General features: G+C 42.8%; 1 protein-coding gene and 1 long non-coding RNA gene across 2 annotated transcripts; both read right to left on the bottom strand.

Annotated features, from left to right (window-relative positions):
* Positions 1–8,157: 8,157 nt before the first annotated feature.
* LOC149445230 (pancreatic lipase-related protein 2-like) lies at positions 8,158–24,888 on the bottom strand. The gene is made up of 10 exons (XM_089654067.1): positions 24,765–24,888; positions 21,848–21,988; positions 21,512–21,620; positions 20,892–21,002; positions 18,294–18,401; positions 15,325–15,443; positions 14,776–14,905; positions 13,406–13,517; positions 9,795–9,968; positions 8,158–8,543 (listed from the first exon to the last, which is right to left on the bottom strand). The coding sequence occupies exons 1-10, from the start codon at positions 24,867–24,869 to the stop codon at positions 8,468–8,470; spliced, it is 1,185 nt and encodes a 394-aa protein (XP_089510193.1). The 5' UTR covers positions 24,870–24,888; the 3' UTR covers positions 8,158–8,467.
* An 8,407-nt stretch (positions 24,889–33,295) lies between these two features.
* On the bottom strand, positions 33,296–46,102 carry LOC149445229 (uncharacterized). Its single transcript, XR_016306431.1, has 3 exons — positions 45,057–46,102; positions 38,370–38,473; positions 33,296–33,448 (listed from the first exon to the last, which is right to left on the bottom strand). It is a non-coding gene; the product is annotated as an uncharacterized LOC149445229 (long non-coding RNA).
* Positions 46,103–60,948: the final 14,846 nt, after the last annotated feature.

The following is a 60,948-nucleotide window of genomic DNA, read 5'->3' as shown; positions in this document are numbered from 1 at the left end:
ATGTCCTACTCACCCTGCACATGAGGTTACCTTTTGCATGTGTGTGCACTTGTCAATGCCCGGGACAAGGCTCAGCCCCGTTCATGTGGAATCAACATTACGGCGATACCCTGATTTAGAGATGAGCCGTACACCGTGCGCAGTAGTCCTTCTGTGAAGCGTTCTGTTCTGTGTTACCACACACCTTGTCTGTGAGTGTGTAGCGCTACCCTCTTGAGAGCCGTTGGTTTTGAGTCCCCCTGTTTCCTGCACAGCCAGGCAACACTCATTTTCCACTGTTGCATCCAAAGTCAGTGATCAGTCCATGAACTTGGTTTTTGTTTGTTTTATTAAGGGTTAAACAGCTTGGATGGGGCCTAGGGGTATATGTCCTTACTTCCTCTTCAGACACCAAATGAAAATCTTCTCTTCCACCTGGCCATCATGAAAAGTATCCCAGGGCAAGGGATTCCAAGACACATATGTATAATGTCCCAGGGAGAACTAGTTGGGTATGGCACCTGACTGCCCTCTCCCTTGTAGGCCCAGGGGGTGTAAAGGTACTCACACTGTCCTGTCCTGTAGCTTTAAGGGTGAAACTGCTTTTAGGCCTCATGCTAGGAGGGTTACTTCCCCTGCTGACAGGCTGTCCTTCCCTGGTGGACTATAGAACAATGGAGTCCCTTTTTCAAGCTCCCAGTCCATAGATAAACCCCACTTCTCTGGGGCCCCTCCAAGGCTCCATGCCAACAGCACTTCCTCAATCCATATTCCACCCAACTCCAGACTTTGACCCTGCTAGCATGGCTCTCTCATATTTATGGGCTGGTCTTCCACACTGCTAGGACCTCTTAGCCTGGAATTGGTCAGACGCCCATGAATATGCAGTTTGAAGTCTCTACCCACTGGCTTCTGGAAGCTTCCATTGGCCTCCAGGACCAGGTGAAGGCAATAGAGTCCCAACCTGCTGAGTCACCTAGCCTGACCTCACATTGAACCCACAGGAAATTCGGGCTCACTCACTGCCATGAGCCAAAAATAAATTTACCTCACAATAGCCCCACCTAGTGGATGCTGCAAGTGGTTGCATTTGGAAGGGATGCCACTGAGCCTATGCCCTCTCCACCCATCCAGCATATCTCTGTCACCTTGCTCACAGTTACAGAATGGAGTCCTGCAGTGCACTAGCGTGAACCTCAGGCGTGCACCCAGTTAACTCCTGCTGCTCTCCTATACCATGCAGCTAGGCTGTGAGGTCTTCATACCACGAGTTCAGTACTGGATACATTTGGGGGAACTGACCACTAGAGAGGCAGCCAAGATACTGACCCCCTTGCTACCTACCAGAGGACCCGTTGCCTATGCCAGGTACCATGATTATTGACAGGCTGCTGTTCTGGGGTTCAATAAAGAAGTTTGTTAACTGGAAGTAAATAAGGGTCCTGTGAAGGAAATGCATAAAATCTAAGCTGGCCTTATAATGCACATCTAGATCTACAGAGACTTTCATAAAAATGCAAGGAAAAAAAGTATAGGGAAAGCGCAGGGGAGATTTCTTATGGTGTATTATTGTGGATGGATGGAGAGCACATTCCATTATATTTGTATAATTACATCTGTAGCACCCACTAGGCAGGGCTAGCGTAAGGTAAATTTATTTTTGGCTCATGATAGTGAATGAGCCTGAATTACTGTGGGTTTAGTGTCAGGCTGGATGACTCAGCAGGTTGGGATTCTATCACCTCCATCTGGTTCTGGAGGTCCATAGAAGCTTCCAGAAGCCAGTAGGCAGAAGGCTGGAGACCTCAATCTGCATATTCATGGAATTCTGACCAATCCCAGGCTAAGAGGCTCTGGCAGTTTTGTAGATTAGTCCATAAATATGAGAGAGCCATGCTAGCAAGGAAGTTGAGTGGAAGATGGACTAAGAGAAGGCTGGAGTGTGGAGCCTGGGAGGGGGCCCTAGGGAGGGAAGCCTACCTACAGGCTGGTTGCTGGACAGGAGAATCTCCACTGCCTAAAGTCTCTTATGGAGGACTTCCTGAACAGCAAGGAAGGAGCCAGCCCAGTGAAAGGCCTGAAAGCAGCTACCAACCCACCACGCTGACAGGACAGGACAGTGTAAGTACTCCTACACCCCCTGGGCTGAAAATGTTTGTTGCCTGGCCGTGCAAAGCCTAGGCAGACCCAAACCAAATCCATCGGCCCTTACGAGGGTAGTTCTATACATCTGCAAGGTGGCTGAGAATTCTAGCTGGAGAATATTTGTGTCTCCACCCAGATCTCTTAAGAGAAAGTCACAGGATGCACATATCGGGCTTCGCAATCCTGAGCAGTGTTCTGGTGGGGTATATAAACAGTATAAAAACATTCTTGGCTGTAGCAATCAGGGAAGATGCATGGACACATATATAAAATTATGTTTCATCCACTTCTATGTCTACCTTAAAGTCACAAAATTTAGGGCTCGTTCACACTTGACTAATTTTTAACTCTTGCCAAACGCCCCTATAGCATTTGACAGGTATTAGACAGGCATTTAGGAAGCATTTTTAACGCTCCTCAAACGCTCACCAAACACTCCCCAAACACCCTATGTGCATTTTTGAGGCGTTTACCAAGTGTTAAAACTGCACCACAAACGCCTATAATGATGTTTAATGGTATTAACGCTCCGCAACCGCCTCACAAACGCCCAACAAATGCCTGCCAGGCGTTTGAGGAGCATCACTATAGACTTGAATGGGAGGCTTCAAATCCTCCTGACTTGACGTGAGGCGCCAATTTTGCTGGGTTATGACGCTAACACTTCAGTGTGAACAGCACTGTGTGCTGCCATGTGTAGAATTTTCATAGGCGTTTGAGGAGTGTTAAAAATGCTTCCCAAATGCCTAACACCTGCTAACAAACCTAGTGTCAACTTAGCTTTACTGATTCAGCCAATATTAATAACCTGAAGTGTCTCTTTAAATTTACTGACACACCACCTGTATGCTAAGATCAGGCTCCCAGTGGGAGTGACTGCTTTATAATTCGATGGATGAAAAGAGGTGGTATTTTTGTGGGTTCAAGGAGCTCAGGGCAGCCAAAGCCTATCTGACCTCCAATGGTTCCCCTGTGCAATGGCTAAGATTGGCTCCTAATTTATAACAATCTGCTAACCATGGAATTTCAAGTGATCTGGCCCAACAACAACGCTAAAGCCCCACCCCAGCCACACATGGATGTTTCCTGCCTCAAAGAGTCACAACCGAAACTGGGCTGATACTCGATCACAGTAAGACATGTTTGTAGCTTTAGAACAGGAGGTGGCTGGTTGATGTGGTTGGAAAGAAAAGTGCTTCTGAGATCTGTTTTCTTGACACATGTCCAGTACAGATTTGTTTTCATTGTCACCATACAAACCCTGATGAAGGGTGATTTGTGACACGCATTGGATTTTTAATTTACATTGTATCTAATAAAATCCCCTACTGGACTGAACCAAGTAATATGGTGCTGTCATTCCTCCAGGACCCTACAAACCGTTTTCAAGGACCCTTGCTGACAAAGTTGGCCGATCAGGAGTCGGATGCTTCTCATCCAGTCAAGGGGTTCAGTACTCCTACAATATACTTACATTTTTTTAAGAACAGTCACATTGAAAGAGACTGCCAATCATTGCTCATCCCGGAGCCTTGCAGGAACATTAAACATAGAGATAAATCTAGTAAAAAAACTCTTGATTCAGCACTCCCTGATCAAGTGGTCATTGACCCAGGAAAAGTATCAAGTGTTCAAGGAGGAAGGATGAAGCTGAGCCTTGAAACTTGAACCTTGCCCACATGGCCATATTGGGTCAATAATGTCATGATAATTTCCGCTACTTTGTGTGGATGTAGTTGCGGGGTGGGGCATGTCTCAGTCGCTGCTGAATGGCCCAGTTCAGTCAAACCCAATTTCGGACTAAATTCAAATTCATCACTACTCCTGAAGTGCTTTTGACCTCATCCTTAGTTTCTTCTGGCTTTTTCTGAGCTGCTTCTGACCTCATTCTAAATTGCCTCTGACAGCTATCTGAGATGCTTCTGACCTCCTTCAGAGTTGCTTTTAACTAACTCTTGAACTGCCTTTGACCTCCCTTCTGAGATGCTTCGGACCTTCTGATCTTATCCCAAGCTGCTTCGGACCTCTCTCTGAAAAGCTTCTGATCTCATCCCAAGCTGCTTCTGACAGCTACCTGACATGCTTCTGACCTCTTCCTGAGCTGTTCCTGACCTCATCTTGAGCTGCTTATCTCTATCTGAGATGCTTCTGACCTCCTTGTCAGTTGCTTATGACCTTATCTTGAGCTGCTTCTGATCTATATCTGAGATGCTTCTGACCTCCTCCTCAGCTGCTTCTGATCTCTCTGTGAGAAGCTTCTGATTTCATCCCAAGCTGCTTCTTACCACTACCTGAGATGCTTCTGACCTCCTCCTGAGCTGCTTCTGATCTCTAAGATGCTTCTAACCTCCTCCTAAGCTGCTTCTGACTTCATCCTGAGCTGCTTTTGACCTCATTCTCAGATTCTTCTGACCTCCTCCTGAGCTGCTTCTGATCTCATCCCAAGCTGATTCTGACTGCTACCTAAGATGCTTCTGATTTCTTCCTGAGCTGTTCCTGACCTCATACTGAGTTGCTTCTGATCTCTATCTGAGATGCTTCTGATCTCCTCCTCAGCTGCTTGTGACCTCATCCTGAGCGGCTTCTGATCTCTATCTCAGATGATTCTGACCTCTTCCTCAGCTGCTTCTGACCACTATCTGAGCTGCTTCTGATCTCATCCTGAGCTGCTTCTTACCTCTATCTGAGATACTTCTGACCTCATTCCGTGCTGCTTCTGACCTCATTCTGAGCTGTTTCTGACCCTATCCTGAGCTGCTTTTGACCTCTACCTGTGCTGCACCTAACCCTCTCTTCAGCCACTTGTTGACTTGGACGGATGGAAAACACTTCGAACACTAACAATGGTCTATGTATGCAAGCTCTAACTTAATATCTGTGTAATGCAATGCTCCAGTTAAATTGGATCTTGCACCTCAGTGACAAGGTCCCCTTGTTCAAGGTGCCATCTTCCCTCAAATGCTAGGAAAAATTACAAAAACAAAAATGGAGGATGGAAGTTAGGTAATATATTTACCTTTTCCATGCTTCCTCAAATTGAGCCTGAGCATGGGTGAGCTCATCCTCCTTCCAGCCAGATGTTGGAGAAGTTGGACAATAACCCATGGGAAGACAACCCTGAACTTAGCTGTAGCCTCTTCTTGTGAGATTTGGGCTACTGAGGGACTTTGTCAACAGAAGAGTGATGTCACTCTCTACAATAGAGAAGCTGGGGAAAGGTGGGTATATTATATAACTATTTTTCCTCCCACAGACTCATTATTGCACTATTATGCCGCATTTAGGCATGCTGGAGGGGGCCACATTGAATACACAGGCCTTGCCTGAAGAGCAAGGTCCACTTTAAAATTGCATGTGGTAAGTAATTGTTGTAGGAGATGAAAAGGAAATATTTGACCTCTTTCAGCACAGTGGCCGAACACACAGCCTATTATATATTGTATGTACACAAATATTGGAAACATGTGCTCTTTTTCCTTTGTTAACCGGCAAAATGCTTTAAACGATTACAGAGGCAATCAACAATTTGCTCCACTGATCTCATCCATTCTCCTCCTCTAATGGAATCTTTTCTAATCTGCGCAGACAACTCACTCACAATACTGCCTCTTGTTTTGAGAAAAAAGAGTGCTCTCCCTTTCGCACGTGGCCGCGTTTTCTTTCATAAACACGTCAACTAGATGTAAACAGTTTAAAGCCATTGGTGAGGAGTGAAACAAGCGGATATTATTTATCATCTGAGCGCTAAATGCTTATTGTTTGCGGGGAAAAGCTGCGGCCTTGTCTCTAGAAGCTGTGCAGAAAAGGCTGACAGATTGCCGGAGACACAATGGAGGAGCAGCTGTTTGTCCCGGGAATAATACAGCCTGTTAAGTGAATTCTTCGGCACGATGGGAGGATTCGTGCTGCCTGTTCGGCTCTTAATGGGGTCACGGAGATGCAAGGTAGGTAATTCAAGGTAAGCACGGGGGGCTGGCCGCAGGGTGCTGCCACTGTGTGCCATTGTGCGTGCTGTTTTCATTAAGCAGAGATACCTGGAGAGGAGGTGTAGAGGGGTCACGGTCTCCCTGCATTCTGTGCGCCGATGATAAAAGCTTGCAGGAGTGCATTATTATGCTCACAATTGATTGTGTTCACCTGCTGAGCCTTGCCACCATTAGTAAGAGGGGAATTCATTTTTCCAAATGTTTATTTTCCTTTTCGCCATATACTTTAGTAGAAAGCTCTTCCCTCTGTCTTGTCCCCTCTTCTCCTCCTCACTTAACCCTCTCCAACATCACAGTTGTTGACTTGTTGGCTGTGGAGCTCAGTCTGGAGTGTCTCCTCTATTTTCTAGACTGGCATATGCCATCTTTATTTTCTTTGCCTGAGAATGGAGCAGTGAGGGTCTTCAACCAGCCAACAGGATATTGTTTTCTGGAGAAACACCTCAGCTACAATCATTTGTGATACTGGAGGTGTATTCTGCAAGTTGCCCATACAAGGGCCCAGCAATCCAATAAAGATTATCTTAAACAGGCAAGAAAGGAAACCACAGAGCGAATTTCTAATGTGTCAGCATCAGGGGTGGACTGACAAATCATGGGGCCCCCGGGCAATAGGGGATCATAGGGCCCCTGTGTCCTTGCCCAAACTCAAAAAAGCCTATGAAAAAGGTACCAGGGGCATCTCATGGGGCCCCCTACTGACCCCGGGCCCTCGGGCAGTGCCCAAGTTTCCAAATGGTCAGTCCGCCCCTGGTCAGCATGTTATTGTTCTGGGACGTCCATGTATCAGTGTGTCACTGTTTTTGGGACCCTCTGAGTCAGAGCTTCATTGTTATGGGACCCCCTAAGTGTCAAATGCCATTATTCTGTCAACCGTAGTGTGCCATTTTTCTGGGACTCCTAGTATCAGTGTGTTGTTGTTCTGAGACCCTCACGTGCCAGTTTCTTGTTCTCGGACTCTCATGTATCATTGTGTCCTTCTTCTGGGAACCCCAAGTCCCAAGTGGTATTATTCTGGCATCCCCATGTGAGAGTCTGCCTGCATTCTGGGGTCTCTAAGTGCCAGTGTATCTATTTTCTGGGAACCCTACATCTGAAGTGTTATTGTTCTGGGATCCTCAAGTATCAATGTGTTATTGTTCTGGGATCCACTGGTGTCAGCATATTTTCATTCTGAGTCCACCAAGTATTAGTGTGTCCTTGTTCTTGGACCATCAAGTATCATATATAACTGTTTGACCCCCCAAGCGTCAGTATATGATTGTCCTGGGATCCCAAAGTGGCAATGTGTCTGTGTTCTGGGACCCCCAAATGTTAGTGTATCCATTTTCTGGGAACTTCACATTCAAAATGTTATTGTTCTGGGATCCTCAAGTATCAATGTGTTATTGTTCTGGGATCCACCGGTGTCAGCATATTTTCATTCTGAGTCCGCCAAGTATTAGTGTGTCCTTGTTCTTGGAACATCAAGTATCAATATATCACTGTTTTGACCCCCCCAAGCGTCAGTATATGATTGTCCTGGGATCCCAAAGTGGCAATGTGTCTGTGTTCTGGGACCCCCAAATGTTAGTGTATCCATTTTCTGGGAACCTCACATTCAAAATGTTATTGTTCTGGGATCCTCAAGTATCAATGTGTTATTGTTCTGGGATCCACAAATGTCATCATGCCTTTGTTCTGAGACCCCCAAGTATTAGTGTGTCCTTGTTCTTAGACCATCAAGTATCAATATGTCACTGTTCTGACCCCTCAAGTGTCAGTGTGTCATAGACCTGCCATACCCAAATGTCAGTGTGTTATTGTTCTGGGACCCCCTGGTGTTAGTGTGACATTGTTCTGGGACCCCCAAGTGTCAGTGTGTCATTGTTCCTGGACTCCTAAGTGTCACAGTGTTATTGTTCTGGAACCCCCATGTTTTAGAGTGTTATTGTCCTCGACTTACCTCTTCCCGAAATTGTCTCTAGGCAGTCTATGTTTTTAATTACAAACAATATTAGCACCCCAGGTCCTGCTAGCCACATAAAATGTATCCACCATATACACATTCTGTTAGCACTGAGCACTTTTATTAGATTATAGCATGGACATACGTGGGAAGGAACAATGTGTATCCAGGTGGCTGTAAAAGCAACTTTGTCTATTAATGGTAATGGCCATGTTTATGATTTTGGGGTTCAGATCTTGTAACTGTCATGGTGTATACATGAATAGACTTGGGTTGTCATTGCATAGCCAAGATTACTGGGACCCCCAAATGTGGAGGAAATTGGAAAGAGTCTAGATATCTGGGTGACCACTGAATAAACCGATCACAGCGAATCCTCCCGGTAACTGGATTTGGGATCATAGTAACTCTAGGTGTGGACTGTGCACGGCCCAAGTGTGAGCACCATATTGTCTCTGACTGTCCCCGAGGAGCAAAATGATGATCTGTGAAAAAGAAAGGAATCCATTAGAAACTACATCTACACACCTTTCTACAAAGAACGTTGCACAATCGGCTCCCGCTGCTGTCCATCACAGCCATTGATCAAATGAGGAGAGAGGGGGCAGGGCTGGGCTACATCTCTATGTGTAAATGGAAACACGAATCAGTATCTCAGGAGAGAGCCTGCTTGGGTGCCCCCAGAGCAAGCTGGTTGCTTTGGGGGCACTTGGCAGGAGGGAGGGGCCTGGAGCACCAGCAGGGAACCCAAAAAGAGGAAGTTCGGGGCTTCTCTGTGCAAAACCAATGCACAAAGAGGGAAGTACGACATGTTTGTTATTTTTTTTTAAATTGCCTTTATATCACTTTAATTTCTTCATAATGCTTGTAGCTACAAAGGTGATTGAAGGTTTGTTTTAAAGTACTTTTAGTGCTCACTCAGAATATGTAAATACTTTTGCATGCATAGTCTGGGTGCAGGTTCATTGTTAAGGTTATCTACAGAAAAACAAAGTTATTAATAGGGAATGAGGTTAGTGCTGTGACAGTGTACTCTATAGCACATATCTGAGAGTTAGAGCATCTAAATTGATAGGATGTCTATAAATAAATCCTGTATTTCAGCATCACGAGTTACACACCAGCCTGAAGAAAGAATTGGAGGGCTGCAAGTCATTTATCTCTTCTGCTTTGTCTTTATTGTTTGTTGTTTGGTCACTGTGACAGTGTTTTTCAAACCCTTTTTCAGCCAAGGGACCCTTTAAAATTCTGCACAACTTGAGGCACCAAATTCTAAAATGTAAAAAACTAAACTAATTGTTTTACATAGTGCAGCAACATCCACACACATATGACACCCAACCATAGAGGTTATTTATTCCTACAAAGCAAATACACTTTTGCACACTGGTACTGACCAGTATTCCAGTGTTTCTCTTCTCCTTCACTCAAGTAATATGACCCCAGTGCTGATTGAGAGGGACATGGGAGGGCCAAATAAGTATACTGTGCAGAAACCCAGCGTCCTACTTATCAACCAATGATGTCATTGGTTGCTAGGATGCTTTTGGCTAGAGGGTTGATTGGTAAAGGTTGAACAATGAAAACATGTGAATTTGTATAACTAAAAGGCAGGCTTGATCCACCTGCTGGCTTGTATGCAATTTGTAGGCATTTTACTAAGGCATCCCTGAAGTAACTGGGCACCCTGGTTGAAAAAGGCTGATCTAGAGAACAGAACATAAAGAGCCCCTTACACTCCTCCATCTTCTCCAGACTGAACATCCACCTGGTCTGCACCCAACTGGATTCGAAAGATGTTTGATTGTAGCAGGGGAGGAGTCCAGCGGAAGTCCATACAATTAACTTCATCCAACTTTACGTCAGCATCGATAAACCTTGAGTACCTGTTCCCGGGCAGAAGTGTTCCTCTACAAACGCATAAATACAATTACAAAGGAAGACCATATTCAGCACTATTCATCAAATGTTGAAGTGTGTATTTTGTGGCTGAATCATTAGTTTAGATATATTTATTGACACAGTTCAGTCTGCACTGCTGAAAGCCAGGATATTTAGCTTTTGAGTAAGTCAGATGGAGCAATTATGGGCATTCAGGAAGAGTTTAGACAGGGCTTTTGGTAGATCATCCTTGCTTTCCAAATTGATTAAAGGAGAACTATGGTCAATATTGGAAATGTACTCTACTATCAAACTTAATCTGAGGCTAAGCATGGCAGTATTCACTTTATTTACATTGGACAGCATTGTATAAAAAAACAGCTGTTCTCAACCTGAGTTTCATGGAACCCTAAGGTTCCTCCAGAGCTTGATAGGGGTCCCTTTAGCTTTGGTTGATTGACCTACCATCTGATGGTGCCAATGTCACTTGGTGATGCCAGCTGCCTGACCCCAATCATCATTTTAGCTGTCTGGAAGGGTGGCATCAATATAAGGTGCATTCTTCCCGCTGACCACCAATGTAAGGAGCATTCTTCTCACTTAGTTCCAGTGCAACAGGGCTCTCCTCCTTTGACCACCAATGTAAGGGGCATTCTTCCCACTGATTTCCAGTGCAGTTGGGCTCATATCATTTGACCACCAATGTAGAGGGCTTTCTTTCCACTGACCAACAATGTAAACAGCATTCTTTCCACTGACCACCAATAAATTATTTTTAGCAAGGGTTCCCCTAAATCTGAAATTATTTCAAGGAATCCTATGGGGTAAAACATTAAATATGACTGGTCTAAAATGCACCCTAAATCCTGGGAGAAGGTGGGTTAATGCTTTACTTCCTTCAAAAGGATACAATGGTTCTTCCCTTGTAGTTAAATATGGTGTTGGAGCAGGAACTACAGTGTGGCATGTTTACAATACAATGGGCATTGCTAGAAGTCATGATTACCAAGCTTTTGGCTTCAATCAATTCAAGGACATGCCAATGCACTGCCCAAAGGCTAATTCAACAAATGTACCTGTATGAATGCATTTGCTGAACGGAATCATGGGAGATGTCATAAAAGCAGCAGCTATCCATGATCTTGGAAATGACATGCTAGGGCTGCCTAACCTCTCCTGGTATTAACTGTGTAGTGGAATGAGGCTGAAGATGGGTTACATTTCTATGTTATTATAGAGGTAAGAAACATTTTTGTATATGTAATGTGTTTTACGCATATAATGCAATAATGTATTCGATTTGGAGCTTTCATGGGCTTTTCTGGCATTTGCATGAAGGGGAACATGCTGCCTTTAGTTGAACTTTTATTTGCAGTTTTAAATTCCCCTGAATATATATCTAATGTGCTTAAATATTTTTTTTGATGGGGGGGGGGGGTTATGTTTGATGTAATCCAAGCTAAATAGGTTGGTCTGTGTAGGATGGACATACAGTATTAAGGTATTTTCATACATTTGCAAAATGTAAACCTTATTTGAAAATGTAATGTTTTCTTCTAATTTTTGAAACTTCCTTACCTTTGTCTTCAGTCATCAGTGATCTGACTTTGATTTTATCTCATATTATTATTGTGCTTCATTTGGGGATGCAGGACACCTGGATTATCCTGGCTCCTGACTGCTTGCCTAGCTGCATTAAAGGTATATGTGCTAACTGTGCTGGAAATGCCAGGACAGTCCCGTATCTTGGTCCTCTATCCACTAATTGGTGTTCTCCACATATTTAGTAGCAGGGTCTAACTGGGACCAACCCATAAAGTGGGTCTGTATTTGGGTGCATCCACTCAGAAGGTATGTGGATGAAATATACGAGTGATGGACAGGGTTAACACTGTCCTGGATTCCAGGACCATAACGATTGTAGATATGCAAAAGCCAGTGGTCTCCTTCTAGGAACACTACTCATAATTATGGTTTTACGCAGTTAGGTTTTCATGGGAAAAATTTCCCTGTAGACAGTATTAAGTGAAGAGAGCACAAGACATATGGTCTTAACATGAAACTCTGTATTCTCTTTAACATACGTACGGTGTTCTCTTCACTCTACCAAACTTATTGCTGTTGATCCGGGGACCTCCCTTTCAGACCCTGTAGAGCAGCTTTCCAACTAACAGACAAACAAAAATCCTTCCAAAATCCGGAACCAGTGCTCCACCAACATACCGTACCTTAATTTTGAGTGGTGTAACCTCCTTCCAAAAAAAAACACTAAAAAATTCCTAATTATTTTTATATTCTCCCTGTGGCTTTTATTCTTTATTAAAATTTCCTTTTAAAGAAATTACCTGCTGATCATGTCAGTTAGGCTAGCCATACACTCTTTGATTTTTGTTGTTTCACTCATCCACACTAAACAGAATTGAGTGCACAGCTCATCTCTAAGCCAAGGAACCTCCATAATGTTTGACCTTCACATGAACATGGTCCCTGCCAAGTCCCAAGCATTGGTGAGCGCATGCATGGCGAAAGGTACCCCCACGTGCAGCGCAAGTGGCCAAGTCCAAATGCTTGACTCCTTTGATATTCAGATTGAAGGGTGTTGGGTGAGCTGGTCCCAACATGGCCACCCAAGGCTCAAATTTTGGCCAGTTCATCGAGTCATAGGTGGCCCTATTAGCACCACTTATGTATAGCCAGCTGTGTATGGTGGGCTGTACTCGGACCCCTTCTTGGTGGTAATGATCTATGAGCTCATAGAACATCTGCAGAATTACTACCACCGTGTGCATGCTCTATGGCAGGGGTGTCAAACTGGCGGCCCTCCAGCTGTTGCGAAACTACAAGTTCTATCACGCCTTAGCCTTTGGGAGACATGCTTGTAACTGTCAATTTTGCAATGGCTCATGGGACTTGTAGTTTCGCAACAGCTGGAGAGCCACCAGTTTGACACCCGTGGTCTATGGCTAATTAAGTCGTAGAGAGGAGGTTTTGAAAAAGCTGAAGTAATGCCAGCATGGTGACACCCCAACTGTATTTACTAGGATAGTGTAATGCTAAATTGGACACTGACAAACATGTTACTGTTTTTACCAGGGTCAGGACAAGGGGTGGGGGCAGGAGGGACAGCTGCCCAGACTGCAGTGTTTTCATGTGCATAGGGAAGGGAGCTACTTTGTGAGCTGGACCTTCCTCATCACTTGCATATCATGCCTTTCCTTTGGCCTGAGGCCCGATTTATAATCAGCACAAGGAGACACAAAGAACACACAGACGGTAGGTCACACCGTGTCACTGCGCGATTGGTAGACCCAGAGCTGCGCAGTGATGCTGAGACAAGTGCAGTGGTACATTATGGCATCAATAACAAGGTGGGGGGCACAGTTTGGCATCATCACCCTTGGGCACTAGATGACCATGTCCTGGCACTCATTTTTACAGATATTTAATTCTTAAAAACAATACTTACTGTACAATTTCATATTCCGGGGTTGAAATGTGATCACTGAACAGCGATATGTAAATTTGTCCAGAAATGTTTTTCTTCCCAACCAGAGAAACCGAAACTTTGTATCGGTAACCTGCAAAAAAAGGAAGGTTTCACAGTATTTGGTCAGGTGACACAATGGAATAATCAATGCTTACCAGCATTTTAGTTCCTGTCTTCGGGTCACCCCTGCCCAGGTAAGGCAAAAACAGAAGAAAAGCTGAACAGTGTGAACGGGGGCCTAAGTCCAAATTGGATACAGCCCAGTTTCTCCCACATGACATCAGTGATATTCAGCTGCTGATAGACTAGATAGAGCCTTTTAGGAAATGTTTTGACACTTCAGCAAAATGTCTGCTCAATGCGTCGGAGTTAATAGGGAAGGCAAAACTAAGATGGTTTTTGGATGACTTTTAAGAGGCACATTGGGCTTTAAACATCTCCTGATGGTAGTTTAATGTTTTTGTAAAAAAACTTCATGCTGACGTCACAATCTCCACCTCGGCCACTCAAAGAACACTTTTGTGGTGACGTCACAATCTCCACCTCGGCCATTCAAAGAACGCTTTTGTGGTGACGTCATAATATCCACCTTGTCCAGTCATGGAACACTTTGCATTCATTGAGAAAATGCAAAATGTTCCCTGAATGTTGCCCATGCCGAATGAGCGACCACTTGTATTCACAATGCAGCAGGGCAGCTGCTTGGAACAGGATGCAAAGCTAGTGGAGATCACTGGAGAAGTATTGCTTGTTACAGTGATTTTCAGCTTCCAGAGGGATCCCACAGGTATGGACCAATGTAACTATGCAAAAATTGCCATACCTAAACTAAACAGCTTTAAAACAAAACTTTCTCAATGTATAACAGTTGGATTTCTTTGGAGTAGAAAACTCTGTCCCCTGCCAGCATGCCACACAAGAAGGACCTTTTGCTCTCTGTATGGGTAGTGGTCTCTATGCAGAAGTACGACCCCCCCCACCCCCATTCCTGCTGAGTTAGAACTGGAACTGTCCAATGTAGAGCTATAGCTTTGACCCAGTAGGGTTTTTGGATCTCTGCAGAGAGACCACTGCTTCAATACAGAGAGTAAGGGTTCTGTTCTTCTATACGGCATGCTGGCAGGGGATAGGCTTTTCTACATTGTGGCTGCTTTCTAAAGAAAATCAACTGTAAGGCTTTGCACGCCTTTTTGTTTTGATGCACCAGGATTGCACTGTATTTAGATTACCTAAACTAAAAGTCCATTTGGGTTTTTCATGTCATGAGAGCAGGGCCGAGTTAAATCTTTCCTTAAACAATTGGTCAGGTATAAGGTGTAACCATCACCTCTTCTTACACAGGTACTTACTGGAGAAATGGTGGGGATCCCCTCCAGTATGAAGATAAAAGGTCTGATGCTGGGTGGTCGTACTATGTGATGGGTCAGCATAATGCCCCATGGCCAGGCAACCACTGGAGGGGCAGGGAAAGCAGGAACCCTGAGGGACAAGATAAATCATCAGTGATTTCTAGAAGTTATCATTGGGTTCTGTTACTTTGGTCATATAGAGTGGACCAACAAAGTTTGATTGAGATTCCTGCTTTTGTCTTTGAAGGAGAGGCTCTGTCCAGAAAATAGTGCAGAGCTTGTCAATCGCTGTAGCAAACCACCTGCATGTCTGTGTTTCTCATTGACAACTCACAGTAACTCTTAAGTCTATTAAAACTTCAGGGAATTTTGTTAATGGCCAGAATTGTAAATTAGCAATTTTGGTTCCATTCTTTATTAAATGAACTTGACAGGAGCCAATATCTGTTTATTAACTGGAATAATCACATACAATGTCACACTTATCCATCTATGGATACATTATTTATACCTCCTGGGAACCTCCCAGAGATTAGAATTGTTTCTTACATCTTGAAAGGCCTCGTAGTTCTCACATGGGTAGCTCAGGAATCCTGCAGGATTTCGGATGCTCTCAATGTAGAAGAGGGGGGCTCGCAAATGGTTGCAGGTCATCGACTCCACCAACGCTGAGGAGGCAAAACAAGAAAACACTTTGAGGGGGATTTCCAAAAGAATGAGTCATCTAGAAGGTCCAATGCTGAGTGGTCATATCTAGGAGCTTTCCAGCTTTGGCATGGAGACTCCATCTAATCGGTTTGGTTACCTTGTCTTCAGGCCACTGGATATTCCTCCAACTTGATTGTCTGACAGGAGAAGTGTCATTACCATTGCTTCTCCTATCTAACAGTGAATGAGCACTGGTGAAGAGAATAGAACCAGTAGGAGGTGTAGGCTTTGCTCTCTCCATCTCCAGATTCTCCCTCTGCCCACCGAGGATGTGTATGACCAGAAAGATAAAGCAAATAAAACATTCTGTTGTGGATCTGGAGTAAAAAGGGGAGGCAGGCTGGGGTCCAATTTTTGTCATTGTGGGGTCGATTTACTAAAATTGGAGAGTGCAGAATCTGGTGCAGTTGTGCATAGTAGCCAATCAGCTTCTAACTTCAACTTGTTCAATTAAGCTTTGACAAGAAAAACAACACTTGCTTCTGATTGGTTTGTAAGGGGAGCTGCATCAGACTTTGCACTGTCCAGTTTTAGTAAATAAACCCGTCATTAGCTGTTTTCTTCCCACTCAATGATTGCCTTTGTGTTGCCCCCTTGTTGCAACAATTGCCCATTTTCTGTTGCCCAAATACTGTAATCATTGCCTGTGTGTTGCCTAGGCATTGTAGTGATTGTGACCCATGTAGTGTAATGATTTCTCATTTGCAAATCACATCAAGTAACGATTGCTTGTTTGTTGCCTGTGTATTTAAATAATTGGTCATTTGCCACCCACATTTTCCAACAATTGTCCAACACTTTAACAATTAGTGATTTGTTGCCCATGTATTTCAATGATCGTTTGTTTGTTGCTCACATATTCTAATCATTGCTCATGTATGCCTACATATTGCAACTATTGCTTGTTTATTACCCAGAATTTTGCTTTTGTGTTGTCAACTCAGCAGTGTTGGGTGGGTTTTCTTCCACGTGATTTCGCCTCTCTGTTTTATTCTTTCATCCAGCATGTACTGAATTTTGTTCCAGTTGTGCTTCCTACCTTGCTGCTCATGCCTTACCCAAGATGGCTCCACAGTTATTTCCAGCCCACTTCCTCTTTATGCATAAAGTCTCTTGCCAACGTCCAATAAGGGAATATTTCACTATTGATTGCAGGGTAATCTGCTACCGGCTGAGCTGATTGAGTGGCAAACATACGATAGGCTGGTTGTACAGAAGATGATCGGTAAATCAACTTCTGTACAACCATCCTGCTCATACAGGGATTGAAATTTGGCCACTCTTTGCTGAACCCACTGAATTTCGATCCATGTATGGCCGGCTTTAGCAGAGTTGTTCACATTAGGGAAGTAGACAACAGGTTGTCAGATATTCTCAGCAGGAGTTTTCTTTGGATAGGTGAGCAGGAGTTGAATCCACGGGTGTTCAATCAGGTGGGGCAAACATCATGAGACCTCAAGGTACCAAGGGTCAACAGAGTGGCCACATCAATTAAATGACCTGGAGCTGGCATACACTAGTCCAGGGTTTCTCAGCCAAGCTTCCATGGAATCCTAGAGTTCCTCCAGATATTGCTAGGTGTGCCTTGAGAAATGAGCAGTTCCCATGGACACCATTGATCTTTTTAGCTATCTGTATGATGGTAAGAGTAGTTTTGTTTACTTTTGTATTTATTTCAGGTACATATATAGCGCCATCAATTTACACAGCACTTTACATATATATTATACATTCACATCAGTCCCTAACCCTCGAGGGGCGTACAATCTAAGGTCCCTAACTTACATTCATACATACACATGCTAGGGCCAATTTAGACAGGAGACAATTAACCTACCAGTGTGGGAGGAAACCGGAGTACCCGAAGGAAACCCACACAGGCACAGGGAGAAAATGCAAGCTCCAGGCAGGTGGTGCCATGGTTGGGATTCAAAACAACCCCAGTACTGCCAGGTGGAAGTGCTAACCATTTAGCCACTGTGCTGCCCATGTTGAGTTGAAAATATTGTAACTTTCAGGGGGTTCCCTGAGACTAGAAAGTAATTTCAAGGGGATCTCTGTGTTGAAAAGGTTGATAAAGGCTGTACTAGTCTCTGGTATCTAGAATTTATTTAGAAAACTGTGAGGGACAAAGTTAGGGCTATTGCAGTGGCTCTCTGTCTGACCAAGAGGGCCTGGTTTGTTCAGCTCCTGCAACTTTTGAAAACTCAGCCAGCTATTCTTCATCTCAGGAAGGAACTCTTGAGCTAGGCGGGTCAGTACCACCCCAGACCATACTTGTTTTGAGCTGGATGCATGGCTCCTGATTGGACAAAACAGTTGGGGGTTTATTTACTAAAGCTGGAGAGTCCAAAATCAGACTCCCTTCTGCATAGAAACCAATCAGCTTCTAACCTCAGCTTGTTCAATGAAGCTTTGGCAATGAAACCTGGAAGCTGATTGGTTTCTATGCAGAAGGAAGTCTGATTTTGGACTCTCCAGCTTTAGTAAATAAACCCCTTGGAGTCTATCAGTCAGTGGTAGAGTGTGGGGAGTCTTCTATCTATGGTAGCATAGAAGCTGGGAGCTTCCACCTCAAGTCCCTATTATACAAATCCTACAATTCTTTCGGGAAGGCAATGAGGTGTCACACCTCCTACAATATACATATATAATTAAATGATAATTTCCTAATGTTTATCATAACAATTAAAATTACACAAGAAGAAGTTTGGCTCCCCACAAAATGTTGCCTCAAGCTGGAATCACCATGGTCTCTGGGTGCAGCAAATACACAGATTACATCAAATATACAACGGGAGGAAACTCACAGGCTGCATTGCCAGTTAGGAAGGACAGTTTGCTTGGACATCCAGCCATGTGTTGTCCCCCATTGGGATAAAAATCGTAGTGTCCGGTTGGTTTCATCATGCCGAAACCTGTGTATGAATGGAGAACTGATGAAAAATACGTAGATAGAAACAGAAAAGTGAGGGCAGAAAAAAGACCAAGTAGTCCATTGAGTCTGCCCATTTTTTTTCTTAAATATAGTTTTTTTTTTTTTTTGTTCTTTTATCCTCCATACTGCACATATTACGTTCATGAAGTCTCTCCTGATATGTTTTATACCCGAGACCTTTCACCATTGTTTTTTATAACAATTTTTGTTTAACATTTTTCAATACAGAAATCAAAAACCATATAAATAGCTCACTGCCAGCAAGGCTCAAAGAAAGGTTACAAAGATCATATTATCAGGAAACAATAAACTTCCACAAAAGAACAGCATTTAAAACATATTAGATACTCTCACAAGTGATCTGATTACAAAATAGACGTATGTGAACAGGGGCGGACTGACAACTCATGGGGCCCCCGGGCAATAGGGGATCATGGGGCCCCTGTGTCCTTGCACAAACTCAAAAAAGCCTATGAAAAAGGTACCAGGGGCATCTCTTGGAGCCCCCTACTGACCCCGGGCCCTCGGGCAGTGCCTGAGTTTCCAAATGGTCAGTCCGCCCCTGTATGTGAATGATGTTGCTGTGTGGAACTAGAAGAGAAAAATGTAAGAAGGGAAAAGTTCACCATTTTTGTTACCCATCTCTGGATTTGTTCTATCTCAGCAATGGGCAAACTACGGCCCGCGGGCCGTATACGGCCTGGCGGACCTTTTAATCCGGCCCGCGGAGCGTGATAAAAAAAAAAACAGCCAGGGCAGGCAAACATTGGCTGTCAGGATGTGTGTAGGCGGGGCAGCGTGACGAACGTGAGGGGAGCTAGGCTCCTCTCACAGTCCGCCCTAAAGACCGGAACAGCGCGGGAACACGGCGAGAGGAACGCGCGGAGCAAAGGTAAGTAAATTGACACAGGGGGGACTTGGCTTACTACTTGAGGGGGAATAGTACTATGGGGGATGAAATACTATATGAGGGATGAATTAATATGGGGGATGAATTACTATAGGGGGGATGAATTAATATGGGGAATGAATTACTATAGGGGGGATGAATTACTATAGGGGGGATGAATTACTATAGGGGGGATGAATTACTATGGGGGATGAATTACTATGGGGGATGAATTACTATATGGGGGATGAATTACTATAGGGGGGATGAATTACTATAGGGGGGATGAATTACTATGGGGGATGAATTACTATATGGGGGATGAATTACTATGGGGGATGAATTACTATGGGGGATGAATTACTATATGGGGGATGAATTACTATAGGGGGGATGAATTACTATGGGGGATGAATTACTATAGGGGGGATGAATTACTATATGGGGGATGAATTACTATATGGGGGATGAATTACTATGGGGGATGAATTACTATAGGGGGGATGAATTACTATATGGGGGATGAATTACTATGGGGGATGAATTACTATGGGGGATGAATTACTATGGGGGATGAATTACTATATGGGGGATTAATTACTATGCTTACTATGGGGGAATATTACTATACTTACTATGGATGGCATGGTAGTGGCTGGGCCGGCCAGCAGCTAGTGGGGGGCATAATAGTTTTGTAAAATAACTCTTTTTATGCTTTTCTACCTTAAATTAATCTAAACATTTAATGTTACAAATTTTAATTTAATTTATATTAATTCACACATACACATCATTCATCTACTCTTGGTCCGGCCCCCGGGTCCAATATATGAACCCATTGCGGCCCTCAAGTCAAAAAGTTTGCCCACTCCTGTTCTATCTCATCAATATCTTTTTGAAAGTGAGGTCTCCAGAACTGGACACAGTATTCTAAATGAGGTCTCACTAAAGATCTATATAGAGGAATCAGGACCGCCTTCCTCTGGCTGGTAATTCCTCTAGTGATAATCAAAGACCTATATAGAAGAATCAGGACCTCCTTCCTCCTGATGGTGATCCCTCTAGTGATAAACAAAGACCTATATAGAAGAATCAGGACCTCCTTCCCCCTGCTGGGGATCCCTCTAGTGATAAACAAAGATCTATATAGAAAAATCAGGACCTCCTTCCCCCTGCTGGTGATCCCTCTAGTGATAATCAAAGATCTAGATAGAAGAATCAGGACCTCCTTCTTCCTGATGGTGATCCCTCTAGTAGTACGTTCTAGAATTCTATTTCCTTTCCCCACTGCCTGGGCACACTGCTCATTTTGCAATCATCTGAAATAAGTTCTCCCAAATATTTTTCTTCCGGCCAATACTGTACTGTACTGTACCCCCAATGTTGTACACTGTCAAAGGATTCTTTTTCCCTAGGTGCATTATTTTACATTTAGAAACACTGAACGGCACTTTGTACTGCTATGACAATCTTCCAACAATGCCAAATCATGTTCCATGTTACAGACACCTCCAGGGATATCAATCCTATTGATGAACCAAAGCTGAAAAATCTCACAACCTGGCTGTGTAAGAATCTTACCAAGGAAGGGGTCTGCGTCTGTGTGAATGATGTCAACAAACTCTGCATCAGAGGCATCCAGGTGAACCACTTTATCCGTGTCCTTAAAGAATGGCTGAGCTGGGTCCAGGCCTGCAACAGACAGAAAATTCATCAACTGGAGTCAGCAATGAGTCTTTATTTGTGTCATTTATAGAGGAACTATAAATTCCATTTTGTTTAATCTGTCCTTGTATTTTCCTTCCTTAATAAAACTAGTGGCATTTGGTCACTAGATGGCACTAAGTATCATAGGAATTTCTTATGATACTTGGTGCCATCTAGTGACCAAATACAGTATATAACATTTTAAATCAATTAAAAATATTCATCCAGCACAGCAAATAGCCTAAACGCATTCATTTATTTTTTGCCTCATTCACAGAAAATGAATGTATATGCACTTTCACTGGGGCATTCCTATGCACATTTTTTTAAAAATGCACTATACACACCATAAAGTAACTGTACACAATTAAAAATTTCTGCTTCAGTGAAATTAGCCATTTAGCAGCAAAATCTATTTCACTGAAATCACTGCACTCATGGAAGTAATGACCGTTCTTCTTATCTGACCACAACACAACACGGATATATGGTACCTGTTATTCTACCAATCCCGCGACATCGCTTCCCAGCTTCTCCGGCTACATGAGCACCCAGGCTGTGCCCGATCAGATGAATGTTGGATGGGGGGTATTCCAGCTCCTCCTGGAGACAGAAAATCACATTAAAAAATGTACTATTGATAAGGTTAATCAGCCGGGAATCAGCATTCTGGGGCTTCTTTATAAAATTCACCAAACCAAGTTACGATGTTCAATAAAAAAAGAAAAAATCACATCACCTCCAGGAAAGTTCCAATTAAAATTAGAAATGGCATATTGCAGCAGGTTTTAACCTTTTTGTTACAGTTTATTCAGCTTTTTGTTACACACCTGCAATCTCGTCACCAGATAGGCGATCTCAGCTCCCACCACTTGGACGTTGCTGCTCGCCTGAGCATACAGCTGCAAATTAGCCGAACCATGACGCCAGTCCACCCCAATACAGTTCACGTCTTCCGCTCGGAGGATCTCCTGTTGGGAAAATATGAATTCTGCAAGTGAAATCTTGTCAAAAGTGTTGACATTCTATTCCTCTATAGGATTTCTCAGATGTATTCTCCAGCAAAAAGACTGTGGTGACAGCCTAACAATGCCACCATCAAAATGTGATGACACATAGGAACAAATTTAAGAGGTGTAAACAAATTTATTTACTCAGTTATTGCTTTTTGACTGCTGACAACACACTGTGGAAGGTGTGATCCTTTAAGACCATGTCTTTAAAAACAGAAATTTACGGGTTTGATGCCATAGGGGGGTTAAATACTGATGCATTTCTAAAACAAATATACTTATACTAATATTCCTAATAATGGGATTTTAAGCAAAATATTCTTAAGGGATACCTGTCTTGTCAACTTATGTACATCAATACACATTTGATATTTATTATATCAAATTTATAACTTAATTTGAGGCACAAATTTCAACCATTTAATTTGTTAAATTCCACAAGAGTAAGGGTGGTCTTACCTAAATTAAAATTGCCATTCTCCTTGAAGGGTTGGAGGTCCTCCTTAACTTTATTAATTTCCCCATCTAAGTGAAAGAGCTTTTTCTTTTCCCTTAAGATTAAAAATCTAAGAAGTCCAATTTCTCTTTATTCAAAAACTGGTACCACTCAAGGTCATACTATCTATCATCACTTTTAATGCCCTGTCATTGTGAGTCCTGATCACTAGTTTTATGTTACACCTTTTGGATTATTTAAATATGGCCACCGATTTAGTTAAGAATATTGAATACATTAGAGGACTCCAATAAAATGGTTCCACAAGAGCCCATTAGTTATGCATATTTTTATGAGGCTTTTGTACTAACAAAATATGGCTGCCGCTGTTCATCTCCTTCATTGACTTCAGGAAAATGGTACCAGTACATTCAGTATAATAAGTGGCTTGTCAGCAGGCTATTTTAGGTGAAGAGAGGATGGATCAGCACTATAGTGTCCCCTGAAGACTTGCATGCACGTGATACACGTTGGAAAGGGCTGTGTGCGGACTTTCCAGGACCAGCGGCCATCTTAGTAGGTGATTGTCCCTATATTGTAGTTTGATACTTTGCTGTGTTTGAAAGCTCTGCCTTGAGAATCCATTGGATGGATATATAGACTTGTTTTATGAATAAAGTACTACACTATAAATTGTTTTTTTGTGGCTCCGTGTGGTGAGTGTTCCTCCTAGGCTTCATGTACTGATGGTGTGGTGGGCCCCTGTTGGAGAGGAGTATTACAAACTATATATACTGTATAGGTGGCTCCTTTACTGCAATGCCTTTTATTCTTTAAAGGGCTTGCAGCACTACCCCCTTAGGAGTTGCTAGAGATTTGGATCCCCCTATAGTCCTGCACAGCCAGGCAACATGCATTTCCTTCGGACCTTGCACACAGGAGACAGGACACAGGAGGTAAACAGTCTGTGAGCTTGTTCTTTTGGATTTTATTAAGGGGTATTGAACTTGGATTGGGTAGAGGGGTGTAAGGAATGCCCAGGGTAACTGTAAACTGAGGACAAGCTCCTTAACAACCATGTACAAGTCCATTAGACGAAAATCCTCCTCTTGGTGAGCTATCCAGCCTCTCCTGGTGTACATCCTCAGACCCCAGACCCAGCTGCCTGAGGGAATCCTTGGGCAGGGGGGCCCAGAATCTGCCACTTTAGAATCAGAAGTCCCAGATGGGGGCTAGTCAGGTTTCCCACCAGAATGCCCTCTCCCCTTATCTGGCCCAGTGTGTGTGGGGTTACTAACTCTTCTAAAAGCTTGTGGGTTGGTGGCTGCTTTTAGGCATTCCACTGGGCTGGCTCCTTTCCTGCTTTCCAGGCTGTCCTCTCTCAGGGGATGATTGAGGATGAGAGATCCTCCCTTCCAGCTCCTCCACCTGTAGGTAGGCCCCTCTCCTGAACCTCCTCTCAGGCTCCTCACTCCAGCCTGCTCACTCCATCTTCCACTCGAACTCTCCTGCTACAGAGCAGGCTCAATCACTCTTAAGGGCTGTCCTGACCCCATGCCAAGCCTCCTGCTTGGGGATTGGTCAGAATCCCTTAAAAGTGCAGTCCAGCTCCTCCTCACCCCCACCCACTGAGTCCACAGTGACACGTGGTGATGCATTTTGCTTGATGGAAGAATGCTACACATGGGCGACCATTGAAATTATTATTATTTTTTAGGAACAGTCACTTCCTTAGTTGACTTTTATTCCTTATGTACTAACTATTCACTGACACTGGTCATTTTTGCATGTTAAAATTATTGCACTTTCATTATTTGGTTTAATAATCCATGCTTTTATTGTGTTATTGGCACTGCAACTTTTATGTATTTGCTTTTTGGAGGTTTATATACTTGCCTTACTTGCACGCGTCCCAGCAACATCTCCTCTCTAGTGCTAATTTTTGGGTTTAAAAATGACAGTATGAAGTCTGTCTGAACAGGAAAGTAGGTGGGGTGAGCGGGCTCCCCTTCCTCTTCCTCCTGAGCCTTGCCAAGCTTATACTTTGTATCACTATGATTGTTCTTTTATATATTTTCAGTATTTAAAAACAACTAGTGAATTGGTTTAGAGGCCTTATGAAAAATTTAGTATCAAATGTTCCTTCCTTAATCCCACCAAAAAGAGGGATATGGAAACAGAAGCAGGAATAGAGGGATCTGACGAGAGAAGGAGCACAGCTGGGAGCTGTTAGGTAATGTTATCTTGCATCCCTGTACCCGTCAGCTTAGAAAATTCAGGAATTACCCAGAAACTCACCTGGATCATTTCGGACACCCAGTTACCCTCTGCTTTGCTGGCCATACCATGCACTATGAAGATCGTCTTCCGTCCTGCTCTGAAGAAAGAATTTTTAATGCTCATGATATCCCTAGAGCTGATCTCCTGGAGGAAATAAAATGAAACACACAATCAGATTACCTCTTCTCTTCTTTTGCTATGTTAAATGTCTTATAAAAGTGTATCATATCATCATTAAAATACCAATGATAATTTAAAGATAAATGAGATATACAGGCATACCTCGGTTTACAAACGCCTAGGTTAACGGTGGAAAATAATGGCTCGGTTTACAAATTTTTTTTCGCAATATGAACGGATTAATTGGTTTTCAGTGCATTTACGATTTTTTTTTAATCATGTCCTTGTACAGTACTATGCCTTTGAAGTGCACTTTATAAAGAGTTTTGAGCAAATAAGACTTTTTTGACTTTTTTCCAACCTCCGGAACGGATTAATTGGTTTTCAATGCATTTACAAATTAATTTTTAATCATGTCCCTGTACAGTATTTGTGCCTTTAAAGTGCACTTTTTAAAGAGTTTTGAACAGATAAAAGACTTTTTTTTTTACTTTTTTCTGACTTCCGGAACGGATTAATTGGTTTTCAATGCATTCCTATTGGAAACTGCATTTCGGTTTATGAATTTTTCACAATACGAAAAGTCCTGCAGAACGAATTAAATTTGTAAACCGATGTATGCCTGTAAAACTTAACTGGGTGACATTTAGTTTTCTCTTTGAGCTGTGTATCAGAAATATGTTTTTAATCAGATAATTGTTCCTTATTACACCTCATTGCTGCTGATCCCCTGCACACTCTGTGTCGCCACTTCCATTCACTCCAGAGATGGCTGCATCACATTTCTCAGGTTGAGTTTCCTGATGGTGACACCAGTAGACCAAGCCTGTGTAATGTGTGTTGAGAAGGCCACTAGTCTCCATCAGAAGCCCATGTGACAGGGTGACAATGCAGGAGCGCAATTGAGAGACAGGGACAGAGTGTTGTCAGCCTATAACAGGAGGTGCTGGCACAATGGCCCTCATGGCAGAAACACCAGGGAAATTTTTAATGAAAGCTGCAAATTTGAGATTTGAAATGATTTTTGAAATGCCATGAACATGTTAGAGCTGGGATTGTAGTTATTTGGGTTTATGTCTACTTCAATGCACATAGATGGGTATTTTTATTATTATTATACAGGATTTATATAGCTCCAACAGTTTGCTCAGCGCTTTACAATATAACGGGAGACAATATAGCAACAATACAGTTCAATACAAGAGGGATAGGAGGGCCCTGATCCTGGGAGCTTACAATCTAAGAGGGAGGGGAACCATGTGCATCCCACAGAGGCAATTATTTGAATAACAACAATATATTGCCAAGTTAATGTTATCTCAGCAATAGGCTTAGGGTGGTACTAAAGGCAAAATAAAAAATGACAATCTGTCACTACCATTAACAAAGCACTTAACCAGCCATTGTATATATACAGCTGGACGGCTCTATTCATGGGGTGCTTTATGGTCACTGTGTCCATTGCACTCAGCAGATCACAGAACAGGCTACAGTACCAATGAAATGTGCCCTGTACCAAGTGATCACTGTGACTGCATATGTAAACAAAGGCTACATGTTGCAGCCAGCACTTTTTTTCCTCTCACACTGATTGGCTGTGAGAGGAAACAAAATGTTTGCACAGTGATGGCAACAGCTTCTTTTTTTTATGCAGTACATTATCACTGGATTAGCCAGCCAATATCCCTGATCACTAGCCTCCCCTGTCTCACTGTCACTAGACCACTACAGCCAGACACTATCCCCTCCAATCCCAGTGTCACAAAACCAAAACAGCCGGCCGCAGTGTCCCTGATCACCAACATACTAATCACAGTGTTTCTAGACAAGGGCAGCAAGCAGAGATGTTCCTGATTGCCACCACACCAGTCCCCATGTCACCAGACCAGTGTAAGCCAGCACCGGTGTTCCTGATCATGGCCACACAAGTTCCAGTTTCACTAGGTCAGTGTAAGCCAGTAATAGTGTCACTGCCACACCAGCCTCAGTGTAACCAGACCATTTTAAGCCTGCAACCGTGTTCTTGATTACAGTTACACCAGTCCCTTTGTCACCAGACCTGTGGAAGCCAGCAACAGTGCTCCTGATCACAGCCACATGTGTCCCAGTGTCACAGGATCAGTGTAAGCCAGTAACAGAATTCCTGATTGCTGCCACACCAGTACCAGTGCACAAGACCAGTGTAAGCCAGCAACAGTGCTCCAGTTCTCTAGCCACAACACTCCCAGTGTCACCTAACCCATGTAAACCAGCAACAGTGTTCCTGATCACCAGCCACACCAGTGTCAGTCTTGCCAGACCAGTGTAAGCTGGATACAATGTTCCTGATCACTGCCACATCAGTGACAATTATACCAGACCAGTGCAGCCAGAAACAATGTTCCTGATCGCCATCAAACTAGAGTCAATGTCACCAGACCAGTGTAAGCCATCAACAGTGCTTCTGTGTGCCGCTACACAAGGACCAGTGTCACCAGACCAGTGTAAGCCATCAACAGTGCTTCTGATCGCCACCACACAAGGACCAGTGTCACCAGACCAGTGTAAGCCGGCAACAGTGTTTCTGATCACCACCACACAAGGACCAGTGTCACCAGACCAGTGTAAGCTGGCAACAGTGTTTCTGATCACCACCACACAAGGACCAGTGTCACCAGACCAGTGTAAGCTAGAAACAGTGTTTCTGATCACTGCCACACTGGTCACTGTATCACCAGACAAGTGTATGCCAGTAACTGCTGCCACACAGGTCCCAGTGTCACCAATCAAGAGTAAGCCAGCAACAGTATTCCTGATCGGCTCCACACCAGTCCCAGTGTCACCATACTAGTGTCATCAGGCCAGTGCAGCCAGCAACAATGTTCCTGATCATTAGTCAAGCCATTCCCAGTGTCACCAGAACAAGTGCATACTCTACATTGGGTAACAGAATGTTGTTTTTTTTTGGGTGTAACTCTAGGTATGTATTTTCTGTGTGTGAGAAATATCTTCTTGTATTGAGAACTTTGTGTAACAAAATACGTTTTTATTTTCTGCATTTTCCAAAAACTTGTGGCAAAAAATTAAAACTTTAAAAAAATTAACATGGTGCTTATAAAATGACGTGTTCACTCTTCAAAATGTGGTCTTTCTAATGCCCTGGTGCCCTAGGGGTTTCAAAAATGTGAACGATAGGAAATTAGATGCATAATTTATGCTCCTTGAAAGCCTAAGGGTGCTCTATGGATTTTGGGCCTCTCTATGAGGCTAGGCTGTAAAATATGTCTCACTTATGGGGTATCTTTATACTCAGGAGGAGGAGCAGAATGTGCTTTGGGTGGATATATATGCTAAGTATGCCCATATTGTGTGTTAGGAATATCTTAGTGAAAAAAAAAATATTTATTTTTCAAAAACACATAGCAAGAAAATTAATATTTAAAAACTCACAATGCCTATTAAAAATTCTTAGGGTGTTTAATTTCTGAAATGTAGTAATTTTATATGTGTTTCTGTTGTCCAGGTGTTCCATGACCTCTGAACATGTGATAAGTAGTCAGGATACTAAATGCAAACTTTATGGCCCCTTCAATCCTGAAGGTCTCCTTGGATTTTAGGCCCCTTTAGGCAGCTAGCCTCTGAAAAAGTCTCACATATGTGGTACCCCCATATGTGGGAAGAGTAACAGAATGTTTTTTGGGGTGTAATTGTAAGTATGCCTATGCTGTAGGTGAGAAATAGCTTAAAATGAAAACTTTGTGAAAAAAATTAAATTTTATTTAACTTCCTAATTTTCCCCAAAAATTGTGGGAAAAAAATACAACTTAAAAAAACTCTCCAACTATTTGGAGTGTCTACTTTACAAAAATTGGTCATTTTTGGGGTGTTTCTATTTTCCTGACATTTTAGGACCTAATGAGATAGGCAGTCAGTACATCAGGATTGATAAATTTCAAATATATACAGTATACTACAGTTTGTAAACTCTATAACTTTCACACAAACTAAATAATATGCAAATATTTGCTTTATTTTTTAAATGCAGCAATATTTTTTATGGGAAACAGTTTTTCTTTCAAAATGTTTAATCTTATTCGTTTGTGTAGTAAAAAAAACTAGAAAAGCTACAATTTCTGGGGAAATTGTGTGAAGTGTTCTTGCCTCCACCAGTAGTCTACAACTGGAGTGGGCGGAGTAACTGGGTGGAGTGGCTTGAGTAACTGTTGTGTGGTTGGAGTGGATGGAGTAACAAACTGCTCCAACTTGCTCACTTCACTGGCGGTTGCTATCTTCAAACGGTTGTAATTTAAAAATTATAAATCCTACAGCGAAGAGCTTTATATTGTGAGAATCACAAGACCCAGACCTACATGATGCATAGTATGTCTCTGAAATATTAAAAATGAAGGCACAGTCGCAGTTTAGAAATTGCCCTTCAAATTTGAGGTGGCTAGAGTGGAGTTTCAATGAATGTCAATGGGCGGCGTGAGTTGCACACAAATGATCATATTGTGAAAACTATTAGGACTATGGCTTAGCCGTGGACATTTTTAGTGGCAGCAGGGATAGCTGAACGTTTTGATATAAGATTTGTGTAGGTGGGCTTGAAAATGAGGGAGTGATGGCAGTTTAGAAATTATGTCCTGATTTTTCAGCTCACACTCTAGCTTTTGTCAGCTCCCACTCTAGTTTTGAACATTCCGCCATTCATTTCTATGGGACCAATTTCACCACAAAAATGCCGATATTTCATGAACCATTTGGCGAAACGTTCCACAAAGTAATATCACACCAATCGGGAACAATCCGCACATTTCCATATCTTACTGTCTATGTAGTGTGAAAACTGTGGGAGGAGTTAGGGTGGTAAATTTGGCTATAATAATAAGAATATATATGTGAGATAACAGTAAGTGGTCTTGCCATGCAAGAACACTTAATAAAAAACCCTATCTCAACTGATATAAAATTCATTTGGGTACAATGTGGCATGTCCAAGTAATTGTCAATCAAAGTATCACAGTTCTGAAAAAGGAAAAATGGCATGGACAGGAAGGGGGTTTAACATGCCAATCTTCAAGTGGTTCATTGGCATGAAATTGGACAAAAGGCACTATTGGGCTCATTCACACATTAGTTCTGTTGCACTTAGAAACCGAAAAGAGCAAAATGCTGTTGAAACAGCGAAATTGTATTCAGAAGAGCAGAGTTTGACTCAGGAGCTTCCAATTCATGTCATTAAATGATCAGTTTTAAGAAAAGTAAATCAAATGGTATGTATGAATATACAAAGTCTGTGTTTCATCACTTTATATAGTGCCAATCCAAAGAAGTAACAGTGTTTCAGAATATTTGATTGTAAATCCTGTAGTACTGATTGAAATACATTTGGTATACTGTATCTGAAGAATATCTCTAAAAACATACATTGTGTGATGGGCAGCAGAGAATCACATTTCTATTGGGTAATTATGGGCAGCTAGGGACCTCTAGTGGCCAATTGTAATTACAACATATACATAACACTGGATGCTCACATAAGGCATTGTGTTCTGTGAATGTATTTTATTGTTATGCATTGTTCAGTTTTGAAAAGTCCCACTTGAAAAGTGGGAATCATAGGAGCACCCTGTAATAAATATATATTTTTTAAATTATCTAAAATACCAATTTATAAACTCAATAAATACAAGCAACAGTAAAAAGCAAACAAAATAATTTACTTTTTGAGAGAGCGCTGTGGAATAAGTCAGAGCTATAAAAATGTATGATAATTTTAAGTCATTGTGTGGAGACATTAGAGTGTAAGCTCCTCTGGTAGAGAGACAGATGTGGCGATCTCTGTGTTCTTTGTACAGCACTATGGAATATGTCAGAGCTATATGAATAGAGTATATTACAATAATAATAGTGTGTGACTGTGATGGGACATTAGAGTGTAAGCTCCTGTGGTACAGAGACAGATGTGATGGTCTCTGTGTTCTCTGTACAGCACTGCAGAATATGTCAGAGCTATATGAATAGAGTATATTACAATAATAATACTGTATGACTGTGACATTAGAGTGTAAGCTCCTCTGGTGCAGAGACTGATGGGTCTGGCTAAGTGTTCTCTGTACAGTGCTATATAATATGTCAGAGCTATATAAATGTATAATAATAATAATAGTAATAGTATGACTGTGGTGGGACATTAGAGTGTAAGCTCCTTGGGTGCAGAGAGTGATGTGACAGTCTCATTGTTCTCTGTACAACACTGAAGAATATGTCAGAGCTATATAAATATATAAAAAAGCATGAGCAAATGAATGTTGAAACTTCTGCGCTGGAAGATGAGCTCCACAATGTCAGTAACCCCACATGGAGTACTTTTTGGGAATGCAAGCCTTGCTGCCCTCAACGGACCAGGGAAATCCAAAGGAGCTGTGTGCAAAGAAACAAACAGAGGGCACACGGGCCTATTGCATTACCTCCTACAACTGAGATATATTGAATAAAAAGTAGTATACTCACAAAAGAATAAAATCAAAGGCACATTACAAAAAAGACAGCATGGTCCAATCTCCCTAGATGGTGGCTATTGGGGGGCTGTAGGCCTCCAAATGGCTGATGCGTATCAAAGCAGAACCTCAGAGCCAACCATATATAAATATTATATAAATATATAATAATAATAATAATAGTGTGTGTAGCACCCTCCCAGTGTAGTGTTGGCTGCTAGGTAAACTTAGATAGCTCCTCTGTAATCAAAGGAGCAGGGGTTGATTGTTTAGGGCTGCTCAGTGTCTTACAGGCTGCTTCTCTGATTACTTCCCCCTGCATTCTAGATAATTCTAGAATTATACTGGGAGGAAGAACAGCCTGAATACTTATGGAACTCCAGCCAATCCCTGGGGAGGTGTGCCCAGTAGATGGTTGGAGAGACAATAAATAGTCTGAGGCCTGAGGCAGAGGGGAGAGTTTCATTCCAGTCCTGCTGGAGGAGATTCCTGTGCATGGGGCTCTGCCCCTGGGGAAGGAAAGCTAGAAGAAGCCACTAGGAAAACATTGAGGTCTAAGCTAAGCCATAGTTGGGGGGCCAATTTGCAAGCTTAAGCCCTTGAATCAAGTCTGGTCTGGTGAAGCTCACTGGAGAGAGCCAGGAGGAAGTTGGTGGGATACTATGGATCCTGTGGATCAAAGGAGTGCAGTTCATTCCGCAATCCTGTGATCTGTTTTCAGCTAACAGTGGGCTGAAGTCTGCTCTCGGCTGATGCCACTCAGCCAGTCCAGGCTGGGGAAAGATCTCGACTTTAAAGCCGAGATCCACCCCAGAGTCTGGAGCCGCACCTGGCTCAGCCTCTCAGGAAAGCGCTGGGAGCCAGAGCCTGCCTCCACAGCCCAGCGCTCCAGTGAGCACTGGAGGAGCAGAGCACTGACAGTCAGCGCTCTCTGCTTAGAGAGGCTGTGAGAATTGAGCGATCAGTGGCGAGTTCTCACACTTAGAGCCAATGGGGGACCGATACAGCATTGGACCGATGCTGCATCCACCGGGGTAAGTATAAATGAGGGGAAAAAAAGCCCTATTTTTAAGCATTTCTCCAGAATTTCAAATTTATTATACAGTATACTCCTAGAGTAAAAATCTAATAACATATTGTTATTTATGGTATGAAGGTTTGAACATGCATGGCAGACACAGGTTTAGCCGTTGTGATATACAAGTGTTAATTTTGACAACAAATCTTGATTTAGCCGAGTCATAGTCTTTTGACTAAAATGCCATTTTATTTTTAGTCGTATTTTAGTCATCTCAGTTGTTTTATTTTTAGTCGTATTTTAGTCATCTCAATTGTTTTATTTTTAGTCGTATTTTAGTCATCAATTATTATATTTTTAGTCGTATTTTACTCGTCAATTATTATATTTTTAGTCGTATTTTAGTCATCTCAATTTTTTTATTTTTAGTCGTATTTTAGTCGTCAATTATTATATTTTTAGTCGTATTTTAGTCATCTCAATTGTTTTATTTTTATTTGTATTTTAGTCCTCTGAATAGTGTTAATTTCATCAACAAAAATATTTTGGTCAATGAAATTAACACTGCCCTTCGCCTCATCCAAGTTCAACACTCCCTATAAAACCTTAAAAAAGACACCCCTCGACTGTTTCTTTGAGCCAGTGGAAGAGTGAAGAAAATGCTGTGTGCCTGGCTGTGTGCTTCATCTTGGGAAACAAGACTAAGCTCATCAGTAGTTCTTTAGAGGGTGCACTACATGGGTGGCTGTTGGCGGGACATTAGAGCGTAAGCTCCTCTGGTGCAGAGATTGATGTGACAAGCTCAGTGTTCTCTGTACAGCACTACGGAATAGGTCAGAGCTATAGTATATACATGAATAATAATAACAGTATGTGACTGTGGTGAGGACATTATATTGATAAGCAGTGGGAATTTAGGCTGTGACTCGCCTGGTAAAATTTGGGGTTGTCCCTGGTGTGGAGGAAGAATCGGGTATTAATCTTTTTGGGGCTCCAGGGTAGAGGAACGACCTTCCTCTGCAGAGTACCGGACCATGGCTTATCATCGTAGAAACAGCCGAGTTTGTCATAGCAGTTTTTCGCACCTAGAAGGACACAGAGGTGACAATCAGCGCAAAAGGAAAAAACCCTAGCATGTCATAGCTGTCAGTCATGGGGGAGGGGCATAGACACAGGACTCCTCCCATTGATCTTACAGGAATCTGTTAGGATAGACATGTGAAGCTAGACTCCAAGGTTGATGGTAATATTGTAGTCCTTCATGGTGCGTGAGGAACACGGCGAGCACCCTCATCTCTTATTATAAGAAATGTAATGTTGCAGTGTGATGATCTCATTATAGCCAGGAGAGGGCGTTGTGCCAGTCTGAGGTTTACTAACTGCCAAGACAAGGAGCCCCCCCCACCTCCCCGACCCCATCCAAAACCTGAGAAACACAAAACCCAGGAGAAGGAGGAAATGCCAAACCTCCCGGATTTAACAAACTGGCAGGACTGGATGTTCTGTGTAGAAGAAAAGAGATGTCATTGTGTCAGAGAGGAAGACGCACAGAGAGAGAGAGAGGGAGAGAGAGGGGGGGGGAGAGAGAGAGGAGAGAGAGGGGGGAGAGAGAGAGGGGGGGGAGAGGAGAGGGGAGGGAGAGGGAGAGAGAGAGAGAGAGAGAGAGAGAGAGAGAGAGAGAGAGAGAGAGAGAGAGAGAGAGAGAGAGAGAGAAGACACAGATTGTATCGTTTAGGGGCCGATTAACCACGTGCCCTCCAGAGGATATACCCCTCTTCCAGACCAGGCCATTGTTTGCGTTACGGAGCTGTGTTACTTTAACTGACAATTGCGTGGTCATGCAACGCTGCTCCCAAATGAAATTTACCTCCATTTTTTCCCACAAATTGAGCTTTCTTTTGGTGGTATTTGATTACCTGTGTGTTTTTTGTTTTTTGCGCTATAAAAAAAAAGACCAATAATTTTGAAAATACAAAACCAATATTTTTAACTTTTTGCTATTAAACATATCCAGTAAAAAAAAATTAAATAATCAAATTTCTTCATAAATTTAGGCAAAAATGTATTCTGCTACATGTCTTTGCTAAAAAAATCCCAATACGTGTAAATTAATTGATTTATGTGAAAGTTATAGCGTTTACAAATGGCGGTATTTATACTGGGATTCAGGGGCGCACTGACCATTTGTAAACTCAGGCACTGCCCGAGGGCCCGGGGTCAGTAGGGGGCCCCATTAGATGTCCCTGGTACCTTTTTCATAGGCTTTTTTGAGTTTGGGCAAGGACACAGGGGCCCCATGATCCCCTATTGCCCTGGGGCCCCATGAGTTGTCAGTCCGCCCCTGCTGGGATCACATATATATACATGATTTTGCTCACCTGTGCCACCCTGTAGCAGTATTTCTGCTATAGGGCGGTCAGATAACGGTTAAAGCTGAACTCAATGAGAAGTGAATATTATCTAAATACATACCTCATTATTACTTGAATCCTGGTGTGCTTTGTGTATTTCTTCCAGATCTGTGCATTAATCCAGTGGAAGACCTTATATCTATAATAAAGACCTATCACTGCTGCTCTCTGTCCTTGTGCAGGGTGACTGGTCTGATCTCCGCCTCCTCCTATAGTTTTCTACAGGGTGGAGCCTGCTGGGCCACTCCCTTAGCTCTGTTAAAGGTTTATACTACACTGTGATGATGTCACAGTTGTTTTTATAAGATAACAACTAGGTTTGCAAAGGCATTTGGTATGTGAAATGCATTGAAACAGCAATGACAGCAAAAATGACATTTTTTAAAAATTTCAAATTTCCCGCCGGTTCCGGCGCCCGTACGTCCCGACGTCACAGGGACGGGAACACGGAAGCCGGATGCCGGCATTGGCCGGAAGAGATGGCCGGGGACGCTGGAGGGGACACATCACGGGAACGAAGGACAAGGTAAGTGCTGCAGGGACTCCCTGAGCAACGCTGCATGGTAAGCCCGAGTGTAAATCCTGTATCTATACCGCCATTTGTAAATGCTAAAGCTTTCATGTAAACCAATTAATTTACACGTATTAGGATTTTTTCAGCAAAGACATGTAGAAGAATACGTTTTGGCCTAAATTTATGACGAAATTTGATTTGATAACTTTTTTTAATGGGCATGTTTAATAGCAAAAAGTCAAAAATATTGTTTTTTTCTCAAAATTGTCTGTCTTTTTTTTATAGTGCAAAAAATAAAAACCGCACAGGCAATCAAATACCACCGAAAGAAAGCTCAATTTGTGGGAAAAAAAGGATGTAAATTTAATTTGGGTGCAACGTTGCATGACTGTGCAATTTTCAGTAAAAGTATGCAGTGCTGTATCGCAAAAAATGGCCTGGTCAGGAAGGGGGGTATATCCTCAGGAGGGCAAGTGGTTAACCTCCTTGGCGGTTTTCCCGAGTGTAGCTCGGGGTAGAATTTCTATACCAAGAACGGTAACCCCGAGCTACACTCGGGCTTACCATGCAGCGTTCTCTGGGGGTCCCTGCAGCACTTACCTTGTCCTTCGCTCCCACGATGGGTCCCCTGCAGCGTCCCCGTCCATCTCCTCCGGCGGATGCCGGCATCTGGCTTCCGTGTTCCGGTCCCCGTGACGTCAGAACGTTCGGGCGGCAGAACCGGCGGGAAATTTGAAATTTTTAAAAAATGACATTTTTGCTGTCATTGCTTTTTCACTGCATTTCACATACATTTTGTCCCCACTGCTTTGTCCTGTGCCCTGCCTGCATTTTGAATGTTCTTTCTGCCTGGAAACTTAGAAAAGTCCATGGCGGCCAAAAAGCGTCCCTTTACGTCAAAAGCGGTTTTAGAACAGCGATAGTAAATCAGAACCACTTGCAGAATTGAGTGATAATGATTCGTGGGGGAAATTCCTCATCAGACACTGAAAACGATTTTGCGACTTTGCTCAGCGATGTGCGAATTTGCCTCTGTATTTCACATTTCATTGTTTTTGGTTTGATTATATTAATGAATTAAATTTATTATTATTATATTATTATTTTTTATGATTATTTATTAAATTATAATTTATGATTTCGTGTTTCAAGTTTTATCATACCCGGAATGTTTAATAGACTCGGATAGATTTCAGTGAGTTATTCCTAAAAATTACAGCCTACAATTAAAAACTACATATTTCCATGCAAAAAAATGGTACCGCTTTCAGCACAAAATTCCTGACATGATCATACCGCCAGGGAGGTTAAACTGTTACTAAACCCACAACAGTACAATCAGTCTGTATATGCAGTAAAGCATGCTTGTTATACTCACTGTGGAACCTAAGGGGTTAATCAGCCACATTGTGGAAACAGGCCATTTGATCCTGTCTTCACTGCTCCTTCTCTTGTTCAAATGTCCACCTCATGTCTCCTGATAAGACAGACTGAAGCCATTCTGCACATGCTCAGTTTAGAGTTTATTGATAGTTTTTTTTTTTCTTGGGAGAGTGCATGTGCTCATCACAGGGTCAATCAGCACTGTCCAGACAGGAGGTCAGGGGTTCTGCATCCTCCTAGAACAGAAAGAAAACTCCCAAGCAGTGCTCTGGACACTGATAGAAGTCACAAGACTGTTCTAACTGCTGATGAGAAAAGATAGGTATTTAGCAGTTTTTATTTACTAAAGTAATTGCATTTTCATGTTGTGTGTACTGTGGGAGACCAGATATAGTGAATGCAGGGTCTGGGGAGACCAGATATAGTGAATGCGGGGTCCGGGGAGACCAGATATACTGAATGCAGTGTCCTAAGAGACCAGATATAGTGAATGCAGGGTCTGGGGAGACCAGATATAGTGAATGCAGGGTCTGGGGAGACCAGATATAGTGAATGCAGGATCCGGGGAGACCGGATATAGTGAATGCAGGGTCCAGGGAGACCAGATATAATGAATGCAGGGTCCGGGGAGACCAGATATAGTGAATGCAGGATCCGGGGAGACCGGATATAGTGAATGCAGGATCCAGGGAGACCAGATATAGTGAATGCAGGGTCTGGGGAGACCAGATATAGTGAATGCAGGATCCGGGGAGACCAGATATAGTGAATGCAGGGTCTGGGGAGACCAGATATAGTGAATGCAGGGTCCGGGGAGACCAGATATAGTGAATGTAGGGTCCTGGGAGACCAGATATAGTGAATGCAAATCCAGGAACTTAGGTGCAGGGATGGTGGGAACCGTTCATAATGGGCACAGCAGGTGTGCAGACCTGGGGACTCAGCACAGGGATGGTGGGAACCCTTCATAATGGGCACATCAGGTGGGCAGACCCAGGAACTCAGTACAAGGATGGTGGGAACCCCTTTTAATGGGCACAGCAGATGTACAGACCTGGGAACTCTGGTGCAGGGATGGTGGGAACCCCTGATAATGGTCACAGCAGGTGTACAGACCTGGGAACTCTGGTGCAGGGATGGTGGGGACCCCTGATAATGGGCACAGCAGGTGTACAAATCCAGGAACTCGGGTGCAGGGATGGTGGGAACCCTTCATAATGTGCACATCAGGTGGGCAGACCCAGGAACTCAGTACAAGGATGGTGGAAACCCCTTATAATGGGCACAGCAGATGTACAGACCTGGGAACTCTGGTGCAGGGATGGTGGGGACCCCTGATAATGGGCACAGCAGGTGTACAGACCTGGGAACTCTAGTGCAGGGATGGTGGGGACCCCTGATAATGGGCACAGCAGGTGTACAAATCCAGGAACTCGGGTGCAGGGATGGTGGGAACCCTTCATAATGGGCACAGCAGGTGGGCAGACCCAGGAACTCAGTACAAGGATGGTGGGAACCCCTTACAATGGGCACAGCAGATGTACAGACCTGGGAATTCTGGTGCAGGGATGGTGGGGACCCCTGATAATGGGCACAGCAGGTGTACAAACCTGGGAAATCTGCTGCAGGGATGGTGGGAACCCCTGATGATGGTCACAGCAGGTGTACAGAACAGGGAACTTAGAGCAGGTTTATTACCTTCTACAGTCTCCATTGACAACCAACACATGATCAGCATTGTAGGAATTTTAGACAGGAACATATTGTACAAGGATCTGTAATTCTCTCTCACGTTTGGATTTCTGAAAAGAAAAAAGGAAGCATGCTTATACATCCAGATAGAAGCCTTTCTCTATACATTGTAATATGAAGTCATCAGAGCAGCTGAATAGACATTTATTGTACATATATGAGAGCTGTATAACCTGTTGAGCAATGTAAGTCTGTTTGGCCAGTCCTGTCATCCAGGCAGCCGTGCTGGACAGCAGCATTAACCACCTGCCTACAGGGCACTTCTACCCCCTTCCTGCCCAGGCCAATTTCCAGCTTTCAGCGCTGTTGCACTTTGACAATTGCGCGGTCATGCAACACTGTACCCATATGAAATTTTTATCATTTTTTTGTGACAGATAGAGCTTTCTTTTGGTGGTATTTAATCACCTCTGGGTTTTTTATTTTTTCTTAAACGAACCAAAAACGACTGAAAATTTTGAAAAAAAAATGTTTTTCTTAGTTTTTGTTATAAAATTTTGTAAATAAGTGATTGTTCTCCTTCACTGATGTGCGCTAATGAGGCTACAGTGATGGGCACTGATAGGCTGCACTGATGGACACTGATAGGTGGCACTGATGGACATTGACAGGCATCACTGATGGGCACTGATAGGCGGCACTGACGGGCAGCATTGAAAAGCAGCTCAGATGGGCACTGATATGTGGCACTGATGTGCACTGGTAGGCACTGATATGTGGCATTGATGTGGCACTGATGGGCACTGGCACGTGGCATGGATGAGCACTGAGAGCTGGCACTGATGGACACTGACAGGTGGCATGGATGAGCACTGACAGCTGGCACTGATGGACACTGACAGGTTGCATGGATGAGCACTGAGAGCTGGCACTGATGGACACTGACAGGTTGCATGGATGAGCACTGAGAGCTGGCACTGATGGACACTGACAGGTGGCAGTGATGGACACTGACAGGTGGCACTGATGGACACTGACAAGTGTCACTTCTGGGGCCACACTGATCATCAGGGCACACTCATCATCAGTGCTCTGATGATCAGTGTACATGTCCCCTCCGAGGAATGCCGATTACTGGCTCTCCTCTCCTCTGTCAGCGTGACAGCTCGTGGGGAGAGAAATGCCGATAACCAGCATTTCCTTGTTTACATATGATCAGCTGTGATTGGATACAGCTGATCACATGACCGAGCTGACATCTTCGGCTCTGTTGATCGGTGATCCGCTGTGTCCGAGGAACACAGCGCACCGCCGATCGCCGCTCTGTGCGCTCCTGGAGCCGCGCATGCGCGGTTAGAATGGGAGGATGTCATATGACGTCCTCTCAGAACGAGAGAACCGCCTTGCGTCTGTCATTTTGCTATATGGCGGGCGGGAGGTGGTTAAGGTACACTGGAACTCCTATAGAAAAATGCTAAACGTGGCAAAAACACATGTAATGCCCCGTACACACGATAAGAAAATCGTGTGAAAAATTTTGTGGAACCACTGATCGGACGATTTTCACTTTGTTGATGAGCGGAAAGATATTGTGAACGAAAAAATCCGGTTGAACAACAGTGAAAAATGTTGTCGTTTTGCATATGAATGACCGATTTTCTATGCGTTGGTATGACGGTCGTACGGAAAAAATCTATCAAGCGCTATCACGCATGAGCGGAAACAGAAGATGACTCGGATGATTATATCCAAGAAATCTTCGTAAACATGAAAAATCCAAATGTTAAAAGTAGATTGGCCTAATGAGATCATAAAACCAGAATTGTGCAGATTACACTGTTCAACAAATTTTTATTTTTTGCCAGTTTTGGAAACAAAAGGATCCATTTCTTAATGAATTTCACATTCTGCGTTCAAATATAACAATGAAATTTGTCCATTGGCTCTAGTTTTTCTGTAAACGGAAAGTTTTCTACTATAGGCGTAATGACTACATAATGCACAATAATTATATAGATAGATGTCTTTCCACAAATATAAAGCAAGTGATATTGACTACATAACAAAGCCTAAATGGCATAATATATTGCATAGGATTACCAAGAAAAATTATAGCCATAAGCTAAGTTGAATCATTTTAATACTTAGGATTCTCACTAGTTTTGTCTTCAGTTTGTGTCGGTTTTGCTTCTCTTGGCTTTTCTCTTGTATTCGAGGAAAGGGCTATCTCTTACAACTGCACGTGACTACACGCTTCAGGTTCTTCCTCACTTGACTCAACCACGAAGGATTCTGGTGCTTTAGGAATTGGTAGCCCCTCTCCATGAGGAACTGGACGTATTGCCGATGGAATATTTGGATAGTGCACAGATAACTTTTTCTTCTTATTTAGCCCTTTTACAATTGGAGGCACCATACAAAAGTAACAATTACTAACATGATCTGTTGGCTCTCTCCAAATCATTGGCACAGCGAAAGGCATAGATGCCTTTTTTCCATTCAACCATTGCTCCAGTGCCGTCCCACAAGAATTGCAGCATATATGTGGTGCCCAGCTCTTGTCCTGGTCTCCTATCTTGCAGCCAAAATACAAGTTGTAGGCTTTCTTAATCATTCCTGTTATCCTCCTTTTTTGTGAGATAAAAGTTATTTCACCGCAGATATAGCAGAAATTATCTGCTTTATTCACACAAGTTCGAGGCATTACTGAGTAGCCTATATAAGCATAAAACGAAATGTAAAGACGCTGTCGAACTACAATCAGCTACAGATACTGCAGCTTTTATGCAGTGAAGTGATGCAATTAAAGGCTAATATTGCATCATCTCAGTATACATGCAATTTTCTATTGGTCACCAGTATCAATTGCGCAATATGCAGCTGAAGTTGCATCATAATTTTGAATGGCTTACGTCATTAGATGGGTGAATATATCATGGAAACTAGAGCCAATCAACATTTTTTAGGGCCATTTTCGTTTTCAGCACCCCAAAATTATGTAAGATTAGCTAATTTTATGCCCAAAACTTTTTACCTGTTGAAAAGTGTTATATTTATGTATATAGGTGATGTGATAAACGATCTTATACTCATTGCTGGTAATTGTATATATCGCTCGTTCTGGCCGGAAGGGGCGTGGCTACAAGGTCACACGCACACCGCATCACTTCCACTTGTACGGAAGACGTCAACACTACATATTGCCTGACAAACAATTTTTTTAGATTGGTTAATGCAGGCCACAATTTCCACCAATGAACGAACGCCTCTCGGCCGTTAGATGACCGATCGGTCGATTTTCTAATCGTGTATTCCCACCTTAAATGTGGTACCACATTTAGCTGCGTTTACCCGCGTTTAGCACTTGGACATTCATTCATTTGATTGGCCACAGTACTTTCCATTGACATGAATAAAGGGTCAAGCGCTAAGCGTGGCTGGCATTTAGGCGCATTTACAATCGTTTATATGCATTTGTACGTGTTTTTGCTGCATATGACTTTTTTGGCCAAAACATTCCTCTCCTGAACGCGATTCAGCACCTGTGTAAGGTGAGTGTGCACCGCCTGGAAGGAAAAGAGCACCTTTCTAAGGTGAGTGTGCATAACCTGGAAGGAAAAGAGCACCTGTCTAAGATGAGTACTTACTGCCTGGAAGGAAAAGAGCACATGTCTAAGGTGAGTGTGCACCGCCTGGAAGGAAAAGAGTACATGTCTAAGGTGAGTGTGCACCGCCTGGAAGGAATAGAGCACATGTGTAAGGTGAGTGTGCACCGCCTGGAAGGAAAAGAGCACCTATCTAAGGTGAGTGTGCACCGCCTGGAAGGAAAAGAGCTCCTGTCTAAGGTGAGTGTGCACCGCCTGGAAGGAAAAGAGTACCAGTCTAAGGTGAGTGTGCACCGCCTGGAAGGAAAAGAGCTCCTGTCTAAGGTGAGTGTGTACCACCTGGAAGGAAAAGAGCACCAGTCTAAGGTTAGTGTGCACCGCCTGGAAAGAAAAGAGCACCTGTCTAAGGTGAGTGTGCACCGCCTGGAAGGAAAAGAGTACATGTCTAAGGTGAGTATGCATAGCCTAGAAGGAAAAGAGCACCTGTCTAAGGTGAGTGTGCACCACCTGGAAGGAAAAGAGCACCTTTCTAAGGTGAGTGTGTATAACCTGGAAGGAAAAGAGTACCTGTCTAAGGTGAGTACTTACTGCCTGAAAAGAAAAGAACACCTGTCTAAGATGAGTACTTACTGCCTGGAAGGAAAAGAGCACCTGTCAAAGATGAGTTCTTACTGCCTGGAAGGAAAAGAGCACCTGTCTAAGGTTAGTGTGCACCGCCTGGAAGGAAAAGAGCACCTGTGTAAGGTGAGTGTGCACCGCCTGGAAGGAAAAGAGCACCTGTGTAAGGTGAGTGTGCACCGCCTGGAAGGAAAAGAGCACCTGTCTAAGGTGAGTGTGCACCGCCTGGAAGGAAAAGAGCACCAGTCTAAGGTGAGTGTGCACAACCTGGAAGGAAAAGATTACATGTCTAAGGTGAGTGTGCACCGCCTGGAAGGAAAAGAGCACCTGTCTAAGGTGAGTGTGCATAACCTGGAAGGAAAAGAGCACCTGTCTAAGGTGAGTGTGCATAACCTGGAAGGAAAAGAGCACCTGTCTAAGGTTAGTGTGCACCGCCTGGCAGGAAAAGAGCACCTGTGTAAGGTGAGTGTGCACCGCCTGGAAGGAAAAGAGCACCTGTCTAAGGTGAATATGCACCGCCTGAAAGGAAAAGAGCACCTGTCTAAGGTGAGTATGCATAACCTGGAAGGAATAGAGCACCTGTGTAAGGTGAATGTGCATAACCTGGAAGGTGTGCACCACCTGGAAGGAAAAGAGCACCTGTCTAAGGTGAGTGTGCACCACCTGGAAGGAAAAGAGCACCTGTCTATTCTACCTACCTGCCTGCTTTTCTTGACTCTTAATATTGTACATACAATGCTGCAATTTTTCAGGTGAATTATTTATTGAGAGAAGAGGTAATGAATGAACAGCAATATGCGTTCTCCGTAGATGAACACCGTGACAGCGTATCTATTAGTCCTACACACACCAAAGCTGTAAGCAGACAAGACAAATATTTGCTGTCACCGGATATAAAAGTAATCTCGGGGATGTTATATTTGTTTTCCGCACTGATAGCAAAGGTATATTACATTACAGCAACTAAAGCAATGTGATATGCATTGTATGTACCGACAGCCCTTACCTAAACCCTGTTTTCACTTTTGTTCCGTCCCAGTGCTGCATATCTCCTGCAGCCTCTTTGCAGCCACTTTCTCTCTACATGCAGTGTAGTGAGGGCTACACAGTATTTCTCAGGGTTGGTTTCCCGATGGTTAGAAAAGTCAACTATGTCTGCATAATGTGCTTTGAATCGGCCACTTGCAGTCTCCATCAGACATGGTGTGACAGGGTGACAACGCAGGAACACATTAGGGGGAAAGAGACAAAGCGTTGTCACCCTATAACAGGGAGTGCCCAAATGAGGACCTCCATGGCAGGATCACCAAAGATGCTTAGGTGTCAAACTGGTGGCCCTCCAGCTGTTGCAGAACTACAAGTCCCATGAGGCATTGCAAGGCTGACAAGTACAAGCATGACTCCCATGGGCAGAAGCATGATGGGACTTGTAGTTCTGCAGCAGCTGGAGGACCATCAGTATGACAGCCCTGTGCCTAGCACACTCCAGTGCAATTCTTTGGTGTAAACTGAACACATAAACAGCAATAGTTATTGCTGCGTCCTTGTGTTGACTTTGCATTGATCAGCTCAGCTCGGCGTACTAGATGTGAATAAGCCCTCAGTGGGTTTTGATGAGGGGCATAGCCTATGAGATATAATGAAATGTTTTATGCCTTTTTTCCCCTGATTATTGCTTGGCATCAGGATTGGAACTGATTCACTAAAAGAGGAATATAGATTGTTAACTTTGTAAAGGGAGCTTAGTACATAAGGTGAAGCTGTGCTAACACAATCAGTTATGGAGGATTTAAAAAACAGTTTTTTTTTTCTTGCCCATGACTAAGCCCTGGTTCACGTTGGATCAGACTTTGATATCGCGTGACTTCATTCAAATTTGCATATATTCAAATTCGCATGTCAGTATGACTTGGTAAACATCTGTGCAACTTCATACACAGATATCTATACAAGTTGTACCTGAAATTGCAAAAAGTAGTGTGGGAACTACTTTCAAAATCAGTGTGACTCCGAAGGAGTCGGAGATGCATCTATTTGAACGGTTCCATTGTGAATAGTAGGGTGCAACATATCATGCGATTTGAAACTGTCAAATCGCAGGACAAGTCGCACGGGTGTGAACGAGGGCTAAATGATTAATGTGAACACAGCTTGACCCTATTTACTAAGCTCAGCCAACATGCTTTTTGGTAATTCACTTCATTATGACCTTCCTAATATTCTTCTCTCCTTTACTGCTCCCCCATGTAACCGTGTTATCTCTGTACTGCTCCATCATTACATATGGTCATTAAACCTGAACATGAACAGATATTATTATTAGCACCGTGTCGGAGATCTGTAGAGAGCCGTCGTGTCTTCCTCTAAGGAACGCTTTCTGATGGCTTAATTCCTCTATTTATAGATGCTATAATTTAGGAAAATTATGAAATCTGATAAAAATATGTTTTATGAAACGGTAATGGCTCACCTGTATGGTGGGAAGATCTGCTCACCAAATCTGATAGCGTGGATCTGGTCACTGAGTAGAAGAAAATGGATCTGACGACTAGGAGGTAGAGGGTTGATATGATGGAGTGGATCAAGCTGTTGAACTTTCGAGGATGGATCTGGTAGAACCTGGTCAATGAGTTTTTCAAGTAGATCTGGTAGAGTAGGTCTAGTCACAGATTCTTAGTGGTGGACCTTGCAGAGTAGATTTAGTCACTAAGCCATCAAAGTAGATCTGGTAGAGTAGGTCAAGTCACAGATTCTTAGTGGTGGACCTGGAAGAGTAGAGTTAGTCACTAAGCCTTCAAAGTAGATCTGGTAGAGTAGATCTAGTCACAGATTCTTAGTGGTAGACCTTGCAGAGTAGATTTAGTCACAAAGCCTTCAAAGTAGATCTGGTAGAGTAGATCTAGTCACAGATTCTTAGTGGTGGAGCTTGCAGAGTAGATTTAGTCACAAAGCCTTCAAAGTAGATCTGGTAGAGTAGGTCTAGTCACAGATTCTTAGTGGTGGACCTTGCAGAGTAGATTTAGTCACAAAGCCTTCAAAGTAGATCTGGTAGAGTAGATCTAGTCACAGATTCTTAGTGGTTGACCTGGCAGAGTAGAGTTAGTCACTAAGCCTTCAAAGTAGATCTGGTAGAGTAGATCTAGTCACAGAGGTTTACATGTAGACCTGGTAGAGTGGGCTCTGCTGTTTAGTCTTTCAGGTAGATCTGGCAAAATCTTTGAGGTAGATCTGGTGGTTCCAGCCTTAGAGAGTAGATCTGATCTCTCCACAATCCGACGGAAGAAAAAGAATAGAAAGAACAGGAATATTATATAAATACATCTGAAGAGGAAATGTCAACATTACATCCGGAGTTCCAGGCAGTCATTCTGGTTTTGTGCATTGGCATTAGTTATTAGTGAGGAGGATCAAAGGAGAATTAATGGGGTCTGCGAAACCCCCAATGACAGTATTATCCCATCTGTGTCCAACAGGGGGTGGCGGCCCCTCTGTCCATGGCTGGACAGGCTTGGTACTCAGTTCTAAACTCCCCAGAATTTAGACATACAATTATATTTACACAACTTCAAAGCAAACTGTCAAAAGGAGCTTCACAGCTGCCTAATCCCCAATGGCAGCCAAGATCTACATAGTCATTAAATGAAGAGAGATCTGTAAACAACATTATTTAACCCTTCCCAGAACAGCTATTACATTTGAGAGAAGAGTGAGTTTCACTCAATGTAATTCCATGAAGATTGTCATATGCCTGAGCCTCTATTGGTCACTATGGCACTGGCATTGGGCAGTTGAATGGTGAGGTGTACTTAAAGTGCAACTAAACCTATTGATTTAACTGCTTCCCAAAACAGTTACATTCCAGGCATGCCATGAATGATAACTGTCACAGTTGCTTGTGCTCTCAACTGAACTGTCAAGCCATCGAATGCCTGGTGTCATAACTGATCACACGTGCAGCACCAAGGCAACTGCAGGTCAAACAGAGACCAAGATGGCAGCCTCCTTGGTTGTAAAGAATAGGAAGGTTTACTTCTACTTTAAGTTGGCCATACAGTATAAAGTAGAATGTTGTGTTTTAACAAATGAGTTTTCAAAATGTTCATTCAATTTTCCATGATCATTTTGACATGACATGATAAGGAAAATCAAAGAAGGATGGAAACTTTTTCCCGAACAAACAAAATTCTAAAATTGACTACTCACCAGTAGAATTTAGTTGGAAGATTCTCATGAAAAGGCATACAACAAGCAAAACAATTCATAGAATTGTGAGGTAACAGTCACAAATCAACAAAAGAAGAGAGAAAAGGTCCATCGATGAAAATATGAAAATATCAGCTAGCATTATCAGACATCTGAGTAGATCTATTGGAAATGAAAGGATCCCACACTGCTTCAAAAAGGGGGACAAGATTAGCATGCATAGCAGTGAGGTACTCCATTCTTCTAATCTCAGTGACAACCTCAATCAATTCCGGCCGTATAGGAGGCAACGTAGAAAGCCAATGCATGGGAATGTAAAGCTGAGTTCTTGTGAGCTACTATGTGTATTTTTTGGTGTGAAAAATTAATAATTCAAATATAAACACCCCTGTAAATAGCGTGCTATTAAGTTTTCAAACATAAATATATACTGTATACTAAATATATATAAATATATATTATTATTTATTACATATATATATATATATATATATATATACTAAATATTTAATGGGGAGGGGCTCTGACATCACGACGCTTAAAGGAAAAGATACAGCAAGTATAAGCAGTGTGGATAACACACAGAGGATCAGTTAAAATTGTACCAAAAAGCTGTTTTATGATGTTTGCCATGTAAATGCACTATAATACGTTTAAATAAATACATTTTAAAGGAGATAAGCCACTATGTTATATTCTTTGATTGCATGACATCTACATTCATGGAGCAACAAGCCAAAAAGGAGTGAAGAGACCCCCTTGAGGAGAGAGGGATAACTCCATCCATCCATCCATCCAACTCCAGGAAGAAAGATTTATAAGAAACAGCGAAACCCCCTGTTGGAAAAAGGGAATACTCCATCCATCCATCTGGGATAGGGATACTTAAATCCATATATTTCCAAGTCCAAGTAAAGGGACACAAGCTGTTTATGACCTCACTTAACGGTTTGGTCATATAAATCAGGTGAGCGCACACTGGTGAAGGAGCACCAGTGTTAAAGTTTTTGTGGACTTTTTTATGTTGCACTAGAGGAAGACATGTAAAAAGAGCACGGATTGTGTTTTAATATAAGCACGCAGTTTTTGAAGGACTGCACACTAAAATTGGACTCACATATGTTATATATATCATTTAAAAAATTTTTTTTTTTTTAAAAAGGTTTTTTGAATTTTATATTGTTTATGAATAAGTTTGTTGAGTATATTTCATACTTAGTGGAGCGCGACACGTTTTGCAATTCATCAGAATGGTTCTCCTGACCGCTATTAGGACACGAGAAGATAGTTTCTTGGAAAACTTAGAGAGGCCTGTAAAAGGTAGGCCCAGTAAAAAGTAAATGGGATCAAATGGGATGTGGACCTGTAAAAGCAGCCACAGAACACTAAGGACCTCTTTCCAGAAAGGCGCAATGTGTTGGGAAAGCCACAAAATGTGGAAAAGAGTGCCAATTTCCTCACCATATCGCCAGCAGACAGGAGAAACACTCGGATTGCGAGCATGGAGAACCTCAGGAGTCTTGTACCAGAACATCAAAGTTTTATAAGCATTTTCTTTATATACCACACATATAGAAGATCTAGAGGCGACCTCCCAGATCCTGCTCCATTGATCTAAGGGGATATTTTGTTGGAGGATTCAGGGCCACTTACGCATGTAAAGATGTGTTTCAGTAGAAAGGGGGCAAGTATCTTGAAGCAACTTATAGACAGAGGAGATTAAACCCCGTTGGTATGAAACCTGAATGCAGATACGTTCGAAAAGAGTAGGCTTCTCTAGGGTCAGGGAGGGGATCTTGGAGAAGAAGAAGTGCCGTATCTGTAGGTAAACATAATACTGATGAGGAGGCATGCTTGAAGATTTTTGTAACTCGATAAAGGGTCTAAGCTTTCGGGTCACTGGGTGGACCAGGTGTCGCAGTTGGAATAAGTTGGCTTTAGCCCAGGGACTTATAAGAGCCAGGGTCAAACTATCAGGGAGACTAGGATTAAGGATGACATTGGTCAGAGGTGAACAAGAAGAGGACAGGGCAAATCTATCCCTACACCTCCTCCATATGGACAGTGCAAAGAGCATGGGCCTAAGCAGTAGATGCCTTCATCAAAACATTTAATGGTACCATTATGGACTCAACAAAATTCATTTTCACACCAGGAGAATTTAGTTAGAATGTTCAAATGGAAATTCAGAAAAATCCTTTGTCATAATGTTTTGAATTTGGCGTTCAATTTCGAGATGCATATGGGAATTACAATAAGTATGATTTTTCCAAAATGAATGAATGTTCAAAAAACTATTTTTTATTCAAATTAAATTTTATTGGTATAAGGCAGATTAACTGTGAATGTGATTTTCATTCTGGAAAAATTAGACACATTGTAATGTTCATGTGTATCCTGAAATCAAATGCAGAATTCAAGACATTGGCATGTCAATCGAACTCAGGGGTTTCATATAAATTGATCATTGTGTTTCTGAATTTCGACATTCTATGGGTGTATGGCCAGCTTTAGTGTCAGCAGTGGCTGTGTCTAATCTCAAAACAGACAAAAATCAAGGCTCTACAGCACATAAGTCAAAAACAAAGCCCATGGGCCCAATCCAGCCCGCCAGAACATTTCATTTGGCCCTCGCACCTCTCCTGCAGGCATGGCACTCCCCTCGTCTTCACCCCCACCTTGTCTCAGCAGTTGACAGCAGAGAGGAGGACAGAATTCCTCCACCAGATTCTGCAGTTCTCTGTGCAGCCACATAGAAGCTAGTCTCTGCCTCTAAACTCAGCAGTAGGTAGCAGAGAGGAGGACAGAACTCCTCCTACAGATCTTGTATTTCTCTGTGCAGCCGCAGCAACCCCTTGCCTCCACGTCACCTGGTGTCAGCATTCAGCAGACTCCGACAGCTGACTCCAGCCCTCCTCTGGTCCTTCTCCAGACCCTGCACTTTCTGCTTCCCAGCTCTACCCCTAGCTTCTTCCCAGCAGCAGCACAAGGTAATGGGAATAAGGGAGGGTGGGGGGGACTCTTGACTTCTAATGGTGGGGGGGCATGACATCTGATGTAAGGGGTGCTCTGGACATCTAGTCTTACAGATGCAACCAGTCGTTTGAGGGAAACCATAATGCGATAAGGCTGATGCAGCCTGCTGACATTGAGTTTGAGACCCCTGCTGTACAGCGATTGATGATGACAGCCAACACAGGTATTTACAGGCAACAAAAAGTTGTGGCACTTCGGCTCTATTACTGCCTTAGGCAATTTTTAGGTTAGGACAGGTTCACTTCAATTCTGCAAAGACATGTAGAATTTTTCTACTGAACCTGTATTACAGACAGTCTCTGAGACTACATATCCCAGTGTAAGGATCTTCTGCCCTCTAATGTCTGTATTTGTAAGTGGCTGTGCTGTGAGTTTTTTGCTATATTTATGTACATCACTTCCTGTCCCTGTGGGGCTGGGTTAAAAACCCCAGAAGGAGAAATGGAAAGAGAGAGAGTCTCAGCCACGTGTCTTGACCATTCTGTTAACTCCAGACCAGAAGGGATTGTTAGGCAATATACAGTATATTTATATATGTATATAGACTGGTGACAGATGTATAGCTGTCTCTTTGATGTTATTTTACATGCACTGTACCTGATAATTTAGTCAGTGTGCATGCATAGTGGTTACCTTGCTGTATGCTAGTAGGTGAACCTGTTTATTGCAAAATATGCAGCTCCTGTTATTTTAGTTAATCCTGTCCCTTCTGGTCTGGGATTTTGTAGCAAGTTTTCATTTAGGACTCGATATCTAGCATAGGCTAGAGCCAGGTTAGACATCCAATGGTGACGTCTGTTAGTTAGAGGTCCGGTTGCATGACAGATAGGCGCTACTAGGGTCTAAGCACAGAGTAGATAGGCTGATTATGAGTTTCAGGACCACAACACAGTTTCTGGTGATTAAAACCTGCATTCCAGGCTGGTTGGACAATGGCTGGAGGGTCTCCTCATCACGCAGTTCTTGTCTTCAGATCTCCAACACCAAGACGGATCCCACATTGTGATCATCCTCAGGGGCCCTTGCAAATGGTCTTTGCAGCAACAATGCAACTTTATCTGGAAGTATCTCTATTAATAACTACTGTATATACCCAGTACACAATTCCACCAGGACTCCAATCAGGCCCTTTGCTGACAATACCTTGTATAAAACTTGTATTATTTTCATACTCACAGAGGCCCTTGTTCTGGGTGGAGTTACTGCCAATTTTATTATCAAACCCACTCTTCCACTTAGTTAAAGCTCTGTGGGGAAAAGAAGGAATGACTATTCTGGAACTCAGGGCAGTCTCAGAGGGGATGTGCCCCGGAAGAAGTCTGTTATGACGAGACGCGTTGGGCGGAGCCCTGTGCAGATGTCATCGTGTAACCCAGATGTGACGGAGTTTTAGCTCTGTATGCCGGCCGGATTGTTTTTATTAATACACTGTTGTATACATCTCTATGTAAGTGCAATACTAATATATTAAAATAGTTTTTATAGATTTACAATATGTGGAGCATGTTATGTTTTCTGGGAGTGCCTCTCAGAGAGGATGTGTTAGCTCACACATGGTGTAGCGGGCTGCTGTCGGGTTGTATTGTCATGGTGTCAGGGATGCAGAGAGGCTGAGTTTGTGGGAATACCTCTGTCGATCCTGGTGTCACCATTGATCAATCCCAACCACAGCACCACTTGCCTGGAGTTTGCATGTTTTCCCTGTGCCTGCGGGGGTTTCCTCCGGGTACTCCGGTTTCCTCCCACACTCCAAAGACATGCTGGTAGGTGAATTGGATCCTATCTAAATTGTCCCTAGTATGTGTATGTATGAATGTGAGTTAGGTACCTTAGATTGTACACCCCTTGAGGGTTAGGGACTGATGTGAATGTACAATATATATGTAAAGCGCTGCGTAAACTGACGGCGCTATATAAGTACCTGAAATAAATAAGGGTAGGACATCACTGCAGCTGGCATCACTGAGCCCCAGCCGGCAAGCAGGAGGAGACAGATTATTATCCTAGTAGTTGGTGAGAAGCTGCTGGCCATACCCTACCACACCCTACTTTAATGAACAGTATTGCTTACTGGGGACACAGTTCAGACACCTACACCTGGGTTCGGAGGGAGTTAATTCTGAACGTTCCAGCACCAGATTTGGGCCCCACTGTACTGGCCAGCTGGGAAGGGTTTGGTAAAGACTGCCGGACCATTGTCATAGCATTGCTCTTTAGACAGAACCCTTCCCCAATAGAGTGATAAGGGCTCATTCTCTGGACTGCTTTATTTTATTTTGCAGCTATGTCACATACTTCTTGAAGTGTTTATTGCCATCTTTCATTCTTTCTGAATTATTGTGCATCATTGTAATACATATCCACCCTTCAGCCCCTGTGTGTCAGTGTGGTCCTGCTCGGTGCGTCGTGGCACTGGGATAGGGGATCCGAGAAAACAGCGATTCCTTTGGGGTGAGCTCGACACTAATAATTTGGTTATGTGAATAATGTCAAACACAAGTTTATGTTTTCTATATTTGATGTTATCTGTGTTTTTAAGATGGGACTCAAATATTCCGTATACTGTATATTGAAAAGTGTGGAATGTCACAAATGCAGATATCTTGTCATTGTCTCTTTCTATTTTCTTAATACTGTTGGAATAAAGTATGTACTAGTAACTTCAGTTGTTTCTATCCCTCTGTTTTTCTTTAGATAATATTTGTGGAAGAAGCAAACATGGCACACATTGCCCGCAGTCATGGCGATTGACCAGAATCTGTACAGACATGAAAGGGAAAAGTCACAAGTCTGGCTCCATATTCAAGCTGCAGTTTAATCTGCTTTTATTTTTTTTTTCTGGTTTCCTCCTCCTCTTTGACATGCTCATTCAGTTGGGAAAGAATGAGCAGTACTTCACCTTTTGAGGGAAGTTTTGCTGTAAGATCCAGTGATGTCATTACTGGGTTTCTGTGCTTCTCTATGCAATGCAGGCAGATCATGGCTGGTGGGAGGGGCTGGCAGGATTCTGTACATAGCTTCCTGAAAACATCACAGCACCCTGCTTCCGTACCCCTCTCATGAAAGCAGTGAGCTGGCTCTCGGGAGGAGTTATACAAGTATTGGAGTACCTTGATGGGTGACAGTCTGGGGGAGCGGACATTCCTAGAAAGGCAACATTTGGATGCAGACTGCCTTTGGTAACATCCACATGTGATGTTGAGCCTACACAACTGGAACCCAATGGATGAAAGAGGCAGGCTAGGCACAGTCAGGATGGGGAGTAAAGTTCTAGATGATGCTGGACGTCCTCCAGCCAGGAAATGAGGTGGACTCTATCTGACATGCAGTAGCTTCTGATTGAGAAGCTCACAGTGTGCAGTGAAATCAGAGTAAGCCATTTCAGTCCAGGAGAGGAGCTGGTACAACTGTGCAGGACGTAAGGGGAGGCTGGAGGTCAGATTTAGAAGATTTATGGAGGTAAAGCTGACATTAGGATGATCTTACAAAGCTGAACGATGATCAAGTGAGCGGAATAAATAGTAAATAAGGATAATAAAATGTTCAACATACAGGGCACCCCTATCACGTGGCCCTGCCCTTCCTTTCCAGATTCAAGAAATGGAGAAAAAACATGGATGACATTTTATTCATTTTTATTATTTGGGATAATGTAACGCGATTCATTCTCAGTATTGATGATTATTGATGATTATTGATGTGTAACACTTTGCAGCCACAATGAATGTGAATGCTGAATATACAGTCAGGTCCATAAATATTGGGACATCGACACAATTCTAACATTTTTGGCTCTATACACCACCACAATGGATTTGAAATGAAACGAACAAGATGTGCTTTAACTGCAGACTGTCAGCTTTAATTTGAGGGTATTTACATCCAAATCAGGTGAACGGTGTAGGAATTACAACAGTTTGCATACGTGCCTCCCACTTATTAAGGGACCAAAAGTAATGGGACAATTGGCTTCTCAGCCGTTCCATGGCCAGGTGTGTGTTATTTCCTCATTATCCCAATTACAATGAGCAGATAAAAGGTCCAGAGTTCATTTCAAGTGTGCTATTTGCATTTGTAATCTGTTGCTGTCAACTCTCAAGATGAGATCCAAAGAGCTGTCACTATCAGTGACGCAAGCCATCATTAGACTGAAAAAACAAAACAAACCCATCAGAGAGATAGCAAAAACATTAGGCGTGGCCAAAACAACTGTTTGGAACATTCTTAAAAAGAAGGAACGCACCGGTGAGCTCAGCAACACCAAAAGACCCGGAAGACCACAGAAAACAACTGTGGTGGATGACCGAAGAATTCTTTCCCTGGTGAAGAAAACACCCTTCACAACAGTTGGCCAGATCAAGAACACTCTCCAGGAGGTAGGTGTATGTGTGTCAAAGTCAACAATCAAGAGAAGACTTCACCAGAGTGAATACAGAGGGTTCACCACAAGATGGAAACCATTGGTGAGCCTCAAAAACAGGAAGGCCAGATTAGAGTTTGCCAAACGACATCTAAAAAAGCCTTCAAAGTTCTGGAACAACATCCTATGGACAGATGAGACCAAGATCAACTTGTACCAGAGTGATGGGAAGAGAAGAGTATGGAGAAGGAAAGGAACTGCTCATGATCCTAAGCATACCACCTCATCAGTGAAGCATGGTGGTGGTAGTGTCATAGCGTGGGTATGTATGGCTGCCAATGGAACTGGTTCTCTTGTATTTATTGATGATGTGACTGCTGACAAAAGCAGCAGGATGAATTCTGAAGTGTTTCAGGCAATATTATCTGCTCATATTCAGCCAAATGCTTCACACCTCATTGGACGCCGCTTCACAGTGCAGATGGACAATGACCCAAAGCAGACTGCAAAAGCAACCAAAGAGTTTTTTAAGGGAAAGAAGTGGAATGTTATGCAATGGCCAAGTCAATCACCTGACCTGAATCCGATTGAGCATGCATTTCACTTGCTGAAGACAAAACTGAAGGGAAAATGTCCCAAGAACAAGCAGGAACTGAAGACAGTTGCAGTAGAGGCCTGGCAGAGCATCACCAGGGATGAAACCCAGCGTCTGGTGATGTCTATGCGTTCCAAACTTCAGGCTGTAATTGACTGCAAAGGATTTGCAACCAAGTATTAAAAAGTGAAAGTTTGATTTATGATTATTATTCTGTCCCATTACTTTTGGTTCCTTAATAAGTGGGAGGCACATATGCAAACTGTTGTAATTCCTACACCGTTCACCTGATTTGGATGTAAATACCCTCAAATTAAAGCTGACAGTCTGCAGTTAAAGCACATCTTGTTCGTTTCATTTCAAATCCATTGTGGTGGTGTATAGAGCCAAAAATGTTAGAATTGTGTCGATGTCCCAATATTTATGGACCTGACTGTATATACTGCTCAAATAAATGGAAGGAACACTTTGAAAACCCATCAGATCTCAATGGGGAAGAATCTCCAGCTGGATCTCTATACTGATATGGACGGGGTCATGTGTTGGGAACGTAAGGATGCCCCATAGTTTCATGGAAATGAAAATGATCGACCTACAGAGGACTGAATTCAAAGACACCCCGAAAATCAAAGTGAAAAAATGATGCAGCAGGCGAGTCCATTTTGCTGAAATTTCATTGCAGCAACTCAGAATGGTCCTCACTAGTTTGTATGGCCCCCACGTGTTTGTAGGCATGCCTGACAACATCGGGGCATGCTCCTAATGAGAGGATGGATGGTGTCCTGGGGGATTTCCTCCCAGATCTGGACCAGGGCATCACTGAGCTCCTGGACAGTCTGAGGTGCAATCTGGCGACATCGGATGGACTGAAACATGATATCCCAGAGGTATTCTATTGGATTTAGGTCAGGCGCGTGTGGGGGCCATTCAATGGTATCAATTCCTTCATCCTCCAGGAACTGCCTGCATACTCTCCCCACATGAGGCTGGGCATTGTCGTGCCCCAGGAGGAATCCAGGACTCACTGCACCAGTGTAGGGTCTGACAATGGGTCCAAGGATTTCATCCCGATACCTAATGGCAGTCAGGGTGCCATTGTCTAGCCTGTAGAGGTCTGTGTCTCCCTCCATGGATATGCCTCTCCAGACCAACACTGACCCACCACCAAAACGGTCATGATGAACAATGTTACAAGCAGCATATTGTTCTCCATGACTTCTCCAGACCCTTTCACGTCCGTCACATGTGCTCAAGGTGAACCTGCTCTCATCTGTGAAAAGCACAGGGCGCCAGTGGTGGACCTCCCAATTCTGGTGATCAATGGCAAATGTCAATCAAGCTCTATGGTGCCTGGCAGTGAGCACAGGGCCCACTAGAGGACGTCTGGCCCTCAGGCCACCCTCATGAATTCTGTTTCTGATAGTTTGGTCAGAGACATTCACACCAGTGGCCTGCTGGAGGTCATTTTGTAGGGCTCTGGCAGTGCTCCTCCTGTTTCTCCTTGCACAAAGGAGCAGATACCGGTCCTGCTGATGGGTTAAGGACCTTCTGCGGCCTTGTCCAGCTCTCCTAGAGTAACTGCCTGTCTCCTGGAATCTCCTCCATGCTCTTGAGACTGTGCTGGGAGACACAGCAAACCTTCTGGCAATGGGACGTATTGATGTGCCATCCTGGAGGAGTTGGACTGCCTGTGCAACCTCTGTAGGGTCCAGGTAACTCCTCATGCTACCAGTAGTGACACTGACCCTAGCCAAGTGCAAAACTAGTGAAAATCAGTCCGAAAATATGAGTAGGGAAAAAAATGTCAGTGGCCTCCACCTGTAAAACCATTCCTGTTTTGGGGATCATTTATTGTTGCCCATCTAGGGCACCAAGCAGCTGAAACTGATTATAAACTCCCTCTGCTACTTAACTGACCAGATCAATATCCCAGGAATTTAACTGACTCAATGCTATTCTCTGATTAAAAAGTGTTCATTTAATTTTTTGAGCAGCGTATATTTTTATTACAGTGATAGTAATATCCCCAGAGCTAGGCTTGATGAAGTGACATTTGAAGACATTGCTGTTTGATTATGCTTCTAATTAAATAGGTAGTAATGTAGTAAATTTGTGGGTAATTCTGTCCTGGCATTTCAGGGACTTGATAAATGTGATAGGTAGCCAGGATATTAGATACATAATGTATGCCCCTTGAAAGTCTAACAGTGCTCCTTGGATTTTGGGCCTCCATATGCATCTAGGCTGTAAAAAAGTCTCAAGCATGTGGTATCCCCATATTCAGGAGAAGCCAAAGAATGTGTTTTGGGATTTAATTCCAAGTATGCAGCAGCCAAAGGGTTGAGAAAACCATTTAAAATTGACAGGGGTGCTTACAATGTTTCACTTTCATTCATTTATGTAAAACCTTTATCCCAAAAGGAATAAACAAACCTGTTGTTGTATCTGCTTAAGGAGTGATAGCTAGAGTTAGGCTTCAATTTGTTAGTCACTAATGTAGAGTCAGTCTCTTCTAGTCCACATAACACCACCTTCTCCAGACAGTGCTGCTGTCCAACAATGACATCTTCCATAGATAAGGGAGTCATCATAAGATGAGATGTGTGAAACTTGCTGAAAATAAAGAAAAAAAAAAGAAAACAAATGCAGCCACCACATTTAAGGATTGGTAAACTGCAATGTATTCAATTTTTGTTTTTGAGTTTAGAGTGGTTGTAATCCCTTACATATACTCACTGAAATGACTAGTCTCAGGTGATAAATAGAGATAAAACAAATTGTCCTACATAAGTTGTATCTGTGTATGTACAACCCTTTCTTCTCTATAGCTGTTCAACGTGAACAATTTGCACAACATATCTGAGGTTCAGAAGGCAGGGGGCAGGGATCTGATGTTACACACTGAACATCATAGAGCATGGAGCTGAGTGTAATCTGAGACCTAAGTGGAAGGAATGGACACACCCCCTTATGCACAATCTCATAGGAAAACATAATTTTGTGTGTCATTGGGGGAAAGGGGGGGGGGGGGTGCAGAGAGGTATTACTTCCCAGGTTTGTTTATGTTGTCACTGTGGATGCCCTTCTGGGAATACCACTTTCCTGACTGTCATATCAGTGCTTTTAGTATTATGTGTCTCCGAGTAGAGAGATGAAGAATTCTTATTTCTGAACCCCAGAGGATCAGTATGAAAACTAAGCAAATAGCAAGGGATCAGCAATGGTGGCTCATCCACATGATAGTTATGTTTCATTTATAAATAAAAAACAAAACAAAATGCTTTTCAAATCGAGATTCAGAAGTGCAGACTTTGACTCAGGAGCTTACGCTTCATGTATTAAATGAACAGTTTTGAGAAAAGGAAATCAAATGATATTCAAATTCTGTTTTATCAATATACATTGTGACAACCTAAAAGAGTTTCAGTGTTTCAGTTGTAAATATTATACTGCTGATTGAATTACTTTTAACAAATCTGAAAAATCTGAAAAACAAGAACAATGGATAGATGAGCAGAGAAGACTGGAGAAATGTGAGCAGCTGGTGACATCTAGTGGCCAATTTGAATATATACATGCCAGACTGTAAACACATAAGGCGTTGTATTCTTTTTCTATGTATTTATTGAGTATACTTTTTAATATGCTTATTGGCTGGGCACATTTCAGTTTCTTTTCTGTCTTGAAAACTGGGACTCAAAGGAACACCCTGTAATAAACAATTTTTAAGAAATGATATACAGTTGCAAGAAAAGGTATGTGAACCCCTTGGGATTACGTGGAGTTTTGCATGAATTGGGCATAAAATGTGCTCTGAACGTCATCTAAGTCACAACAATAGAAGAACACAGTCTGCTGAACATAATACTACACAAACATTAGATGTTGCCATGGTTTAATTGCACATAACATGTAAACATTCACAGTGAAGGGAGGAAAAAGTATGTGAACCTTTGGACTTAATAACTGGTTGACCCTCCTTTGGCAGCAATAACCTCAACCAAACGTTTCCTGTAGTTGCAGATCAGACCTGCACAACGATCTGGAGTAATTTTGGACCACTCCTCTTCACAAAACTGTTTCAGTGTAGCAATATTCTTGGGATGTCTGGTGTGAATCGCTCTCTTAAGGTCATGCCACAGCATTTCAATCGGGTTGAGGTCAGGACTCTGACTGAGCCACTCCAGAAGGCGTATTCTGTGCTGTTGCAGCCATTGTTTTGTTGAATTACTTGTATGCTTTGGGTCATTGTCCTGTTGCATCACCCATCCTCTGCGGAGCTTCAGTTGGCGGACAGATGGTCGTACCTTTTCCTGCAAAATGTCTTGATAAACTCTGGAATTCATTTTCCCATCAATGACAACAATCCCTCCAGGCCCTGAGGCAGCAAAGCAGCCCCAAACCATGATGCTCCCTCCGCCATGTTTTACAGTGGGGATGAGGTTTTGATGTTGGTGTGCTGTGCCTTTTTTTCTCCACACATAGTGTTGTGTGTTCTTCCCAAACAACTCAATCTTGGTTTCATCTGTCCACAGTATATTTTGCCAGTAGTGCTGTGGAACATCCAGGTGCTCTTCTGCAAACTTCAAACGTGCTGCAATATTCTTTTTGGACAGCAATGGCTTCCTCCATGGTGTCCTCCCATGTGCTCCATTCTTGTTTAATGTTTTCCTTATTGTAGATGTGTCAACAAAAATGTTCGCATGTGCCAGAGATTTCTGTAGGTCTTTAGCTGACACTCTAGGATTCTTCTTTACCTCATGCAGCATTCTGCGCTGTGCTCTTGCAGTCATTTTTACAGGACAACCACGCCTAGGGAGAGTAGCAACAGTGCGAAACTTTCTCCATTTGTAGACAGTCTGTCTTACCATGGACACATGAACATCAAGGCTTTTGGAGATACTTTTGTAACCCTTTCCAGCTTCATGCAAGTCAACAATTCTTGATCATAGGTCTTCTGAGAGCTCTTTTCTGCAAGGCATGGTTCACATCAGACAGTGCTTCTTGAAACCAGTAAACCCAAAACAGGTGTGTGTTTTTTAAGGGCAGGACAACTGTCAGCAACACATCCAATATCATCACACTGATTGGAGTCAAGGTTGTCTCACTCCTGGCTCCAGATAGCTCTGGGAGAAGTCATTAGGCTAGGGACTCACATACTTTTTCCTCCCTGCACTGTGAATGTTTACATGTTATGTGCAATTAAACCATGGCAACATCTAATGTTTGTGTAATATTATGTTCAGCAGACTGTGTTCTTCTATTGTTGTGACTTAGATGACGTTCAGAGCACATTTTATGCCCAATTCATGCAAAACTCCACGTAATCCCAAGGGGTTCACATACTTTTTCTTGCAACTGTAGAATACCAGTTTATGAACTTGAAGAGTAAAACTACCAACAAAAGTGAGCAAAATATTTTCCGTTTTGAGAGATCGTTGTGGAATAAGCCCGAGCTATAATAGTCATAGTAATAATAATAATTGTGGTAGGGACATTAGAGTGGTATTGAACCCCAAACCAAAAATGTAATATATTGCAGCTTACCAATCATTAAATGTGGTAGCTGCAAAACTTTTCTTTTTTTTTTTTTTAGCCCTTTTCCACTCTGTATTAGAGTGCCTACACTCGGGATGAAGGAGCACAGGAGGTACCTTTGGGCAGTAGCTTTGTCACTCTGTAAGTGTTAGATGTGCTAGCAGATTTAGATACACTACCAAATTATAGCCAAACTCCAGGTAATACTTTATCAATAGTTACAGCAAACATTTTTTTCCTTTTGGGATAGGGGTTATTCATAATCAATCAATCAATCAATCAATCAATGCCGATCATTGTAACTGTAAGTATCCCTGCCAGTGATGAATGGTTTGTCTCATTCATGTAACTGATACATCAGGAAGTGGGCTTGTTCTTTTAAAAAACATCAGACTTACTGGTCAGATCACCAGGTGAAAATAGAAGAAAGAACAAAGAGAGGGCGCACAGGCCTAGTGCATTACCATAAAAAATGTTTATTAAGAAATAAAATAGGTGTTGTACTCACAAACGACAATAAAGTCAAGGCACATCATAAAAGAACAGCTGGGTCAACACCACGCTGAGTAACAGTCCGTAATGGGGAATGTAGACATCCAATAGGCTGACGCGTTTCGAGGACTTGCCTCT

This window comes from Staurois parvus, unplaced genomic scaffold (genome assembly GCF_062004578.1).
Source record: "Staurois parvus isolate SC_StPar_1 unplaced genomic scaffold, SC_StPar_1.0 ptg000737l, whole genome shotgun sequence".
NCBI classification, from domain to species: domain Eukaryota; kingdom Metazoa; phylum Chordata; class Amphibia; order Anura; family Ranidae; genus Staurois; species Staurois parvus.
This window is presented reverse-complemented; position numbering and strand designations above follow the sequence as displayed.

Coding starts and splice junctions, on each gene's coding strand:
- LOC149445230 (XM_089654067.1), bottom strand. CDS start 24,869: ATGAGCATTAAAAATTCTTTCTTCAGAGCAGGACGGAAGACGATCTTC. Junction 15,444..18,293: donor CCTAACTGGCAATGCAGCCT/GTGAGTTTCCTC, acceptor TTGCCTCCTCAG/CGTTGGTGGAGTCGATGACC. Junction 13,518..14,775: donor GGATCCCCACCATTTCTCCA/GTAAGTACCTGT, acceptor CTTTTTTTGCAG/GTTACCGATACAAAGTTTCG.